Source organism: Apium graveolens, chromosome 10 (genome assembly GCF_009905375.1).
Source record: "Apium graveolens cultivar Ventura chromosome 10, ASM990537v1, whole genome shotgun sequence".
NCBI classification, from domain to species: domain Eukaryota; kingdom Viridiplantae; phylum Streptophyta; class Magnoliopsida; order Apiales; family Apiaceae; genus Apium; species Apium graveolens.
In genome coordinates this window covers 153,893,889-153,965,977 of record NC_133656.1, presented here as the reverse complement: position 1 = coordinate 153,965,977, position 72,089 = coordinate 153,893,889, and the positions used below count along the sequence as shown (strand labels likewise).

Here is a 72,089-nt window from a genome sequence, read left to right as displayed (position 1 = left end):
AACTCTGATAGCAGGGACTTATAACCAGTCATGTGTCCTGAGCATCTACTGTCCAAGACTAGAGAATTTCTCCCATTACCCTTTAATTTAGCAGTGTCAGCCTCAGTTTTAGCATTTGCCATGAGGGCATAGTTAACACCCTTATCTAAATCTGATGAATTATCCCAGTTTTTCTTCTTTATGATCAAGGCTTATTTCTTCTCAGTCTTTGGTTTTCAACAGTCAGCTGCAAAATGTCCAATTCCATCACAGTTATATCACCTTTCCTTTGACTCATCAAACTTTCCAGTCTTTTATTCCTTCCAATCAGTATTTCTTCCGTCATTCCTCTTATCAGAGTTTGGGAAAATGGAACCCTTTCTGGAAAACCTTTTCCATTTCTTGAAGTTCTTGTAGACCATCTTCTTGAATCTTTTAACCAATAGAGCAACCATTTATTCCATGTCTTCATTGTTGTCATGATCACTATCAATATCTGATTCACTTTCAGTGTTTGAATCATCATCAGAGTTTGATGACTCAATGTCAGACTTTGCAATCATAGCTTTTCCTTTGAAGTGACCTTTTCTCCTAGCTTTCTCTTTTGGCTTCTCTTCAACTTTAAGTGCAATTGGTCTAGACTTTGATCCTTTTCTCTTGCTTTTTTGCTCCATCTCTAGTTCATAAGTCATCAGTATGCCATAGATCTCATCTAGAGATATTTCTTCAAGTTCATAATTATCCCTTATTGATGTGGTCTTAAAGTCCCACTTTTCAGGGAGTACAAGTAGAAACTTCAAGTTTGAGTCCTCTAAGTCATATTTCTTGTTGATAAGAGATAAGTCATTCAACAGTTTTTAAAATCTATCATAGATCTCAGTTAAGGACTCATTGTCTCTTGAGTCAAAGTGCTCATATTCCAGAGTAAGTACTGTTCTCCTATTTTTCTTGATAGCAGTAGTTCCTGGACACTTTACTTCTAAAGCATCCCAAATTTCCTTTGCTCTTTTACATCCAATAACCCTATTGGACATAACACTATCAAGACTGCTATGCAGGATATATCTTAATTTTGCATCTTTCATGATTGATGATAGATCCTCTACAATATAGTCCTTCGTTGGTTTATCAACCATCTTTTCTTCTTGACCAGCAACTGTTACTGCCAACTTCATTGGCCTATGAGGACCATCATAAATCCTGCTTAGATATTCAGGATCTGTAGCTTCCAAACACATGGCCATCTTAATCTTCCAGATTGGATATTTATGTATCTTTAGTATTGGAACCTTGATAGCCTCATACCTACTCATATTATTGTTAATCTATGGTGTGGCTGAGGGTGGTGGTGGTGGATTCTGTTGTAGTTTTTCTGTCTGTAATTAAAGATTGATTTTTAGATCTTAAACTGTTTGTATATCAACAGCAAGCTCTGATACCAATTGTTAGGTACGTAACACAACTGTAGAGGGGGGTGAATATAATTTATGCAAACATTCGATAAATCTTAACAGAATCAACAGTTTTTATATTAATCAGATAAAAACTGTTATAAAAGTACTCTCTCAAAGGATGAACAATTATCCTTGAGAGCTGCTAGGTTATCTAAAAGATATAACAATGCGTAACACATATAGAGTAAACCTAATATGTGCTTATATAGTGCACAGTTACACAATCAATAAGGAATCCTATTCTATTATAATAAGGATCCTAATATATATCTGTGTATGATTGCTTCTGTAAGTAAAGTCCTTTACCGCCTTAAATTTTGTAATCCCTTTCCTTCTTTGATATTTATTAATGTGACTAAATCCTGATCATCAAATGCTAATCATCAAATACTAATAGACAGATACTGATGACATCACCTTTAGTAAATTCTGATATCAAATACTGATAATAAACTCTGATAGTTTATATATTGATATCATCAATTTATTCTAACATGATTCATCAAGTAGCTTGGTAAAGATGTCTGCAAGTTGCTTCTCACTTGGAACAAAATGAAGTTCCATAGTACCATTCATGACATGTTCTCTAATGAAGTTGTACTTGATGTCGATGTGCTTTGTCCTTGAATGCTGCACCGGATTTTCAGTAATGGAAATGGCACTTTTGTTGTCATGAAATATTGGAATCTTTTCCACTTATAGACCATAATCCAATAGTTTCTTTTTCATCCACAAAATCTCTGCACAACTGCTACCAACAGCAATATACTCAACCTCAACTATGGAAGTAGAAACTGAATTTTGTTTCTTACTAAACCAGGACACAAGCTTGTTTCCTAGAAACTGACATGTGCCAGTTGTGCTTTTTCTGTCTATGTTACACCCTGTATAATCTGCATCTGAATAACCAATTAGATCAAATCCAGAATCTTTATGGTACCTAATGCCAAATTTTGGTGTACCCTTGAGATATATGAAATTTTTTTTAATAGCTACTAAGTGAGATTTTCTAGGATCAGCCAGAAATCTAGCACAAAGACAAGTAGCAAACATTATATCTGGCCTACTAGTTGTCAAATATAAAAGTGAACCAACCATGCCTCTATAGTTTGAAATGTCCATAGACTTTTCAGTAGTGTTCAATTCAAGTTTAGTGGTAATGGCCATGGGAGTTTTTGCAGATGTGCAATCCATTAAGTCAAACTTCTTTAAAAGATCATGAATATATTTAGTTTGACTAATGAATATTCCATCACTAACTTGCTTAACTTGTAAACCAAGAAATTAAGTTAGTTCTCCCATCTTGCTCATTTCATATTTACTTTGCATCAATTTGGCAAACTTTTTACAAAGTTTCTCATCTGTAGAACTAAATATAATATCATCTACATGAATCTGAACAAGTATACTAGAGCCATTAATATTTCTAAAGAAAGGAGTTTTGTCGATGGTACCTCTTGTGAAATGGTTTTCTAAGAGGAACTTTGACAAAGTATCATACCACGCTCTAGGTTCCTGCTTCAATCCATAAAGTGCTTTGAAAAGATAATAGACATAATCTAGAAAGTTGGGGTCTTTAAAATCTGGAGGCTGACTGACATAGACTTCCTCCTCCAAATCTCCATTCAAAAATGAACTGTTGACATTCATTTGATAGACTTTAAAATTGGCATGGCTGCATATGATAGAAAAGTTCTGATGGCTTCAAGTCTTGCAACAGGAGCAAAAATCTCATCAAAATTTATTCCTTCTTGTTAACAGTAGCCCTTAGCAACTAATCTAGCTTTATTCCTTATGACTATGCCATTCTCATCCATCTTATTTCTGAATACCCATTTGGTTTCAATAAAATTCTTGCATTTAGGTTTGGGTACCAGCTTCCATACTTTATTTATTTCAAATTGGTTTAGCTCTTCCTGCATAGCTAAAATCTAATCAGGATCTAACAAATCTTCTTCTACCCTCTTTGCTTTTTCTGTGACAGAAAGCTGCTGTATAGACATTCATCTTGAGTTGCTTTTCTTGTTTGCAATCTTGAAAATGCATCACCAATGATTAATTCAAATGGGTGATCTCTAGTCCCTTTTTTTGTTGTGGTAGATTAGATCTAGATGAAGAGGCTTCATAGTTATCTTAATGTGTGACTGAGTTTTGATTTGAAGAAACTCCCCCGAGTTTGTGGATCTTTGATTTGAGGTTTGGGTTCTTTCATTTTGTGATCTAGAATGACTTTCAACTTCTTTTGAGGGTTCAATGGATGCTGAATTTTGCTTTTCGATGTATGATACAGTTTGTCTGTCAACGGATGATGCACCATGTCTTTCAACGAATGTTGTACTTGATCTTTCAACGGATACAACATTTTTTCTTTTGACGGATGTAGAATTTTGTGCTTCATTTATTGTTGATCTTTCTGCATATTTCTTAGAAATTATTTCTTGATCACTTTCATCATCACTGTCATCATAATTCATCTCAACATTGTCAAATTCGAGGCTTTCATGGAAACATTCATCTTGCAGTCCTTCAATCTTCTTATTATAAAACACAACATGTACAGATTCCATAACAATGTTGGTTCTTAGATTGTATACTTTGTATGCTTTTCCAACTGCATATTAATAAAGATACATTCACCTGCTTTGACATCAAACTTTCCATGTTGCTCAGTTTGATTCCTTAGAATATAGAATTTGCAGCAAAAAAAACATGAAGAAAGTTCATTGTTGGCTTCCTGTTCTTGAACAATTGATAAGGTGTCATGCATTTTGCTTGATTAACCAAAGAAATATTCTGAGTGTAGCATGCAGTATTGACAGCTTCAGCCCAAAAATAAGTTGGTAACTTTGATTCCTCCAGCATGGTTCTTGCAGCTTCAATTAGGGATCTGTTCTTTCTTTCCACCACTCCATTTTGTTGTGGAGTCCTTGCTGCTGAAAACTCATGCATGATCCCATTTTCTTCACAGAACAACCTCATTACAGAATTCTTGAACTCACTTCCTTTTCCATTCCTAATTCTTCTAACTTTGATATCAGGATGATTGTTGACTTGCCTTATATGATTGATAATTTCACTAGCTTCATCTTTATATTTAAGAAAATATTTCCAAGAGAACTTTTAGAAATCATCCACAATCACTAGGCAATATCTCTTCTTTAAAATTGACAACACATTGACTGGTCCAAACAAATCCATATGCAACAGTTATAGTGGTTTTTCAATTATAGATTTAAGCTTCCTTTTGAATGATGCTTTAATTTGTTTTCCTTTTTTTACAAGCATCACACAATCCAACCTTTGAGAACTCAACTTGAGGAATGCCTTTTACTGGGTCTTTCTTGACTAATTCATTCATAGTCTTGAAGTTCAGATGAGACATCTTCTTGTGCCATAGCCAACTTTCATCTTGACTTGCTTTGCTGAAAAGACAAGTAATAGAATCTAGCATTAGATGAGTTAAAGTCAGCTAGATACACATTCCCTTTTCTCACTCCAGTGAGAACCACTTTGTTGTTTTTCTTGTAGGTAACAACATAGGCTTCAGAATTGAAAGTTACAGAATTTCCTTTGTCACAGAGTTGGCTGACACTCAAAAGATTTTGTTTGAGTCCATCCACTAAGGCAACTTCTTCAATGATGACATTATCTTTTAAAATCAATCCATATCCCACATTATACCATTTGTTGTCATCTCCAAAAGTAATACTTGGCCAGCTCTCTCCTTGAACTCAGTGAGCAGGGTAGAGTCTCCAGTCATATGCCTTGAGAATCCACTATCTAGATACCATAAACTCTTTCTGTTTCCCTGTACATATCAAAATGAAATCAAGTTGATTTTGGTACTCAAGTTTCCTTGGGTCCTGTCTTGTTAGCCTTTTTCTTAGGTTTCTTAGGCTTTCCACCATCAGACTTAGGTGATTGAGGATCAATTTTAGTTCTAGGGGATTGACTGTGAATCCCATGATCAATTTTAGAATTATCATGCACATTTTGATTAACATGATATGACATAGAATGTGCAAACATGTTATTCCAGTAAGGCATGCTAAATGGCATTTGAGACATATTAAATGCGGCATAATAAGGATTTTGTGTAAATGGCATATTAGCAAATTGTGCATTTAAATTATGTGCAGGCATAATAGGCATAACACTCATTGGTAATGTGGGCATATTGAGAAAAGAGGGATGTACAAATATGGGTGTAGGCATAACAGATTTGCAATTAACAGATAAATGATTAACACTACCACACTTCATACAAGTCTTTCTGGGTACATATTTATCAGGTGTGTAGTTGTTATGTTTGTTAATTCCTACTTTTCCATTCTTGTTATTTTTCCTTTTAGAATCTGCCTTGACCTTAATTTTCTCCAATCTATCATTCAACTGCTTCATTGACAGATGCCCACATTCACTCTCTTTGTATCCTTGACTCGGCTTGATTCTCCTATAATAAAGTTCTTATAAACTAATCCATATTTCTCATTCAGCTTTGCTAGCTTGGCTTTGCTAATTGGCTTCTTTTCAATCAACTGATGTGCATTCTTGTCTTTCGACGGATATCTAATTTCGGCTTTCAAAGGATAAGCTTCATCATCCATCGATTCCACATCTGTTGATAAACCATCAACCAATACAGGGTCCAATTTCTTCTTGTCCTTTTTCCAGGCTTTTTCGTAGAAAGACTCAATTCCTTGAACTTTGGCAATTCGGGAACTTACATTCCTTGATGATTTCCAAGCCTTGATCACCTCTTGCTCACGTTCAAGTTGCTTTCCTAAAATTTCCTCTTTCCTCAAAGATTCAGTTAGTTCATCATTTGCAATCTTGCACTCTATTTTCAGTTTCTCAAACTCAGTAAATTGAGTTTCTAACACAGCATTTCTCTCACTTAAAAATAGATTATTATCTTTAATTCTATTATTTTCTTTAGTGAGTGATTTAAGTGTAACACGCAAGTGATATAATTCTGTAGACATGTCATTTATGGCATCATTACACTCATCTTTAGAAAGGTATGCTAGGTTTGTGGTGATTACCTGATTGCTTGAGAAACTGACTTCTGCTTCATCTGATTTAGCCATTAGAGCTAGGTTGACATAGCTTATTTCTTCATCTTCATCTTCCTCATCTGCTGCCCAGTCATTTTCTTGAGTCAAGAAAGTCTTTTCCTTTTATTTGAACAATTCAAAGTATTTCGTTTTATAATCCACTTGCTCAAACTTCTTTTTCTCGGAATTAGGCTTTCTGTATTCATTGGCAAAATGACCACTCAAGCCACATTTGAAACATTTGAATTTTAACTTGTCCACCATGTTTCTGTTTGGTTTCGTTGCTCCAAAATTCTTTTTGAATTTGAGCTTGGAAAATCTTCTTGACAGGAAAGCCAAATGTTCATCTATGTCCTCTATTTAATCCTGACTAGTATAATCTTCATTCTCAGCTATTAGCCCTTTTCCTTTGCCTTCACAAACCCTTGAGTTTGGTGCAGATTCTACAGCTTCAACCTTCAACTCTATTTCTCTCTCTTGTTTAGCTACTAATGCAACAGATCCACCCTTCTTTCTTCCTTTCTTCAATAGCTCATCCTGCTCCATTTCGAGCTCATAGGTTTTTAAGATACCATATAGTCTCTCTAGAGTAAATTCTTTATATTCTTGAGAATTTCTGAGAGAGACTGTCATTTGCTTCCATTCTTTTGGCAGAGACCTCGGGAATTTTAGATTTGAATCTTTAGTTTGGTAGATCCTCCCATAAAACTGTAAGCCATTCAGTAGTTTTTGAAATCTACTGAAAGTGTCACTCAAGAACTCACCATCTTCGAAATCGAAATGTTCATATTGTTATATGAGGAGTTGCATCTTGTTTTCTTTAACTTGCCCAGTTCCCTCACATAGTACTTGGATTTGGTCCCAAATCTTGGCAGTATTGCAGTTAATAACATTGTCAAACATATCTCAATCAAGACCATTGAACCGAATATTCATGGCCTTTTTGTCTTTATGAACTTGCTCAATGTCTTCATCTTTCCATTCTGACTTTGGCTTTGGGACTATTTGCTCATTTTCAACAGCTCCTTCAATATCTGTTGCAGCTCTGTGAGGAACATGAGGTCCTTTCTCTATGCAGTCAACATATCTTTCATCTTGAGAGAGTAGATGAAGGTGCATCTTCACTTTCCAGTGATGATAGTTGTCTTTATCCAGAAGTAAGATCTTCACTCCAACATCCTTTTTACTCATGTTGCTAGTTTGTTCTGATCTTTAAACTCTTGGTGTGTCAAGAGCTTGCTCTGATACCAATTGTTATTCCCTAAAAATCTAACAACAGAATAACAGAAGGGGGGTTAAATGGAATTCTGGTTTCTTTTGGAAATTTAAAATCTCTTTTGAACATATATAACTGTGAATGAATATGCAGTAGTGTGGATTAAAAGAATTTAAGTATTCATACACAAAGTAATTAAATAAGATAGTTTAAAAACTTTCTGATGGATTGAACTTTCCACCAGAGATATATAGACTCGAGAACTCTGTGATGCAAGAGTGCACATAGCTGCTTATAAGTGTTTTTTTACAAAGATGAACATAGAGAATTCCTAATAGATGTAGCTTTGTCTATTCCTATATTCAACTCCTATTGTAAACTTGTTCAATCGATAATTAACACTTGCTACACTTGGTTTATATACTACCAAGTTACATATGAATAAGACAAACAGTAAAAATAAGAATCTAGGTCTGTTAACAAGAATCATGATAACAAATATGACTAATAAAGCAAAAGTTTCTGAGAGATTAAAACTTAATAAGTAACGGCTCTATTTAGTAACTTCAACTTCTGACTGATTTATATATAAGCTCTTTGTAAATTTTGCGTACAACAAGCAACGTGGGTGCCATTCTAATTTAATGTAATACCTCTCCGATAAACTTTAATACTTGACAGTAAAGAAATGTAACACCTAAACGAGTTGTACAAGAGTAAATTAAAAATTTAAGATACATATAATAATATTTTTGTGTATATGTTGTGTACTTGATGATTTCATGAACAAAATACCTTGGTAGATTTTACTTAGTGAAAATGTAGCACTCGACGGATAAGGATTATAGTCCCGACGGATAACTCATTTTAGTCCCGACGGATGATGACTTATTATCCATCGAGTGAGTGGATTATGTAACAATAAGTCTGTAGCACATTTTTGCATACACATTGTTTAGAATCTGTAGTAGTACTTAAGTCATGTTGACTTTAACTAGATATGCAGAATAGGTTGATTAATTATACATAGATGATGTCTTGTAATTCTGCATAAATGAAATAAAGTCAAGTGCCTGATTGCTACCCGATGGATTAACAACAATGAATTCGACGGATGATCAACAACCCGACGGATGATCAATAACTCGACGGATGATCATAGACCCGACAGATAAAGAATTTAAATATCTGTTGACAGTGACAACACAGTCACATGCGTTGAGTGTATGCAAATGGAATGTGGTAGCCTATTCAACTAGGTTTTCGAGAACAAAGAAGCATTACCATTTCCATGCTATTATAAAGATATTTAAAGATGCTGGAATAGAGTAATGAAGTAGCATTGTATTAGACTTGATAGTTTTTGTTTTATTATCCTATCTTATTACTTTGTAATCTTGGTGATATATAAACCAAGAAGCAGCAATAGAATAGTAACTAAGGAACTAAGCAACCAAGAGAGAAACATTTGTAAGCTGTATTCTTAGTATTTCTCTCATTCTTAGTTGTTATCATTTTGTAAGTAGCTGTGAGCTTTTTGCACACAGAGTTCTCTCGATATATATTATATATCTCTGGTGGAATCATTCAAATCCACCACAAAGTTTTTAAAGACTCTTGTTTTTAATTACTTGTGTTTTAATTCATTTCAAGTAACTATTCCACATTCTGCTAATCAATTCACACATATATATATTTGAGTTAGAACATTTTTATTAAAGAAAAAGTTTCAAGAATTCCATTCAACCCCCTTCTGTAATTCTTGTTACATTGTTAAGGGACTAACAATCGGTATCAGAGCAAGCTCTTGAAGAAAAGAGAGTTTAAAGATCAAAACAATACAACAAGATGAACAAGAAGGATGTTGGAGTCAAGATTCCTTTTATGGATAAAGATAATTACCATCATTGGAAGGTAAAGATGCATCTTCATTTGCTTTCTCAAGATGAGGCCTATGTAGACTACATAGAAAGAGGCCCTCATATTCCAATGAGAGCTGCAACTGGAAATGAGCCATATGTCCCCAAGCCAAGGCATGAATGGTCTGATCCTGATATTGAACAAGTCAGGAAGGATAAAAAGGCCATGAAGATCCTGTTTAATGGAGTTGATGGTGATATGTTTGACAACATTATCAACTGAAAAACTGCCAAGGATGTTTGGGATACAATACAGATCATCTGTGATGGCACTGAGCAAGTTAGAGAAAATAAGATGCAGCTACTGATTTAGCAATATGAGCATTTTCATAATGAAGAAAGTGAGTCTCTCACTTAGTAGGTTTTAAAAATTGATAAATGCTCTAAAGTTGCATGAAAGGGTCTATCAGACAAAAGACTCCAATCTGAAATTCCTTAGATCTCTTCCAAAGGAAAGGAAACCAATGACAGTCTCATTAAGAAACTCACAAGATTATAAGGAGTTTACTTTGGAGAGACTGTATGGTATCCTGAATACTTATGAGCTTGAAATAGAGCAAGATGAGAGGATGAAGAGAGGAAAGAAGAAAGGAGGGTCCATTGCACTAGTTGCTGAGTTAGAGAAAGAGAAGGAGATGAAGATGGAAACTGTTGAGTCAACTTCAAGGGTCTGTGAAAGCAAGGGCAAGGGGCTTGCAGTAGAAAGTGAAGATTCTTTGAGCCAAGATGACATGGAAGACATTGATGAACATTTAGAATTTCTTTCCAGAAGATTTGCCAAGCTCAAGTTCAAAACGAACTTTGGAGCAGCCAAGCCAAATAGAAACATGGTGGATAAATCAAAATTCAAATATTTCAAATGTGGCTTGGCAGGGCACTTTGCCAGTGAGTGTAGGAAGTCAGATTCTAGTAAGAAAAAGTTTGAGCCTGTGTATTATAAACAAAAATACTTTGAGCTGCTCAAACAAAAGGAAAGGGCTTTCATTACACAAGAAAACGACTGGGCAGCAGATGGTCTGGATGAAGATGAAGATGTCAGCTATGTCAATCTAGCCCTAATGGCCAAGTCTGATAAAACAGAAACAAGTTCTTCAAGTAATCAGGTAGTTACTACAAACCTTGCACATTAATCTAAAGCTGAGTGTAATGATGCTATAAATGACATGTCTACAGAGTTATATCATTTGCGTGTTACATTTAAGTCTCTTACTAAAGAAAATGCTAAAATCATAGAAAACAATTTGTTTTTGAGTGAGAGAAATAATGTGCTAGAGTCTCAGTTCATTGATTTTGAAAAATTAAGAATTCAGTGTAAGATTGCCAATGAGGAATTAACTGAGTCCTTGAAGAAAGAAGAAATTTTGAAGAAGCAGCTCGAGCGTGAACAGGAGGTGATTAAGGCATGGAAAACATCTAGAGATGTCCATGCTCAAATCACCAAAGTTCAAGGAATCGAGTCCTTCTATGATGCAGCCTGGAAAAAGAACAAGGAGAAACTAGAACCAAATTTGGTGGAAGGAGTGCTAACAGATGTAGACTCGACGGATGATGAGGATCATCCGTTGGATAACAAAAAGAGTTATTCGTCGACTGATGAAAATCCTCATCCGCCGGCTGTAAGCAAGCCTATCAGTAAAGCCAAACTTGTTAAGATGAATGAAAAGTATGGATTTGTTTCCAAGAACTTTATTTCAGGAGAATCGAGTCAAGTTAATCAAGGGAAAAGGCTAATGTTGGTCACATGACTGTCAAACAGTTAAGTGACAGACTTGAAAAGATTGAGGTGAAAACAGAGGCTAAAAAGAAAAGTAATAGAAATGATAAAGTAGGGATTAACAAACACAATAACTACACACCTGATAAATATGCTCCTAGAAAAATCTGTGTCAAGTGTGGTAGTGTAAATCATTTGTCTGTTAATTGCAAATCTGCCATGCCTACTTCCATATCTGTGCCACCTCACTTTCCTAACATGAATTACATGCCTCCCATGCCTATGAATGCTATGTTTACACAGAATTTGAATGCACAGTTTGCTAATATGCCATTTGTACCTAATCCATATTATGCTGTATTTAGTATGCCACAAATGCCATTTAGCATGCCTTACTGGAATAACATGTTCTCTAATAGCATGCCATTCCCTGTTGATTATAATATGCATGATAATTCTGTTGCAATGAATGGTTTTAAAGGCCCAACTCAAATGACCAAGGATGAATCTGATATCCCCAAGTCAAATGAGATAAAGCCTAAGAAACAAAAAAAGAAAGCTAACAAGGCAGGACCCAAGGAAACTTGGGTACGAAAATCAACTTGATTTGATTTTGATGTGTGTAGGGAAACAGAAAGAATCTTTGGTACTTGGATAGTGGTTGTTCAAGACACATGACTGGTAATTTTACCCTGCTCACAGAGTTTAAGGAGAGAGCTGGCCCAAGTATTACTTTTGGAGATGGCAGCAAGGGTTATACTGTGGGATATGGCTTGATTTCAAAGGACAATGTCATCATTGAGGAAGTTTCCTTAGTGGATGGTCTCAAACACAACTTGTTGAGTATCAGCCAGCTTTGTGATAAAGGCAACTCAGTAACCTTCAACTCAGAAGCCTGTGTTGTGACTAACAAAATAAGAAACAAAGTGGTTCTCACTGGTGTGAGAAAAGGAAATGTGTACCTAGCTGATTTCAACTCATCTAATGCAGAATCTGTTACTTGTCTTCTCAGTAAAGCAAGTCAGGATGAAAGTTGGCTATGGCACAAGAAGCTATCCCATTTAAACTTCAAGACCATGAATGAGCTAGTAAAGAAAGAACTGGTTAGAGGCATTCCTCTAGTGGAGTTTTCTAAGGATGGACTGTGTGATGCCTTTCAAAAAGGGAAGCAGATTAAAGCATCATTCAGGAAGAAACTTAATTCAACAATTGAAGAACCTTTGCAACTGCTACACATGGATTTATTTGGACCAGTCAATGTGTTGTCCATCTCAAGGAAAAGATTTTGCCTAGTAATTGTAGATGATTTCTCAAAGTTCTCTTGGACATATTTCCTAAAGTCTAGAGATGAGGCTAGTGAAATTATCATCAATCACATAAGGCAAGTCAATAATCATCCTGATTTCAAGGTTAGAAGAATCAGGAGTGACAATGGAACTGAGTTCAAAAATTCAGTCATGAGAGCATTCTCTGAGGAAAATGAGATTCTGCATGAGTTTTCAGCAGCAAGAACTCCACAGCAGAATGGAGTAGTGGAAAGGAAGAACAGATCACTTATTGAAGCTGCAAGGACAATGCTTGAAGAATCTAAACTGCCAATATATTTCTAGGCAGAAGCTGTAAATACTGCATGCTACACTCAGAATAATTCCCTGGTTAATCAAGCAAGATGCATGACTCCCTATCAATTGTTCAAGAACAAGAAGCCAACTCTAAATTTTCTTCATGTCTTTGGTTGTAAATGTTATATTCTGAGAAATCAAACTGATCAAAATGGGAAGTTTGATGCTAAAGCAGATGAAGGAATTTTTGTTGGATATGCTGTTGGTAAAGCATATAGAGTCTACAATCTAAGAACCAACATTGTTGTGGAATCAATACATGTTGTGTTTGATGATAAAAATATTGAAGGAGTTCAAGATGGAGATTACCATGAGAGCCTCAAATTTGACAATGTGGAGATGGTTAGTGATGACAGTGATGATGAAAGTGATCAAGAAACAGTATCAAAGGATAATGCAGAAAAATCTACTACCAATGAAGCATAAAACTCAACATCTGTCGAGTTGCATAATACTTCATCCGTCGGGAGGCAATCTGCGTTATCCGTCAGGAGACAACTAGCTTCATCCGTTGGTACTCAAAATTCACCATCCGTCGGGTTATCAAAAGGAGCAGGAAGTCAGGATAGATCACCTATAGAAAGTTCCCCTTTCTCAAATCAAAGATCCACAAACTCAGGGGGAGTTTCTAACAATCAAAACTCAATCACACATCAAGACAACAATGAGGCCTCTTCATCTAGAGCTAATCTACCTCAACAAAGAAAATGGACAAAAGATCTCCCCTCTGAGCTTATAATTGGTGATGTTTCTTCTAAAGTTCAAACCAGGAGAGCAACTCAAGAAGAATGTCTATATAGCAGCTTTCTTTCCAAGGAAGAACCAAAGAAGGTAGAAGAAGCTTTGTTGGATCCTGATTGGATTTTAGCTATGCAGGAGGAGCTAAACCAATTTGAAAGAAATAATGTATGGAAGCTGGTGCCCAAGCCTAAAGGAAAGAATCCAATAGACACCAAATGGGTATTCAGAAATAAGATGGATGAAAATGGCATAGTAGTCAGGAACAAAGCTAGATTGGTTGCTAAGGGCTATTGTCAATAAGAAGGAATAGATTTTGATGAAACATTTGCTCCTGTTACAAGACTTGAAGCCATCAGAATCTTCTTAGCCTATGCAGCCCATGCCAATTTCAAGGTCTCTCAAATGGATGTCAAAAGTGCCTTTCTGAATGGAGATTTGGAGGAGGAAGTCTATGTCAGTCAACCTCCTGGTTTTGAAGATCCAAATTTTCCAGAACATGTCTATTATTTTTTGAAAGCACTTTATGGATTGAAGCAAGCACCTAGATCCTGGTATGACACTTTATCAAAGTTCATTTTGGAAAATCATTTCACAAGAGGGACTGTAGATAAAACTTTATTCTTTAGAAATGTTAATGGCTCTAGTATACTTGTTCAAATTTATGTAGATGATATTATTTTTGGCTCTACAGATGAGAAACTTTGTAAAAAGTTTGCCAAATTGATGCAAAGTAAGTATGAAATGAGTATGATGGGAGAACTAACTTACTTTCTTGGTTTGCAAGTTAAGCAAGTTAGTGATGGAATATTCATTAGTCAAACTAAATATATTTTTGATCTTTTAAAGAAGTTTGATCTAATGGATTGCACATCTGCAAAAACTCCCATGGCTAATGCAACTAAGCTTGAATTATACACTACTGAAAAGTCTGTGGATATTTCAAGTTATAGGGGCATGGTTGGCTCACTTCTATACTTAACAGCTAGTAGGCCAGATATAATGTTTGCTACATGTTTATGTGCTAGATGTCAGGCTGATCCTAGAGAATCTCACTTAATAGCTATTAAGAGAATTTTCAGATATCTCAAGGGAACACCAAAACTTGGCATTTGGTACCCTAGAGATTCTGGTTTTGATCTAACTGGTTATTCAGATGCAGATTATGCAGGTTGTAGAATTGATAGAAAAAGTACAATAGGAACCTATCAATTTCTAGGAAACAAGCTTGTGTCCTGGTTCAGTAAAAAGCAAAATTCAGTTTCTACTTCTACAGCTGAAGCTGAATATATTGCTGCTGGTAGTTGCTGTGCACAAATATTATAGATGAAAAATCAATTGCTAGAATATGGTTTGCAAGTTGAGAGGATTCCTATTTTCTGTGATAACACAAGTGCAATTGCCATCACTGAAAATCCAGTACAACATTCAAGGACAGCACATAGATATCAAGTACCACTTCATAAGGGAACATGTAATGAATGGTACTGTGGAACTACATTTTGTTCCAAGTGAGAAGCAGCTTGCAGATATCTTTACCAAGCCACTGGATGAATCCACTTTTTCAAGGTTGGTAAGTGAGTTAGGTATGCTTAATTATTCTTAAGTCTATATAAGATTATTTGCAAGTTGATATGCAGCCAGAAATTTAATTGATTTCTCAGTCTTGGATGAAATTTTGGCTAAGTCAAAATTTACATCTCGACGGATGACCCTTATCCATCGAGTTTGATCATCCGTCGGTATACTATTTGCTAATAAAAATCAATTATTTTTCTGGAATATTTTATGACTCGACGGATAACAGTTTATCCTCATCCGTCGAATTGTCTTAATCTCAGCCGTTAATTCCTTGAATATTATCCATCGAGTATACTTACAGTTTATAAGCATAACACGATGGATAATGGGTGGAATTTTTACAGTTTATTTTTAAACGGCTATTTTAGGCAATTTTCATTGGTTACTTTATTTTACTTTATTATTTTTTAGCAGTTATTTTTTGAGATAGTATAAAAGCTTATTTCATTTCAATTGCTTTTCTTTTATCATTCTCAAATCAACTGCTCAAATTTCTTTCTCTTTCAAAGCACTTACTCTTTCTCTTCAAGCTCTCATTCTCTAACAATGGCGCCCGTTGTCAAGATTATATCTCAAACTGGGTTTATTTATGAGAAGAACAATTTCACTGCATTAGTAAACAAGGGTATTCGGCAATCTGGTGACTATCACAAGATGATGGACTTTGTGAAGAATTGCAAGCTTAGTTATGCCATGCTGGAATCACCCATAATCTTTTGTGAAGTTGTTGAAGAGATGTGGACCACTGCTACATACAACTCAACAGATAAGACAATCACACTCACCATTAAAGGTAAAGAATTTTGTATCAATAGTGATGTTATAAAAGCATGTTTCAAGATTCCTGATAACACTGTGACCTCACCACACACTGACACTGATATAATCAATATGCTTAATTCCATGAACTATGTTCTTTCTACTTCTAAGTTGAGTGACATTAGGAGACTGGGCCTTAGGAAAAAATGGAGTTTTATGTGTGATGTAGTGACAAAGGTCTTTTCAGGTAAAGTCAGTAATTTTGATTCAGTCAATATCTTCATGCTTAACATGCTCTACATGCTAGTTACAGATAAATTCTATAATTTCAGTGACCTTGTTTTGTTTGAGTTAGGTTTTAAACTAGGAGAGTTAAATAAGAGAGGTAAAAATGTGTATTATGCTAGATTCTTTATGATGTTAGCTAACCATCTCTCTGAGGGTATTGTGCTTGAGAACTCTAACAACAAATTAGATTGTTGGATTCAAGAGAGAAGGCTCATTGCAGATTTGAACAGGGCCAATCATCACAAGGAGGTGCCACTGTTCTATTTCCCTGTAATGGAAGCACCTCAGGTAAGTGAGGTAAGTTCATCTATTCCTACCACTATTCCAACCTCACCAATTTCTTTGAGTTCTAGTGTGGCAATGGAAACTGTGTCAATGACCCAACAGTTGCCTACCCAAGCTACCAAACCTGCAAATATTTCAAAATCCAAATCAAAGAAAGCCCCCTCTGGCATCTCTCAAAAGATGCCAGTTGCAAAATCCACCAAAACCAAAGAGGGGAGTGTGCAGGTGGGTAAGATAGGTGAGGGAAGTGGTGAACATAAAAGAAACCCTAAGGATAAGGATGGAAAGTTGAGTGGTTCCCAGCCTAGCCACACTGTAGTTTCCCAACAAACTGCAATGCTTAAAAAGGATAAAAGCTCATTTCTAGCTACATCCTCCCAAAAGGATGTAGTTATTGAACAAAGCTCTCAACAAAGAGCACAGGCCAAAAGGGTTAGGGACACAAGCTCAACCCAAACTTATGCCAGAAAGAAGAAATCTAAAACCCTTGGGGATGCACAGGGTACACACACTGTGCAAACTGGTGCTAAAGACACAGTCACTGCACCTTCACAAATTCAGCTTGATGTGACTCCAATAAATGTGGAGTCACAGCCAAAATCTCTAGTAATAGAAGCACCTCAAACACCAAACTCACCCACAAACTCATTGGATGTGGATATGATAAACACATCAATTCCTGATTGCCCTTCTTTAACTTTGTTGGGGAAGCCAAAATCTAGTGTAAGTGAGCATCATCTTTTAGATGATTTGTTGGCTCACTTGCCCATTCTTTCAGGAACTGTTGAATCATTTGTGCCCAAAATATCTTCAATCAGCAAAGAGTCCACAATAATTTCCATTCCTAGTTTATTCATTTCTACTCTCTCGATGGATATTGCTCATCCGTCGAGTAGTGATTGTATCCCGACGGATAAGTTAACAGCAGTTATCCGTCGGATAGCAAAATCACTCACCCGATGGATATCACTCATCCGTCGAGTATCTCTGCACAGCTTCAAATTTCATTTATTTCAAGTGCAGAAGAATTAGTGGTTGTATAGTCACTATTAGGATTGAGAGAGAAGAGTGTTTTGAGTGAGAGTCTGGGTTGCTCCCAGGAAAAAGGAGAGGAAATGAGTGAACTTATGTAATCCACTTCTTCAGGATTGGCAAAAGAAAGTGAGAGGAGTCCCACCTTAGAAGGTGAAGGTGAGGGTGGGGAGCCAGGGTGAGACCCTGATGCAACAAAAGAGAGAAAAATGAGAAATGCAGGTACTGAAACAATAAGGATGGATGTCATTGCTAGTGAGTTAATGAATGTCCAGGATGCAGACAGGGAGGGACTATCTCAGCAACCTAAAGTTGTTATAGATTCCACCTCCCTTGATGCTGAGGCATTTACTCACCCTGTTCCAGCTTATCAACTTCTAGCTGAACAGGGCAATGGCAATGCAGAAAGAATGCTCAATCTGGTGCATACCACACAGTTTATGATAAGAGCTAAACATGTCATCACAGCTTTGCCCTCTACAGCTGGTGATGTGGATTATGAGACTGGTGGCTCAGCTGATTTCTTTGGTGATGAAAGTGGGGATAGTGAAGATGAAGCAATGGACATAGGGGGAGAAGTAGGTTCCAGTTCAAGATCAGGTATGCCATCATAGGCATTTTTAAAGCACTGTGATGAGCACTACTTCAAGACAACCCTGATCCAACTAATCAATCAAAAAAATACTGCTCTTCAAACCACTTCAAATGCCAGCACCAAGAAGCTCCTTCAGGCACATCTAGCCTCTCTGCAACTTCAACAAATTCAAGGCTTTCAACATGCTAGGGATGTAAACACCATCAAGGGTGATATTGAGGAGATGAAGAAGGCCATTTCAGACAAGATGGATTCTAAGCTTCCAGAAGCTACAATGTTTAACATCAAGAGGCAATTAAGGAAAAATTCTGACCTTGCAACCAAAATAGATGCCTTGGATACAAGAATATCAGCCATGGAAGCATCTTTAACAGCCATTCATCTTCATCAAGCCCAACAGACAGATTTACTTCAAAAACTGGTGGCTGCTCAAACCCCCTCCTCTACTCAACTTGATGATAACAAAAAGGGGGAGAAAGGACCAAGTGAGGGGGAGAAGCTTCAAATTCAAATCAGTAAAGTAATTGTGCCTTCAATTACTATCTCAAAGCCACCAGTTACAAACAGTATAGATCTGATAAATGAAGCAGCAGCCAACATTAGAGCAGCTGAAATGAAGCAGTTGAAGCCAATCAACTGGGAGAAGATTGATGAGGATATACAAAAGAAGTTTGGATTAGTCAAGGAGCCAGTAAAGTCAGCCATCCATTACTCTCAAGTCAAGCAAATTTCTGTGAATGAGATGAGCATGGACTATTTGGAAAGGGGACAGTCATCCTGCATCAAATCTCCAAAGGCTGAAACAATTCTGAAACCAAGGGTAAATTATCCAAAATTATCAGTGAAGAACCCTTTGGATACTGTGTATGAGACACCTAAGCCTGATGAAAAGAAGCTTATGTCAAGGTCAATTGTTTTCTACAAAGATCCAGCTGATTCAGCTTTAAAAAGGAGAATTGCTAAAATTTTCAGGAATGGGAAAGAAATTTGTGTGGTGGTTGGACATCCTCAATTTGCTCAAGAAAACAGAGAAGAAAAGGCTAGATTGAAGCAGGAAAAGAAGCAAGCTGCTCTAGATGCTAAAAAGGATAAACAAAAGAAAGAGCAAATTGCTATCTTAGCCAAGCTACATGCTGTAAATTCATCACAACAAATTCCTGCTCAGCCATCTGAAATCATTGAATCTCAAGATCCAAAGAAGCAAGTTGAACAACAGAAGAAGTCTCCAAGAATCAAGGAATTGGATAAAAGAACCAAAAGGAAACTGGACATTGTTGATAAGGAATCGGAGAATCAGTTTCCCAAGGAGTCCACTTCAACTACAACTCAAGCATCAAAACCCTCTGTGGTATTTAAAGATATCAAGGCGGTGGATCCTTACAGGAACATTCATGGTGAACCTATTGTGACTAAGGATGAGCCAATAGAATGGGAGAACATACCAATTCCTGACTTCAATTTACCAATCCTCAGCAAGCCAAAAAGAAAAAAGTCAAGAGCAGTCAAGAAAGTGAAGTTGTCACCTCTCAAATCCAAATCTCTAGTCAAAGCTCAATCTAAAGTAAACAAAGGAGATTATATGTATGACATCAATGAGTTTTCTGATCTAAACCTCTATCTAGATGAACTAGATGAAGTGAGAGGAATTGATGCATACAGAAACCTACCTGAAAGGTTAGTGTTCAAGTACAAGGGAAGAAGGGAGATTTAGTGGCCACTTCACAGGATCCTTCTAGAAAGCCAAGTTGTACTGATTAAGGTTTATTCATCTTTCAAGAAGAACTTTGGGTTCAAGGTTACTGCAAGAAGATTGGTACTGAAGAAGATTGAAGAACTAAGGAGTGTTAGAGCTAAAGATGCACTCCCAAAGACTTTAATCATCCCTTACACATGGAGAAGAGCGCATCTAAGGCCCTACTGGCTGATGGAGTTCATGGATGACAAAGGAGTGAGAAGATTTTTCAGATTAGAAGACCAATTAACATCTCTAGCAATGAGACTCTCATGGAAATGCAAGAAAAGCTAAATCTCTCATAATCTGATGAACCAGCTCCAAAATCAGATTGAAGAAAATAATAGAAAGCTTGGAAAGAAATTCAGACCTTCAAGGAACTAGATAAATCTGCTCAAGCTAGAGGAGCACCTTGAAAATGACTTTGAGCAAAATTTTGTACATTTTGTTAATTGAAGCACTTTTCAGTATTATCTACTATCTTTTAAAGTTGTATTTTTAGGGTGTTTTGTTATCATCAAGTATCTCTTAATTTATGGCTACAATTCGAGTAGACATAAATTGGGGGAGATTGTTGTGTATATGTTGTGTACTTGATGATTTTATGAACAAAATACCTTGGTAGATTTTACTTAGTTAAAATGTAGCACTCGACGGATAAGGATTATAGTCCCGACGGATAACTCATTTTAGTCCCGACGGATGATGACTTATTATCCATCGAGTGAGTAGCTTATGTAACAATAAGTCTGTAGCATATTTCTGCATACACATTGTTTAGAATCTGTAGTAGTACTTAAGTCATGTTGACTTTAACTAGATATGCAGAATAGGTTGATTAATTGTACATAGATGATGTCTTATAATTCTGCATAAATGAAATGGAGTCAAGTGTCTGATTGCTACCCGACGGATAAACAACAATGAATTCGACGGATGAACAACAACCCGACGGATGATCAATAACTCGACGGATGATCATAGACCCGACGGATAAAGAATTCAAATATCTGTTGACAGTGACAACACAGTCACATGCGTCGAGTGTATGCAAATGGAATGTGGTAGCCTATTAATTGGGTTTTCGAGAACAAAGAAGCATTGTCATTTTCATGCTATTATGAAGATATTCAAAGATGCTGGAATAGAGTAATGAAGTAGCATTGTATTAGACTTGATAGTTTTTGTTTTATTATCCTGTCTTATTACTTTGTAATCTTGGTGATATATAAACCAAGAAGCAGCAATAGAATAGTAACTAAGGAACTAAGTAACCAAGAGAGAAACATTTGTAAGTTGTATTTCTTAGCATTTCTCTCGTTCTTAGTTGTTATCATTTTGTAAGCAGCTGTGAGCTTTTTGCACACAGAGTTCTCTCGATATATATTATATATCTCTGGTGGAATCATTCAAATCCACCAGAAAGTTTCTAAAAACTCTTGTTTTTAATTACTTGTGTTTTGATTCATTTCAAGTAACTATTCTGCATTTTGCTAATCAATTCACACTTATATATATATATATATGAGTTAGAACATTTTTATTAAAGAAAAAGTTTCAAGAATTTCATTCAACCCCCCTTCTGTAATTCTTGTTACATTGTTAAGGGACTAACAATTATATATATATATATAATTTATTGAATTATACGTAAATAATATTATATATTTGTATTATAAATAGTCGGATCAGATCGTTAACGGATTGGATCGTCCTAAATCCACATTTAGTTACTTATCAAATCGGATTGTTATCGAATCGGATTTTTTTCCGCTCAGAATTTACTTTTAGTGACCATATTCGCTCCATCAGTTTTCGGATCGGTTCAGATCGGATTGGACTAGATTTCTGATTCATTAACAACTCTAATTTCAGGCACATATTACAACCAGGGACCATGGTAAAACTATAGTATCATGGTTTGTAGTATTGTGTGCATGTTTGGCACTTCATTTCTAAGGATCATTTAGGTTTTATGCCCGTTCTATTCTTGACTAGCCTGTTTGGCAAATAAATAAAACGGTCATTTATCATCAATTTTGAGCCATAATGAGAAATCCTAGCATTGTTTTTTCATTCTTCATCCCCACATTTATTTTCCTCAATTGTCCATTTCTATATATCCGTACTGCCTTTAGTTGACGTATATAATATTTTTTAAAAATATCTAATTTTTTAAAATATCATTGAAGAAATATTTAATATATAAAATTAGTTCATTTAATATTTTTAAATGATGATTACTTATCTTTTGATTTTAATTTTTTTAACCCGTTTCAATCGTATACATTTTTAATCCGGTTGAATAGTATATGTTATTTTGTTTTAGTTCGAGAACATTATGCCGACCAAACTAAATCTAACTAATAATATGTAGTTTTTTCGCTACAATCAATAATATAAATTTATTTTAACCGGAATAAATAGTATATGATGTAGTTATATCCCGAAATAACTATTCTTGTTTTTATTTTTTTTTAAGTTTATATTCATGTATCAAAACTATTAATTCATGTAATTTGTAATGTATATTTTTATTTATTTTCAAGAAAATATCATAAATTGTAATTTACCAAACACGTTATGAACTTATAAGTAACTTATACGTAAAATTATCCAAACACATAAATATGAATCTTTTTCTTTCTGCATCGAGTTGATAATCTGTCATTTTCTGCTTGTTCGTCTTAATCCCTTTGCTTCTCAAAAACAATTATATCTCCATACATATAAACAAACATGCATCGACATAGATTTTTATTATCTCTGGTGGTTTAGGGCCACTCACTACTTCCAAATATAATAATCAGGTTAAATGATTATTTTTGAATATATTTTTCAAAATTTTACGAAAAATGTTTTGTATTAATAAATTATGATGACCCCTCATATTAACATACAAATTATGGAAATTAATTAAACATATAAATATATTAGTTAGTATAGGGTTTGTCTACGACAATAGGCATACAATAGTCATTGACTTTTATGCTATTTTTAATAAAATATTTGTCTTTATTAGTGGGTTTTTTTCCCGCATACATGGATCTTTTTAATGTTTTTCTAGTTACAAATATATAAATACTTAATAATATTTTTAAACCTCAATAAATATATTGTAATTGGATACCCCGAAAGTCGACCTAAATCGCATATCAATTTGAAATCGGTCTTGTAGGCCAAATTAGTTAGTGGTGTTTAGGACCTCTAGTTAAAAGGCAAAAATAAAATAGAATATCTTGTGCTTTTAAAATAGCACGCCTGATGTAAGAAGATCTTAAGAACCTTTGATGATAAACATGAAATTATACTATTATTATTATGTTCTTGTTGAGTTGTTATATCTAACTAGCATAACAACCCGTGCGAGGCACGGGTCATTTTCTAGTGATTTACCCACTTTTTGATGCAGTACCTATTTCCAGTGTTTTGAATGCTATGAAGGATGTATGGCTGTGTCTTTTGTGCATGCAGATTATTAATCTGTTTTATTATTTTGTCCTAAAAACCATGTCTGGATGGGGTGTAACGGTGTTGAGGTTCCAAACTTTGCTTTGTTATGTTTGATTTGCGGTTGATGATGGATTCCCCTTGGAACTAAAGCAATGCAGAAAATAAGTTCTAACAGAAGGAAGCAAATATAACACTGTAGAAGATGTAAGCAAGGGATGCTAACCCTAAAGAATAATTAGGATAGCAGGAAAAGAAAGGGCGACTAAATCTTTAACTGATGTGGAACAAACATGAAGTTGAGAAAGTGGAAATGATCCACAGTTTCCGGTTTGCAGTAACAGAAGGGAAGCACACCTACACCGTTCTAGTTTCGTAAGAACAGATACAGACTCCCTTCAAACTACAGGCTCCCCTCAAACTCTATTTCCCACTACTAACTATATTCAAATGATTCTGACCACTTGCATTAGGAACATGGTAGATACATTTTTCATGATTTAATTAAATATAGTTTATCCAATTAGGAGACCTGAAAAGATGGTACAATCCTACTTGGTTCTCTGAAGCAATTCCATCAGCCGATACGATCCCCTCGTTCTAAGTCGTGTATTTGAAGATGTGAGGATTTTGTGATTTTTTCTTTCAAAAATCGACATCACCGCTTATGCATACTCTTAAAAGCACATGTTTGCAAGGATAACTGATGTCATTTATACATTTATACGCAGGCTGTGATTAAAAGACTGGTGAGTGATGTAAACATTTCACACAGCACTTTACCTTGGCTCTCCTACAAAATGCTGACTTTTAGGATGTTAAAACACAGGTGTGCATAGATATATACACACAAGTATGTAATCTAAATTTTCTCATACTGTTATACATATACTTAAGCTTCTGTTGAGAACATATTAATGGAACCTTTTTTATGAACAGAGTGTCGCAGAAAATTATGGAAAATATATATATCAAGAAATCATTTTCATTTGCAGAGTGATATTAATGGGGCAAAGACATAATCTATAAATGATTAATAGCAATAACAGATAAGATGGTTGCAGCAAAAAGTCTGTGCACCATGTTTTGTTCATAAATAGTGAAAATTACTTAAGATTTGCATACGGACCTAGTCGTGCAAGCATGCAAGATGAAACGTAGAAATGAAGTCTGTTAAAATAACAATCTACCCATAAATTGGAAATTTGAAATATAGTCTTGAAATATTTATTAGGTGGTCCTGATATGCTTGTTAGAAGTAGTTAAGTCACCTTCTGCTTCTTCCTGGAGTTGGGTCCAACTGGATTTCCAGCACTTGTACAATGAGATAAATTGGCAGTACCAGAATCAACGACATTAAGCTCAGACACTCTTGTGACTGTGTACTCCTCGCATCCCTGAATAATATTGTATAGTGTGATTTTGAGCTGAAAGGCGCATAATTTTCCAACAATATTATTGACAGCAGGAGGAATGACTACCAATTCCTGGAGGGAGAGGGAAACATAATAGAAATTTCATCAGTTGGTTAATGACTTAATTATGGACCTATTTTGTTGTAAATTAACTGGTCTATACCTCTCCGGCCTCGTCCATGAGTTTCTGTAAAGGAACGCCTACAAGCTGTTCTGCTTCCTTATTGAATAAGGTTACGGTTGTAGATCCAGTCTGATCCTCAATCTGCACCACAATTCTGAACCTGCATAAGATTAAGCGTCAGTCAATATAGTGTGTGAGTATGTTCCAAATAAAATATTTTGTTCCGTTTTGGCTTGGTATTGACTAATTTTTAATAAAGAGGTGTTATCATTATGGGTGTTAATATAGGTATCTGAATAGTCAGTTGTGATTTAGTCAAAAAAAAATAAGTCAGTTGGGTATTAGAGAAGTTGTGTCTTGTTAGTACGCGTTTTACCTTTGTGCTAGTGAAGGTATTTCTGCATCACATGCCAAGCAGAGAAAGGCTCCATCCAAGGCTCGAAGTGCACGAGCACAAGTAGGGCAACAATTGTAATACCAGCCATTTCCGTCAAGTATCCCAACTATTTTAGCACGACAGATGCAACGGAAAACCTGCATATTAATAGATTTAAATTTTTGAAGCCACTTTGGCAAATCTGGCAAGGTATTATTGAAGGTTATTGAAAAAGCTGATTGACCTGCGTGCCATCTGGAATAACAGTTTCCAGTATAGAATTTATTGTTAGCTCCTGCACACGGTCTCCGTTTGAGGTGACAAATTGTTCTACCGTTGGAGGAGGCAGTGGCTCCTTTTTTCCGGTGCTGGCAGTTGTGAGAGCATTTTTATAAGGGCATTCAGAGGGGGGTAGTCAATGTTGACATAAGAGCGAGTGCCATCAGTACTTGACAAGGATGCTGCATCTGCATTTTAACTTCTTTTTAGTCGGTTGAATATATAAACTAATTAATAATTTAATAAATTTAAATGTCTTTACTTATTCATATACATAGTGTTTTGTTTGATAACTAAATACATTTATGTATATATATATATATATATACATGTTGCTTTTTTGGTAAGAATGATCATTTGATACGCTTCATGTGTCATTTTGTTGGTGCACGGCTTACCTATACTTATCAAAAAGTGTAAATTATTACCTGAGAATTTCTTTGCAAGTAGGCCGGTAATGACCACAAAAACAGGCCCGTCAGTAAATACCTCGAGAAATTGTTTTGCTCTGGCCTCCCATAGAGTAACCATCATGGCCTCATTCCTGCAAGACAACATAAATATGTAAGATATTTGTGATGGGACTGGGTCTTTGGGGCATTCCTATGCAAAGTATTTGCTGTAATGAAGACATTAACTCTCCGGTCTTAAGTTTTGAATTTAATGTTAGCTACACTTTTTAATGGAATTAATAGTGGTGGATGATTTTTTTTCCTTGAAATATTTGTTATAGTTGAAATTGTTTTATAAACTTGTGTAAACGACACTTTCCCAACTGAATTTAAATGTTGCATCTCCAGATTTGGTAGCAATCGCATAGTTTAGCAGGGAATGGTACAAAAGGGACTAAAAATATTTTTTTCCAGTAACCAGAATGTGTATTGGCCAGTTCAAATCTTAAAATCGGGATATCTAATTTACCGGGAAAAAACCACAAAAAGGAGTATGACAAGAATATCTTTATTTTTATGTGTACATTTCTTGTGAGGTGGTTAAAATATGGAAAAACAAATACCTTATTTTGAATTAAATTATAAATTTAAAACTTAATTGGAATCATCAACATGTATGTCATCTACTCAAACTGTATTGTATATACATGAGGTGGTTTGATATCATGTAATTAGAGGCCCTGTAATATCCCATATATTTAAAAGTATGGACTGATGTTCACGTAAATAAGTTCCTAATGATTAAAATTAGATGAAAGAATATGTAAATTCAGATTCATACCAATTTTTTATAGGAGCAATTTTAAGTTAAGGATAATAGGCACATATGAATTGTAATTATAATGTCAGTCACGAAGAGTTGCAAAAGAATGCTTACTATTCATTGGTGAGGACGACATCCATCATTTCAGCGCCATTGGACCTTTTTTCCATTTGTCCATAACTGAGTACCATGACAATTACATCTGACAAAGCATATGATTAGTCATCTATTATCGTATACATGCAGCGAATAAGTAATATGTGTTTTAGCTCTAACCTATGAGACATTTGACCTGTCCAACCAAGTTTTTCACTCTGTCGAAAGGTTGGAGTTCGAATTTGTAAAGGGGAATCTCGTTCATGTCTGTTTTCTCTTCGATCTTAATCTTGTAATAGAAGCTGATTGCAAGGTCTATGTCAACACTTCTGTACAACGCAGGCGCTGGTACAAGTTTGAAGTTGGAGATGTTGTAGACACCTTCTTCCTTAAGCAGGGGTAAATAAACCTGCTTTTGATTGTTTCGAACGGTTGCCAAGATATGGTTATCCTACAAAACAATTATATCCAGGAATAGCATATGAGTAATTTTCTTAGTTTGGGGACATATCGCATTTCCACCATAACATGTTAATATGATTAATAGCAGTAAGGTTAATGCATACCTGTTCATCAAGTAAGATGATATTGGTGTACAACAACAACTTTGTTTTCTTGTTAATAGCTTCCCATATCCGGCCAACACGAACACGAATTGTGTGATTTTCCATGTTGGATGTTAAAGCTGATATCATTGTGCTTTGAGGCATGATTGAGTGTGTATTGTATGCTGGTAGACTGTAAGCGGGAGGGTGTTCTATGACAAATAATTCCAATCTGTCCTTTATATATACAGAGGGGGTAGTAACTGCAGGAATAGGAAAAGGGCTGAATGAAGGGTGTGTAATGAGATAATTAAAATAAATGGAAACGGCCGATGGTGTAGCATTTGAATTAATGTTTTAAGAATTGTATTGTATGTGTTTGCATCTAATGTGTTAAGTTTTATGCCCTTAAAGGCTGGTTTCATATATTTAATTAATTTCAAAAGCAAAATCACTAATAACAAAAATTATATTCCAATATTGTAATGTTTTATATTCTTTCAGTATGGATGAGTAAAATATGATGAGTAACTAACGGAATTTTACAAATTAGTATATACTTACATATATTATTATACCAAATTTAATAATATTGAAAACATCAAAAATTAAATAGATTATTTATATGTATGTGAAATTAAATTAGTAGTAATTATTAAAGAATTTAAGATGTAAAAATATATCCATATGAGACAGGATTTGTAAATAGTTACATAGAAATATTCAGACAATAAAAATTAAAATCATACGGAAAAAAAGAATGCAAGTTAATTTATTTATTCATATAATGACATAATTGAATCAACATAAAAATTAAAATCATACGGAAAAAAAAGAATGCAAGTTAATTTATTTATTCATGTAATGACATAATTGAATCAACATGTATAAGTTAGGTTTGATCTGTGTCAGACGAAGAGTTGTATGTCAAGCTCTATCCCCATATTTGTACTATACTAAAAGCTAAAGCAAGGGAGTTTGGCAGCTTCTTGGAACGTCAGAAATAAATTGCTAAGTAATGTGGGTTAAATACAGGAGCTTGGTATCCTAAGGGCCTTTTACAACTGATAGGATGAATATAATCTGAATTGAGCGGGTGTAACTGATGAATATTAATGCATGCATTTAAAGTCATATAATTGTATATTTTAATGAGTTATTTTTTGCACATATATATATGATGTTTGTCATCATAACTTATCCATCTTGTTTGATGAGTGTCCTGTATCAGAGTTATACACTTTATACTTTCTTTTCCCAGCAATTTTTTTCTTAATACAATGAAGCGTAGTAGTACCAATCTCCAAAGCCTGCCCACAACTATGATTGTTACCATAATGCAGCTAATGTTAGCGGGTGGTTTTGAAGATTTTTTCAATTTTTTTATTGCTTGGGCACAAGCGCAAAGACCTGTTGTTATAGTCCGGTTGCTGAAGGAGTTTCCTTTACGTGAGCTTTATAAGTTTGGAAAAATCGGGAGTGTTCGTGATATTGCTTGTTTTGAGCGATTTTTCGATATCAGCAACCACTTGGTGGTTGATGATGCTATAATGTATACACAATGCAGGAGTATTATTTCCGGTGTTGGATGCATTAATGACCATTTTCTTGAGCTTGACTGTTTGACCTCTGAGGGTCATTTCTTATCGATGGTTGCTAATTATATCTTAAGATTTTTTTGCAGGAAAAATCAAAAAATTCCTACACTACAAACTCTTGTTGCTATATATAACACTCCTCACCATGAAAGAGATATAATTCCTGCTCTGAATTATCTTCGGGCCATACGCTGCAATTGAACTTGATATTGAAGTGGCATGTGCGATTCACCTGGGTGGTTCAGAACTAACATTGCTCAATAACATGCCGTCAACCGATGAGTGTTTGTTCTGCAGTCTTGCTAGGATGACAAATATGTTTTCAAGTAGTTCATGCTAAATGTTTTTGGTGTGTATGAAAGTAGTTTGTTGGTTTTAAAATAACAGTTTATGATTTTGTTGGAGTTTGAAAATAGGTCTATTAGATAATGGGTAGTGGTCTGTCATTTTTGTTCTGCAAATGTCACCTGTAGGTGTCATTAATTGATCCGATAAGTAAATTAATGATATTAGTTTTATTGTATCAGCGCATACTGGTTTAGTCTGTTTCTAAGGGTTAGTTGGTTGTGCATTTGATAGGAGCTATAGTGCTTCCTAATGCAAGTTTAGGTAAGTCTGTTATAGGCTCTATTAGATTCTCAACAGTTGATATGTTCCTACAAAATTATGAAATAAATTAAAGTGTATGCAATTCCAATAATTAGTGACACGTATGAAATCTGTATCAGATTTTGTACCCATTGCGGAAAAAGGAACTGACCTTTCCTCCTCAGAAACCAGTCCATCATCAGCATAAGCAGTTGTCCTAAAGGAATTTCAATTGCATTTAGGTTAGGTAATGCAACCAAAACAATTGTGGAAAAATATAAATAGAAAGAAAATATTAGGTAATGCAACAGAAATACTTGTGTCAAAATTTATTAAGAAATAAAAGAAATGCTAGGTGCAGCTATGGTATGGACAATGGCAATGAAATGTTATGCCTAGAATTTAAATCCCTTCCATACAAAGGACTAAATTTTGTTACCAATGCTAGCGGGGGCTATTCACGTTTTCAGTGAGATAAGTTTCTTCCATGTTGTACTGCGGTGATTTTGTGGTGAGGATACAATTACCTAAAGATTGTAAAAGTCCTCCATCTATATAACTTAAAGGAGGAATAGGTGCCCTCATAAGAATTTAAGAGGACCTAGAACTACTATGTGTAATGTCAATATGTCGTAAAACACCTGCTTTTTTATAGCACGTGTTGATTAAGACAGCTTTTCGGCGTCTAGATTATAATGCAGTTTACAGATGCAGCACTACTATTATCATCTATACCGTGAAATTAGTTTGATAGAAGCTAAGCAAGGGGCAACCCACCTCTGGACATCCGGAGCACTACAGGCTAATAGATTGACTGAGCAAACATTCTAAATTGTTGCACCTTGTCTTACTCTAATTAAATAAAATTACCCACGTAGTCACTAATCATGTTATCTCGGAACCAAATACCAAATATAGTGATTTTGCCATACCTAAGAATCTGTAACAATGCAGAAAACTGTCACGAATTTTGATATCCCTGATAGGGACAACGACTACACAAGATTATCAAATACCTCACGGTGGATAATGTTTTTGGTGTAACCCTTGGTGACCTCGTTATCATCAACCGTAACAATTTTTAACCCATTTGGAGAAGTAACGCGAGAAACTGCGACGTACATCTGGCCGTGACCAAATACTGGGTCTGGAAGGTACAAGCCCACATTCTGAACCGTTTGTCCCTGGCTTTTGTTCACGGTCATTGCATAGCATACTGCAACTGGAAATTGTTTTCTTTTCAAGATGAACGGCACTGTCTTATCCACTGGGCACATTGTTATTCTAGGAACATATGTTGTATCGCCAATCCTGGTACCCATTATAATTAATGCTTCGATTAGAAACGGGTAGCATCGAGTGATTATGAGGCGAGTGCCATTACACAACCCCTTTTTGGCATTGAGGTTACACAACAACATTATTGGTGCACCAACCTTAACCGCAATTTCATGATTTGGCATGTCACTAAATTTTAGTGAGTTTAGATATTCGGGTGGATATAACACCTCGTCAGCCTCTGATGTGGACGAACCTTTACAAATACTATTGTAGCTCTTGTAGACTTTGAATTCCCCTGGAAGTCTGCGTAAAACAGTGACATTAATGTTGTCAACATGTTCATTGAGGGGTGTCAATACAGCTCTATTACGTAGATATTCCACATCTCCATGTCTGTGATGGAGGTCTTTGTAGATTTCATTGACTATTGCCTCAATAGCATCATCAGAATAATTGACGAGGACCTGTAAAACATTTTGTAGTATGTTAGGTTACCATGGTTTAAGAGGCCGATTTACTACGTTAAGAATTAATTTATGTTAATAGGGGGTTAATGCAGGTACACTAATTTCTGTTAAATCAAATATTGTAATTTAAAAGGTTCTGATCTTGTTCTCTCACAAGTAATGTATGTGGTATAGCAAGAAAAATATTAATAACATAGTTCAATATGAATCAACTAACTTACATGAAATGATCCATTGAAACATAGATACCGATAGAGAGAACAGAAAATATAGGATGTATTTCTAGAGAAGACAAACAAAAACATAAGGGTCTGTTCCCACACCTTTTCTAACAATTTTCAGGCTTCGTGTTTCCAATCCCCACAATAACAGTAGTACTATCCAGACCTCCCCCCTTTTGTATTGTATATGCCACCAGGTTGATAAGCATGAATAACTTATTTCCAATAATTCAAACTATCAATTACCTCTGATATTATTTTCAAGAACCGAACTACACTACACCATAACCAACAAAATTTGAAACTTCTGTAGATTTGGCAACCCTGTGTCTTAATAAGAATTAGACCAACAAGAAGATTCGCTATACATAATAGTAGTTGGCGTACAACCTTGCTCCTATCTTATGGGGGCCATTACTGACAACAACATGAAGCGTTGTAGGGATTATTGGTAAGACGTGCACCGCAAGAGGAAATACAGTTGCTCCGACATCTTGAATGCAGTACCCCATAAAGAGTGTTATTCATACATATAGTATGCTCTAAAGCTCTATATACTGAAGGGCACGAGAGGAACCCTCCAGCAATTTATGAAACTTAACATAAACTGCTATATGAGGAATCGGTACACATTGATTATCACAAATAAATTTCCATTAAATTAAACACGAGGAGGGCAGATATGTGGATTTTCTATCACCAATAAGAGAATGGAAAGTATGCTATTTAGTTTCTGCTGTTAATTTGGTTGATTTAATCGTTATATGTAATGGAATGTTTATAACAATATAACCTGAATATACGTAATCTAAGTATATATATGTTTGCAGTGTGCCAGAGTGACTTGATAAATGGAACAACTCGATAAATTCCTGGTTATTAGCACCCATTTAAAAATGATAGTGTTTAAGTTTGGATAGGCAGGGCGTGTAATATGTACCTCATCGGGTAATGTTATCCATGATGGCTCCGGGTCATCTCCAATTATAATTGTTTGCTCCAAACCATCTCCCAATGACAACACCCAATCTCTGAATTGCACTTTCTCACCACGGATTGTAACTTTTGGGACATTCCTTTCAATCCTCATGTTCTCACGTAGAGTGAATACTTTACAGTATTGCCACAACCGTGACTTGCTAATGCTGGCTGCCACTATTTCCTCGCGGCCCTTTTTTGGAATGACAGGTAAAACCTGTCGGAAATCCCCACCCAAGACCATAGTCAGGCCACCATATGGCAAGGTCCCGGCATTTGGGTCAACCTTGGACCGTATATCTCTGAATGTGCGATCAACAGCTTCGAATACAAAACGATGAGTCATTGGAGCTTCATCCCAAATGACCAAACTTGTGCTGCATATTAGCTCCGCAAGAAACGTATTTTGTTTGATGTCACAACAGCTAAATTCGTCGGCATCAATCGGTATTTTGAAGCGTGAATGAGCTGTTCTGCCCCCGTCAATCAGGAGTGAAGCAATACCAGATGAAGCAACAGCAAGCACTATTTTTCCCTCACCCCTTACTCTGGCTATAATTGTGGACCATAAGAAGGTCTTTCCAGTTCCACCAGGGCCATACACAAAGTAAAATCCTCCTATATCCTTGTCCACTGATTCCACAATTTGGTCAAAAATGATGCGCTGCATTTGGTTCAAGCATTGTACGGCCTCATTTGCTTTTAAACGAAGTTGCTCGCGATCATACATCATCTCCTCCAATAATAATTCATTTTTATATTTAGAAGTGGAGACAGTATTTAGCTCTGGCAAACCTGGGTAATCAGCCAATTTTTTACCATATTGCTTTAACAATTCATTTATTGCTTCAAGGGCTAGCATCTCCTTGTCAGCAATATTGATTTTCAGTTTTGGAAAATTTGTGATTTTACGCCGTTTGTATTCAATATCGTCAGCCATTTTTTCCCAGTGGCTTGCCCAGAGTTCTGAGGGGTTACTAACTTCGCAAAAAACTAATAAAGTGACAAACAAATCGCAAAGTTGAGAGGCACTGGCACATAGGGAGGCATCTGTAAGTGCAATATGCCATTCCTTATCGGATTCAAGCAAGCCTCTGTGAAATCATGCTTCTTTGTAGGTAGAGTAAACAATCCCATCAACTGTTCTGATTTCTTCAAACGTTTTGACCCCAACGACAATGTTTAACAACAAGCGCATGTAAAATCGTTCACCAGAGGCAGGATGCGCATAAACCATACGCCCAATTACATCAATATTTTGTTTTCGACGGAACCAACGTTTAGCAGATGCATCCCATCAGAACTTTGTTGGGTATTTGATAAAGGTTAGATTGTGACCGAGGTTGTCATATCGGTTAGATAACATCCATTGAATGAACATAGTGCCATCAGGATCAACTCTGCGAACAACTTCAGGCAATGTCTCGTTGTCACGAAATCTAACATCCTGCTCATTTTCCAAGTGAAAATACAGTCGTTGTACAAAGGGCTCTCTGTGATGAATGGGGAACTCAAATAGACGCCAACATGACTCGGCTGCCGAAACATATCGTCATGAAAGATAATTGCTCACTTCATCTGAACTTGAAGTTTTAAGAGTCGATGAACTCTCACAATTGCTACAGAGATTTTGGTTAGCGTTCTCTAAGCGTGCAGTTGCCGTATCAGGACCCTTGCCAATATATTTAAATAAATATTTTATAGAGAGAGACCGGTTACACCATTCAACATTTATGTGCCCTTGATATTTCACCAACAATCCACGATGATATGGGACAACATGTCTAACGATAGAAAGGAACCCATTAAAAAAAGAACTTACTAAATTGTAGACATTTTATAAAATTTATTTATTATTTTTTTATATTCAACATTGCAGAATAAGCAAATTATAATAACTGCAAATGTTGGCCCGTCATTTGAAAACTTTGTTGGAATATATATAGTAAACATCTATTTTATAAATCTATATTACGAAGAGTGTTTGATATGGCACAGTGTTCATAGTTGATTATGATGCAACCACGTTTTAAACTACATACTACTACCAAAAAAATGCATAAAAATAATAGTTAAACAATGTTTCAGGATGATAGTGATTGTTAGCATTCATTTAACAATAAGTAATATGAATGACCACAAACACATCTATGTATTTATATATAGCTTTCCCAAACTCGTTAGTCGAAAGGAGTTTGATTTTATTAGTGAAAGAAAATGAAGATTGAAAGTTAAAAGAGTGAGTTCTAATTAAAGTTAATAATGCAGAGTACAATAAGATGTAAGCATGCAATCACTTTCAGAGGGTGGCAGAAGTGGCAGGGGTTTCCTACACTTTAATCTAGGTAAATGAGCAATATTACTGATCCTATGGATATATGTGCATGCCATTTTTTAAGGGAAAGGCATGTGGGTTCTAAACACACTGACATGTAAAAGATTAAAGTAGTCATATTGATGTCGAAACTCTTTCAGGGCTTGAAAATATTATGTCGAAGAAAAGTGTGTACCTATTATCCAAATGTATTATGTTATACTCCACTGTTACTTTTGTATCTCTCCTTCTATACAAGGCGTAACCGTCAGCATCCACAACCGTTTTATCGCTGAAAGATTTGGGATAAAGTTTTGTGCATCGGCCTTTTGACATGCAAGGACATTTTGGATTTGTAGGTCCACATGGTCCATGCATCATGAGTTGGGAAACTGTTTTGTACCCTATTGGATCTGCTTCCTTATCAGGAATTTCAGCACTTATGACATTATCAATGTCCTCTGGAGTCAACAACCTGTTTGCAGCAGCCAACTATAATACAATATGAGCATGTGGTAGTCCCCGTTTTTGAAACTCCACTGTGTATACCACTGCAATTCAGTATAAAACAAAGGTAAGAATGTGTGTATACTGCTAGGGACCCGCTGTTATTGAAACATACTGCTATATGGACAATTTTATGTCAATAATTGGAGTTTAAAGGACAGTACTATAAATTATTTATGGCTTAATGCTGAATGAGTTTGTAATTAACATACCAATCAGGATTCCTAACCGGATTTATAAAAGTTTTGAAGTTAACATAGTAAACAACTGCACCAAATTTATAAAGTAATAAAAGGTCTATTAAATTACATGGCCACAGTTAGTTTTACATTTTAGTGCCGCACATGGACATGGACACCTTGATATTTATGGTTGACATTTATCTCCAAAGAAAACACTGTGATGAAAAACCATGTTAAGGCTTAAGTGCAAAAAAGTTCTCAGCAGACTTCGACTGTAGAAAACCTGAAGCACCTGATAATGGTCATCAATTAGAAAACTCAACTGCCTAAAAGATATTAAAAGGGGACGGTGCAGAAGCATGTAATTAGGTACTATAATATGAGGTAGTACATAAGTTTCTGAATTAAGTTTAAATATGTGTTTACATCTGCCTGTATGGTAAGGAGCTTCCTCTTAAACGTTTTGGTTTCATTCTCTGGTTTACAAGTTCGTATTATGACGAGATTTAACTTTAGCATGTGGCGCTACTATTCAAACAGTTTAATATTTTTTAGTATAAATTCATTGATGTATTTTAATTATAGGGTTACATGAATTTATGTTTGTCAAAACCTGAATGTTAAATTCATGTAGGCAAATGTTTTGGTAACCAAACAAACATATAGCCCTGACATATTCAAAGTCAAGTAGTGGTAGCAATCATAAACTAAGAAAAAATATACCTGCGAGCACACGCCCTAAAACATGTTTTTTGGTGAAGTCATTGAGCATAGCATCGAGCTTCATTTTGAAGACCCTGGCCACAATATCAGGTCGTACAGAGGCACTGTGAGATCCAGAAGCCCGAACAGCCTCCTCAATTTCATCCCATTTCGGATTACACGTAAAAGTGCTAAATAGGTCGGGATGTCCATATTCTTTGCAGACGGCTAATGAATCCTGAAAATTTTGTTGCATGTATCGGTAGCCACCAGTAAAACTTGACGGTAAAATCACACGTCTACCTACCTCTGTGGCATCCACATCACCGCGTCTTAGGCTATCTACAATGTTATTATAAAGATCCGATCTTATGATAGATTGATGCCTCTGCACCCAAACCAGTCTGACACGCTCCACTGAGCACCAAGCATCAACTATAAATTGTAGGAATAAACGCCCACCGAGCAACAAAGTATGTCCTTCAGCAACACGATATTATGCCCTAAACGCATAGTATTCGCGCATACTTATCGTGTCCTTTTCACTTTCTGAATTGTTTGCATTACGATGTTTAATATTGATTCTATACCCATCTTCCCCAAACGGGAATAACAAAGGGTACTGCAACGACATAAAAGAAGGGTGTAATTCACTGATATGTTGCAGATCATTTCTTTTATGCTCAACAACTATATCCCTATTATTAGCAAAGTCATTATCAACCACAAGCCCAGCAAACTCATAATCATTAGTAGTTGGGACATTTTGAAATCGACCATCAGAGGTCCGCCTTTCAAACAATCTTAGGTGAATATGTTCGGGTTGAGCGCCTGTAAATCGCTCATGCGCCTGCTTAAATATACCGACTAAAGCATTTTCCCGCTCCAACATTTCTTGCAACATTGAGACATTAGTGGGATCCACTTTCCCTGCCTTTCCTGTAAAGCTTAACCGGTGATCCACAGCCTCCTGACCATCATACATATACAATTGTGCAAATTTCGGTGTTAGTCCATCTGGAGGTACCAAAGAGCCGAGGCTATGATAAGTACGTCCACACACGCGAAAGACATATGGCCCCTTGCCATTATTAACCGAATGATCAACATTACCCCCGAATGAACAAAATGCAAAGATGTTGTTATAGACACGCCTCTTGCTAAAATAAACATTTGATCTTGTCCCGTTTGCACCTATTAGGTAGTTCAATTCTGGAGGTGTTTCACGCAATAAAGGAAGTTGAACCTTCCCTTTACCACAACAAATTAAATAGACCTTGGGTCCTGTACCCACATGTCTGCCCGTAAATTCAGCAGCCCAAACGTGCGATGTGCAGAAACCACATATCTCTTCTTGTATACCGATATTGAGGATTGTTTCGCACTCCACTGTTCCGACAATTCAACGGCGAGTTCATTTAAAAAGAGCATTTGCACTATGATTAAAAGAAACAATCATCCACAAACTTGAAGTCTTACAAAAATCTTTTTTCTTCTGATTTATGGATGTGCGCATTCTCCGTGATTCTGCGAAGTATGGAAGACTAACACATAAGCATGGAAAAAGGCATCCTACCTATTTATTTTTAGTGGGAGGCATATCTGCGAATTAACTATAATTTGGGAGCAAAGATATTTAGAGAATATTTTACAGAGTTGGACAACGTTTGCATGAGAATCTCAGTGAAGCCATTCGGCAGAGTAATAATTAATGCATACGGAAGAAGGTGCACAGAAACAGTAATACCTTGGTTTGTTCCTCCGCAACTTGCTGAGCCAGGGTCTTTGTTCCCCTTTCCACCTTCTGCAGGCTCCCCATCTGGTTGCAACAATTTGATCAACAATATATGGAAATAGATATCTTTAAAACGGTGTTATAATGATAAATCAATAACAAACAAAGGCTACTATCTATAGTATATAATGTTATGTCGAATAACTAATAGCATTACCCTATATTTGGGCATAAAAAAAATAGAAAATAGTAATGCGTAGAATTGGCACGCTAAATCATAAAAGTGGAATCATGTTAGGATTTAGTAAATCCAATAGGAATAAACATTTGATGGACAATGTGCAGGCAATTGTTAGAAAATGCAGGTATAAAGGTCTAGTTTATATCTACGTTTTTTGTGCGAATTACTCCATCATGCCTGGAACTACGCTCAATTTTTGGTTTTCTGGACGAAATTCAAAACAGCCGCAGCCACAAACAAAAAGTCTAAGGATCAATATGTAAATGTGCATATAAAAAATTAATGAATGGATGCTACCTTGCGTTGAGCTTGTAGGTGGAATGAGGGGCCATGCAGCATCTGTGTGAGAGGCCCCAGACACATTATTATCTGTAGAAATAAATTGTTGGACATAGGAATTTATGAGAACAATTGAACATAACTTGGCTCATTTATATTGGTCGGGTATTAATCCATGCTCTTGATAATCGACTTATGGAAATGCAGAATCACGAGTTTTATGCATGTAATATTGGATGCGCTCACTCATTATTGGGCAGGTTTCAAGCCTTGGCACTGATAGGCTCTGCGAATTCAATACAGCTTCGTGGACGCCCTTGGGCCTGCCTCTTTTTCTAGAAGGGCCTTCCCCTGCTTTCAGTCACAGAATTACAAAAATTAATTGCATAAAATCATATTTATAGTAATTAAAACCCTTTTATTTAAGTCTTGAGGTATAGTGTTATGAAAGCTAATCTATATTTAAAGTTGGGGGACAAAATTTAAGCGAAGGGAACCCACTATGTATTTTAACATTATGCGCAACAGCTAACAACATAGAATAAGCCTATATTTATCCTGCGAAAATTTTAGAAATGCATATAACTGCGAATTTGCAGGTACTTGTTAAAAAATGCAGATTACAAAACTTTTATTATAACTCACTCTTTGAACGGCGTGCATTATATCTTTGCCTTGCTAACCTCCGTCTTTCCAAAACCTCTTCGGTCACCGCAATCTGAGGACGACCCCTTTTTTTAGCCGGACCCACATCGTCTTTACCTATCAAGTGCCGACATAAACGGTTTCAATAACTTGCGCATTTAGTTGTAATACTGCATCTACCCTAACAATCTGCGCATAAAGGATGTTCGAATGTCCCTATTGTGCGACCAATTTGATTTGGTTTTTCGATATTACAATTCTGAATTGATTGAAGGTTAAATTTGTAAATCATGTGGGAGGGCCAGGCTACACAAACATACAAAGGAAATAAGAAACCCCATATAATGCTGCCATGTGCACTCAAGACTTGCTATACTCGACTCGCTAAGTATACAATTTAAGATCAAGCACCCGAGCATTTTTATCCTTCAGTGGTTCATATTAACTGAAACAGGCCAAAGCTGGTATATGTACCAAGCTAGCACATCACTTCTCAAATTTCAAATTTCAGCAAATACCAAGTTAAAGTACCTAATCTAAATGTTTACTTACATCAAACAACGGTTAAACCAATTTCGTGAACTATCAATTGGTCATGAAGGTTTCATTTCAATGTAATCATTTTAGGTGTCCGTGCTAGTCAACCCGTATCACATTGATGTTTTATCTCTACAATCGAGTCCTCATTTAGTGCCGAGCCCCGATTACACACATTGCAACCCCCTGCACCGTACATTATGCCTATAGCAACATATTTGTTGAACCAACTTTAACCCAACACAAACACAGAATGCTGAATAGAACTTAGTGAATATAAAGGGAATAAGATGACCTCAGAAAGCCAAATAAGAGGAAAGATAATAATCAATTTATAAGCTGAGAGCACACAATAATATATAGGTCACCTTAGGCGATTCTCAAACACTTAACTGGTTAGATAAATAGATTACATGAATTCAGCTCTATAGTTAATAATGACTGCCTGAAAACAATCACAACAGATAAAAATAATGTTCTAAACTTCATTTACCTCAAAAGGTGCCAATAGGAACACATACAATCAAAAGATTATCAAAACCCTATGCCCTCTAAATCCAAAACTGAAATCACGGGATAGTAGAAGCACATATATATAAGTAATTTCTAACTAATGTCCTAAAGCAAGTTTCCAATTCATTAAGCACGAAGAGAACTCATCAATTACCTGACACGCCTACATGATTTATATGTTCAGCCATACCCGCTCACTCATTCTAAGCAAGCCGAAATTTTCAACTTCCAATTCTTTATTCTTGAAGCCCAAATATTAGATAACTCACTTGAAGCAGATTAAGCCACCATTTTTGTCTAATTCAACCCCGCGGGTGGAGTGGTACTTCGACTGTTTTTTAAAAAACCCCGATTCCCAAAACTCTAAGCGATGATGATTGACCCGCACCTTTTCAGTCCCCAACCCCGTGGATACAATTACGGCTTGGCCCGCCTTCGATCCTATGTATTATCAGCCTCCCTTTTGGACAGCTTTGAATTCTTTGTAGCTTGTTCAGACAGCGGTGGCCTGTTCAGACAGTGGTGGCTAGAATATAGACAAATAGACTATATAGACAGGGGGGTAAAATTGTCTTTTAATCAGGATTAAATGACTCACGATTTTTTACCCCGTGTTCTGCTATTATATAGATAAAGGACTAATGTTATTAACATTTTGATTTGATTTAGAAAAAAAAAACATTTTGATTTGATTAAGGGCAAGTATAAAGTACAGTTTAATATTGTTGTGTACTCTTTCTTAAAAAGAATCTTAATCGATCTATTTGTTGTCTGGAAAAGCGTTTTTGATCTAAAAGCGGCTATTAGCAATCCCCTACTTTTAGAAAAAGCTGTTTTCAGCTTTTGCAAGAAATAGTTATCAGTTTAATCATCAAAACTTCTCAAAAATATTATTTTTATACATTATATTTCAAAATATTCATAGATTAAAAAAAATTACCAAACAGTTATCTAATTTCCCTGACAATACAGCAGTTTCAGTAGCATTCCCAAATAAAATCTTAAACTTAATGCAAAAGTACCGGTTTTCCGGGTAACGAAGCACGTACTTGTGAAGTTGTGATTAAACAACTAAAAAGAGAATAATTATTATATTATGTAATAATTATTCAAACTAGCTTACGGCTCGTGCGATGCACATGTCATGGTTAATATTTATATATACTAACCTATAATTCGTGCGATGTACAAGCTGATTATAACATTTATAATTTTATTATTTTATTATTTTATATAAATAAATTGTAAAAATTAATAATTATATATTATTAAAATTATTGAAGTTAAAATATTTACGTATTATTTTGCATATATCATATTATTGATGGATTCAAAATTTTGATTATTAAAATCTTATAAGAACTTTGGGAGTTTTGAATAGAACTGATACATGTGGATGACTTGGTATTATTTATTTATATAAAAAAATTGAATTATTAATTATTTTGTTATATTATAATTTGAATTATTAAAATTAATTTTGAAATTATTTGATTACCTACAAAAGAGGTTAAAAAAGAACTTAGAAATTAAGTTAGATAATAATTCATAGAGTTTGTAGTTATATTAGATACATGATTTAATTATTTTTAATAAAATTATATTTGTTTAAATTTTGTTTTGAAAAATGTTAGCCCATGTTTTTGGAAGATGTTAACTATCCGACCAAACGAAACCATGTTTCGCTTATAATAGTATAGTATATATACATATATATATATATATATTTTATATTTTTATTAAAATTTTATATAAATAATTCAATACTAAATAATGATTATAAAATTATAATTTCAATTTAAGTTCAATCAGTATAAATAGTATACGGTTGGTAAAATCTTATTCATAAATAATAATGTAAATTTGTGTTGTTGAGAATTGAACATGGAAATTATATGTAACCTTAACCTTATAAATAATAAGATAAATATTTGTTATTACCGAGATTCGAATATAAGAATTTATATGTTTTTTTATAAATAATAATATAAATGTTTGTTGTTGACGGGATTCGAAACTGAAAACTTGTGGAGTGTATTTTTTTAATATTTTTATTTGATGAAGAAGATTTAAAGGCCGTGATGAAAAGAGATAATCAAAATAGGGATAAATCAAATCATTCTGTTTATTATAATATAATATCGTACAGATAGATTAGCTTAATAACATATGAATTATGCCCAGTTGCTTGTTGCTTTTGCAACCATCGCAAGGAGCTTTATTTCAAATTGATTTCTCCCCGTTTTAGCTGGGTCTGCACTTTTTTTACTAATATTATAATATGGGTATCTATCGGGGATGAGTTAAACTCAAATACTGGAATAACAACTAATAAACTCATAATTACTTGAATTTATCAGCTAAACTCAAATACTGTGATAACAAATAATAAACTCTATAATTACTTGAACTTGATCTTACTTCACATGATGAGCAATTAATAACTGAAGTACGAAATTAACGGCCAATAAATTACGTCGCATTTTCGCTTGTTCATGAGCAAACACCGATTTCATTTATATACGTATAAAATTAATACGTGTTCATCAGTTACCATCTCTTATAGCTCGTTGGTGGTTTAGATTCAACAACAATTTTTCTTAATAATTTTGGGTTGTTAAATTATGAATACGAATAATATATAGTCAAACGTAGCTTTTGCAACCACTGATCAAGGTGTAGCAGCTAGTTGTTACAAGTCGAAAGTCACCACAACTAAAGTTATTTTTTCCTCTATCCAGGCATTTGGCTTATATATTATTATTAAACTTGAATGGTCGGTTGAGGATTGGTAACTATAACATTCATCAAACGTTTAATAAACTAACATCAAGTGGTAATATGCAAATACTGTATCATTTCTGGGAAAGGGTAGTTGATTCCTTGATTGTATGATTCAGATATATTGACATGAGCTTGCTATCTAGACATATTTTACAAATTACATATTGGAATTCTTTTGTCATGATTCACATGCAAAATAAATTACTAAAAGAATATACAGTTTCATCTGTCATCTGATTCCACTTTTAAGATGAAGCAACCTCAATTCTTCCTACTGCAGGTGCTTGCTGTAATCTGATTTAGATGCATCACAGGCATGGAGAATGTTGCATATGTCATTTGATTCCAGCCATTGTTCTGCGTTTATAAGTATAAGAGGCCCATATTCGAATACCATTCGCTTACACTGCCAAGAATAAACAAATCGACAATGGCGATCATCAGATGGCTTGAATATGAATGTCTGATATCTGAATAACCAAAATTTTAGGTTCTCTTATTTTAAGTATTTTTAAGAGTGCCAAAATTATAGATTAATATTTAACCTTTGTCTCATAGCCCTTCACAGCTTTACATGCCTTCAAGAGCACTTCAATTATATCCAACTGCGAGAAAATTATAACATAAGATGTTGTAGTAATAGGCGTCTGCTGAATCATTTGCTCAACTAATAGGGTATCTAATACAGTCATGCTTTACAACATTAGAAAAATGATAATTCTGAACAACAAACTTCAAGCAGAGAATTGTAAGCATCTATATCAAATGCAGTTACTGATTGTAAGAACATACCTCTGTGTCAGGATCTTTCAGCTTTATTAAAGCTTCTGCAATTGCATAGTGACAAAGCTCACAACTATTTTTACTCGTATGCTGAGAATTAAGAGCCACTTGTTCGCAGAGATTGACCTTTTGACAGAAATCGGCAGGCTCTATGGAGGATATCTCCGAAAAGAAAAGAGCATAGTAATCCACCAACACGAGACACTGCCAGAACAAAACAGCACTAGGAGTTGGATCAAGACGTACAAAATGACTATACCTTGCATTCTCTTGCAACAGTACCAAGTTGTAGAAATTTGCCACTAAATGCTCAGAAATATGCACCAACTGCATCACCATGCCTGCTATATTCTAATGGAAGTGGCTAGGTACAACTAATGTGATTCTCAGTCAAAATTTATTATAATTACACAGTCATTTCTGTAGTAATTAAGTAATCATAGAGTTCTTGTATGCAGACCACAAAGGAGGGACACTCTAGCATTCATATAAAGGCAGATATTTCATGGGTTATGGGATTCACACATCAATTATCAAGCTACAACAGTAATATCATAAAAATGAAACCATGTCAAGCATCAAATACATAGCTATGTATAAACACTTGAAAAAAATGGATAATCACAGGAGGTCAGGGAGGACTACCTACCAGCTATCAAGCACAACTTGGTTCAATGTCAAAAATGCACAAATTCTGGTAATTCTAGCAGTGGAACCCACGAGGACATGGTAATCCAACATGTTGATCTTTGTTATTTTAAGGAAAAATAAAAATATTTGGTGCTTGCATTTAGCAAACAATACCTCTTCCTTAAGAGAGTGCAACTTGGAGCAGGAACCGTGAAGAATGTGTATGATCTCCTCTTGCGTTTTGTTTGCATCGAGGTAAGTCAGTGCCTCAGCAGTATATTCTTTACACAGTGTGCAAACATTGTAATTCTTTCCTATTTCGAGAATATCCTTTTCTGAGTCTTGAGTTACCTGCAAAACTGTAGCAACAGAACCTAACCCTTCAGTTTGTTTTTTGAGTTCTAACTTCCACTAAGATCAAGGAACATCATAATTACGATTTCTGACAAAGACCGGTCAGTACATAACACAACATAGGCAAGGTTTTATCAACAGTCAAAAGCATCTATTCTTCATGATATCATCAGGCATCTGTCAAACAAGGTAGATGACATATGTAGGATAGATAGTCTTATGAACAAGGTAGCTGAATTGCACCTTTACAGTTGTCCAACTAGCTACGTATGTAGGAGGAAAAACAACTAGAATATCCAGTGTTGATTCCTCCATATCGGTTGTCAGATGACTCTTTTTCAGAAGAATAGACTCCAATTATGATACAGTGCAGCTAGGGAAGTTATTTGTTTCGATAGCCTCCCATATGATTTGGATGGAGAGGGACAATTGAATGCACTCTGGAACTCAAATTCAGCCGAGTCATTTCATAGCTTGTATTAAGAGTAATGAGAAAAGAGTTTCTTTTAGCATTAAGTTCAGAATTTGATTGCTCGAGACCCTAGCATTACCTCTATACTGCATCAAGTATGAGTACCTATGTTTCATGTTGTTCAAGTTGAAGCCTTTTTCTCTTGCCTTAGTCCACCTGAATTCTGAATTTGTTATATAATTGGAGGTTGTTCCACCCTCATTAATCTAGCCGGGGGAATCCCCCAGTATTATGTAGTATTCTCTTGGCAAGTCAATACAGTCATTACTTGTCAAAGAAAAAGAAAGAAGAAGATACAGACGTGAATCCCAGTGTTTCTATGAATAATTGGTTGCCTTAGAATCACTAATGAAATTGCCTTTTGATGGTAAAAAGGAAGATCAATAATTAATCGCAGAAACTTGTAGAGACTATTTAATTTAAGGATGAAAAAGAAAATACCTGTATCAAAAGATATCTCAGCAGTTTCACCAGTATAGACACTACTAGTCATTAGTTCTCTAGAATCACTGGCCCTGCTAGCTCCCAATACGAAGATAATCACTAGCCAAATTCTTGTGCCCATGCTGCGAGTGCTGAAAACAAAGATGTCAATCAAAAATTTTAAAAACAAAACATCAAATGATTAGGCGACTTCGAGACCTCTTGTTAAACAGATTCTCAGAATTATTAATCAGTAGTGCTACTTACTAAGATTGCCAGAACAAATCTCTTAACAGGTGGCACTAAGTCTCCTCATAGTAAGGTAATATATTCCTTGCTTACTTTTGTTAATTTTTCGAATTCTTCATAAAAAACCAAACCCCATTAACAAGAAACTACATAATTCACAGATAATTCTTCTTTTTAGACATGAAAAATAGTCAACTAGAAACCAAGAACATTTAGCAACATAATAAAGAACATAGAAGTAGTTGGAAACGCTGCAGATCAAAACAAGAACTACAAAATCGAAGTAGGAATTATAATAAAGCAGTAGCATAAAATAATAAATTAAATAAGGGACCAACTAGTTATATATACAAGTAATACAACATAAAAAGTGTGTTTGCGCTGAAGAAGCCTCTACAAGTTTTGAGTATGATTAAGAAATTAGAAACCCTGAAAGAAAAGTTCTAACTGATGCAAAAAGATTATACCTTGTGCTGTAGCTGAGGAGAAGGCTTAATGAAATATGAAACTTAAAGACAATGAAATAAAGAATCTTCCATTTACATTTCTGAATAGATAAAAGATGAAAAATTTAAAGAAAGGGTTCGTTGACATTGATGTTTGCTTCAATTTGAATGGTTGTTGGTGGTATATTACTCTTTTAGACATATTATAGGTTCATCTAACGGCCAAAATCACATCAATCCAAAATCTTCAATTTTCATATTGTAGCACAAGGGGTGTAAGAGACAATTTGCCTTTTTACAATTTTATTTAAAAGAAGCACCTTTACAAGGTGCGTCATTCATTAGGGTATTAATAATTAATCTCCATTTTTTTGCTATTAGAATTGTAAGATTGCAACTCTCATTTTTGAAGTTTTATCAAAACTTAAGTCAATAAATTCTTCTTCTTAATACCTAATCCCTGATGTCTTTCCCGAAAACTTAAATCAATAAATCTGATTCAGAAATTATAAAAATCTGAATCAGATGACGGTGTGATACTAGATCTAAAAGATGATTTTTTGCAATCTGATTTAGGTTTTCCTGCAATGTTCTCACTTCAGTAAAACTGAAAACACTAAAACCATTAATAGCAGTCATATTGATAAGTTTGCGATAATTCTTCCAAACTGTCAAAGCATACCAAAATAAACCTTGCAAGATATTCCTAGGAGGACTAAAGAGAAATTAGTAACTTGTTGATCTATGTCATTTCATCTGCACATTGGAACCCTTGCACCTGAATTTTGTTTCTTGCTCTTCTTACTTTGCTTGGTGGTCAAGAGTGAAATCCGAGCAAACCCAAACTTCTTTTTCTTTGCAGCTACTTTCTTGTTGCCACCTTCTCCCTCACTCTCTTTAGCTAGTTTTTTATCATCCTCAATTGTTTTACTGATCATTTGACCCAAAGAAGTCTGTTGTATCCCCGTATTATATTCTGCCTGCACGCCATTTTCAAAATCTTCAGTCAGAAGCAGCTTTCTGCTCAGTATTTGCCCTATTGACAGGGTTTGTCTTAGCACCGGCTTCAAGTCGTCATTCTGCATATTCTGTCCATTCACATCAAGCAATCGAGAATCTCTTCGATGGGAAGAATTCTTGAACTTCGTGGAATTCTGTGAAGATCGTCTTTTCTGACCATGCTCAGATCTCCACTTCCTAAGAGCTTCTTCAACGGACAATTTTCCTCTATTTGCAACTTCTACTCTTTTTAGAGCTTCTTCCAGGACCTTCTTACTGGTTTCTGCTTCTTTTGTAGCCTCCTCTACCATCTTCATGATAACACTCTCTGATTCATTAGCTTGATCAACTAGAAGCAAAGCATCGACTTCTTTCTTCTTACATATATCCTCCGCCTCCCGAGCTTTGGAGATAAGAAAAGAGTATTCCTCAAATGATAGAATTACAGTCTCAGGATTTTTCTCATCAGATCCAACCAGTTCTTCACTTTTTGATAGGGCCTTGACCTCTGCAAGAGCAACAGCCTCACTGGCCTTAGCTGCTTCCTTTATTTTTGTAGCTGCAACTAACCTGATCTTGGCAGTTTTAACCATGTCCTTGGTCTGTCCAATCTCAGATATTGCTCTTGAAACTTCTGATCTTGCTACTTCGCCAATTTTCTTATAATAATCAGTTTCAGAATCCAAGCGGTGAACCTCCCTCGAAATATCAAAAACATTATCAGCGCTGCCTTTGATTTCAGCAACCTTGACAAAGTGTAATTTTTGTTTTGTTTGGTTCAGCTCTTCTTCAAGCGATGAAATTTTGGAGGAATTTGAACATAACCTTTGACGAGTCTTGTCAAGTGAGTTTCTTTCCTTCTCTATCTTCTTGCTGTAGGATTCAACTGCAGATTGGATGCTAAGAAGATCGCTTGTAGTCCTAGTTAGGTTTAGTTTTGCCTGTTTCAACTCCATTAAAATTACACCTGGTGTTGAGGAGGGACAGACGTCCAAACTTCCCACAGTATGTTGATTGTCACTTGAAAAGCTTTCTTGGCTTTCTTTTGCTTCGGTTTTCATGACATGATGCACTTTCTCATCATCTACATTAGAATTAACTGCTACATTGGTTTGAGAGGTTTCATTCTGAATCTTCTGTCTTAATTTCTCCACAATCAGTTTAGTGCTTTCAAGTTCTTTCAAAATATTGAAGGTTTCCTTTTCCTTAATTACCAAATCTTTCTCCAACTGCACAGCTTCCTCCTCCACTTTTGTGATATCAATTGTGCCCCTATCGTTTGGCTATTACAGACAGCTATCATACAATTAGATACATTTCATAAAACAATAATAGGTGAATTAAGATGCAACACTCATTCGTTTGTCTGTAAAAAAGCACGGATACTTCAGATTCCAAATACTTGTATCCAATTTCACATTATAACTTAGCAGAGCTGTGAGCACATATTTATAGAAAGAGAAAGTAACAGACTGAAAATGAGGTGATACTTCAACTCATATAAAGCACAATTTAACAAAACTAAATTATCAGATATAATCTTGCAACATTGATAGAAAGCAAAAGAGCCTGCTAAGTACATCACTATTATGTAAATGATAATCCACAAAACTGAAACTGCATGGTCTAAATGTAGAACTGTAATAGAAAATTTAGAGAAACTTGACTTTTAGAAATTCAGTGATGAATTCGGCCAAGCATGGAGAAAAAAAAAGACCATGGGAAGAGCAGGAAGGCAAATAGAAAATAGTAACAACATAGTAAGTCGACCATCAAAAGTAACCAACAGCGAAACATATCACACAAAGCAAACAATGCCTTGGCCCTATCACAGAAAGCAAACAATGCCTTGGCCCTTGCATAACCAACAACACATTAACATCTATTAAAGATAGTATGAGAAGAGACATCCAAAGCTTTGCATACTCTCCACATCTGTATGTAACCCGCCACACATTACATTGTGCAAACATAAAGAAGCATGCCCAAATCGAAAGGCTTTCAGTTGCTACTTGCAAGCAGTAGTACATTTTGAAGCAGTTCTTATACAGTTGAATGGAAAATCATTCAATTCCAAAAAGTTAAATCATCTTTTTCGGGAACATCAGACACTTCTCATAAAGCTGAATCATTTCTTAGGAATATATACATAAAAAACAAAACTAATAGAATAATTAAACTACACTACCAAAATCATAAAATTAAAGGCATTGCAAGATACAACATTGAGCAAGACAGAATCAAGAAAACTAAAGAATGTTTGTTTTTCTTCATTTTTTATTAAAGTTTTCACTGAGACTGACACACAATTATTAATAAAACACAAAAAGATAGATACAATAACACAAAATTTAAAAACAAAATGCAAGACCTTAATAGGAGGAGAAAAGCTGTTGAAATGAGAATGAGGCTTCCAATAACCAAGTCCACCAAATCTACTAACTGCTTCCTTCACTGACTCAAATGGAGCAGAAGTATCAATCTGGGCTCTTCCATTATGCTCCAAACCCGAGACCCGACCCGGACCCGAATCAAGAATGTGACCCGAGCTGTTATTACCATCTTGTTGGTGTTCTTGTTTTGCCATTGATTTGAAACAAAGTGAAGAAGCCTAGTTGAGGTTAAGGGTGTTATGTGGACGACACTGATACTGCTGTAAGAAAAATATAGATAAAAAACACAACATTATCGGATGTACATGTACATGTGTTTATGTACTTGTACAGGTCTATCTGTTTATGGAAATGTGTGTAACGTTCGACTTTCTCGATAATTTCTCGCTCATTTCAAATTAGAATCTGAATTTTAGTTTAATAAATAATAATAATTATATATTTATTTAGAAGACCTTTTAACCTGGCGTTTTTAGTTCTTTAATCTTTACCAACACGGTGGTAAGTGGGTAACACTAACAGGGTACTTGTGCAGTTGTGCTTGCATGGTGATGGTACAATTATTTGAAGGTTTTGGGGCCCTCCATACGCTTCTGAGTTCTGATTTAGTTTTCTATACTATGTTGTTCAAATAAATTAAGGACATAATGACCGAATTACCTGGTTGCAATTAAGATAAGATTGCTCTACATATTATGATTATAATTACGGATTTTGTCAGATTGGAATTTCATCTTTATGACTGTCTAAGAGATTGAATGACGTATGCGAGGTGTAATTTTGTGATGCAAATTATTAAACGGTATGGTCTTGTTTGAAAGTTATGTTTTTAACAAAAAATATTTTTTTTAATCAAATTAGAAATTGGATCTAATGAATTTTTTTAATATTAATTTTATTGAAACATTTTTTTATCAATTTATTTTATTTAAAATAGTTAGTTTAAACCGTTTCACGTAACAGTTAAGAGGGACATGTGTATTCCCCGTTCAGGTTCTTGCATTTGGAATGAGGATTTTTGAAAGAACTCAAAAATAATTCACAAAAGAATTCTCTCACACATAAACTGTCTTCATGTCAGCAACTATTAAAACACTTTCACCGGAAAAATTTCTTAAATAAAATATGAAACATTTCATAAAAAATTGTAAAAAATATGTGAACAGACACGGTCTCTAAGCTAAAATTTTAGCTCATTGCCATTGCTTATTCTAGTTTTACTGAATTTTAAATGAATAATTTAAAATATCTATAAATATTATATTTGACAAGCTAACATAATTATTATATCATATATATAATATCCTATATATAATTGGAGTAGGGGGTTTGGATGGTATGGTTTGGTCGTCAAAGTATAGTATAATAAAGACTATATTTATTTATTTATTATATTCTTATACCATAATATCTAATAATATGTATAACAAACACAATAGTTATTTAATTAAAACATGAACTATAATTATATATTCCTAAATGATATAAATAATATTAGAAGTATTATATTATATATATAATACAAGCAACAATTATCTTAATAGAAATAAATATAAGTAATAAATAAAAAATCATTTATAATCGGTTTAAAGTAGTACCATTTTTAAAAAAAAAATATTGAAATGGGTATATTTGATTTAAAATATTTTTAAATGGATAATTTTCATTAATTTCTTATAAAATTAGAAAAATATTTAGATTACATTTAAGTACAAATATTATATTTTTTTTGTTTCATTTTGTAAAAGGGGAAAATTACGGATTGTCTTCTAAAAAATTTAGAGCACATGACTCCTATAAAACATAAAAATGAGGAATAAATATAATCATAATAAATATAAAAAAAATCAAAATTAAAATACATATCTAATAAAATACATTATACATTATATTTATTTCATTTATTCTATTATTCTATTATAATATTTAATAATATGTATAACAAACACAATAGGTAATTAATTAAGAAATTGAACTAAAATTATATATTCTTAAATGAAATAATGTTAAAAATGTTATATATATATATATATTTATATAATAAGAGAAAAAATTATCTTAATAAAAAATAAATCTAAGTAACAATAAACAAATCAATTGTAATTGTTAATCAAGTTAAAGTACTACTCCCTCGTTCTCTTCCAATAGTTTACATTTGTGAGTAAGTGTTCGGCATGTATTTTAAGGTGTATAAAAAGTATATTATTTAACTTATTTTTACAATTTTCTTTTTCGGAATAAAAGTTGAATATTTTAATTTTTATTCAGAAAAACAAAATTGTAAAAAAAAATTACAGAACTATACTATGCACCTTAAAATGTGTGTCGGACACTCTCTAAAAAATGTAAACAATTGAAAGGGACGAAGGGAGTATCATTTTTTTTAAAATGAAAAGGGAAATTTTGATTTAAAATATTTTTAATAGATAATTTTAATTTTTATCTTATAAAATGAGAAACACATTTAGATTGTATTTAGGGATAAATATTATATATGTATTGTTTCATTTTATAAAATAAGAAACGTATGTATTGACTTTTACAAAATTTAGAGTACATTAATCCTATAAAACATAAAAATTAGAAATATAATAATAATAAAATTAGGAATATAATAATAATAATAATAATAATAAATTATAACAATTCAAAACTGAAATATAAATCTTAAAAAATACATTTAAAAGTACTATGAAAAATAAATGTGGTATTTTTTTTCAAAATCACTACACAAATATTTCCAATATTTAAGCTAAAAAAATTAAACAAATATCAACAAATAGAATGTAAAATTATATAAATTGATATTTAGATTTATTGAAGTTAATATTTATCAAAAATATAGTTGTAAACAAGTTTTAAAAAATTAATTTTACTCAAATAAACAAAAAAATTATTGTATACAACATAACAATGATATTAAGAAAGAAAAAACTACAAATTTTGTTAATTTCACAATTACAAAATATAAAAATACATTAAATTCACATTCTAAAATAACTAAACAAAATTATATATATATATGTTACCACCACTAAAAGTAAATTAACAAACATAATAATTTTTAAAAAGAAAATTAAAAATTATAAAAATATTATAATTTTTTTTAAATCACCCGTGCATCGCACGGGTATAAAGCTAGTTTAATATAGATCATTCGATAAAATTAAACCATTATTGTTGCAGACAGCAACAACAAAAGCTTTTCGCTGAAAAACAGTTAAAATACTGTTTGTTAAAATTTAAAAGCTATTTTTCGGAAAAGTGCTTTTGACCTAAAAGCTGCTGTTAGAGAAAGTAAGTCTACTTTTAGAAAAAACTGTTTTTTAGTTGTTACGGAAAGCATATGATGATTTCACCATCAAATCTTACCAAAAGCATCATTATTTTTAATTTTTTGAATCAAAAATATACGTATCAAAAAAATACTAAACAGTCATCTAATTTTTACAACAGTATTTTTTTCAGCCGCACCTTTTCTAATAGCACAACAATTTTTAACAGTAATCCCAAATATAGTATAACTATTTTGCCAGCTTGAGTTTTTCTTTTTATAAAAAATATAATAGTGTCCGGGCCTGATTTTTGTAGCTTAGCTTGGGCCTTTGGACATATTTTTGGGTCCTATACACGGATTATAGTCCATCATTGACAAACCCAAAAGACTATCACTGAAGCAGTCTAGTCTACCTCGCTCATCACATCAGTCTAACACGAGCTACTGAAATAGGACTAATGCAGATCCAGAAGGCTGGGTCTGGGCTTTCGAAAAGATGAAAGAAAGGGCCTTCGCCACTTGAGCCGTATGCGGGGAACTCGCACGAAAAGGAAGATGCCCCACTAGTCTTATTTTCTTGATCACTTGCCCTTTATTGAATCATTTAGTAGAAGAACAAGGATACTAGCATCCGTAGAAGGAACATAACTTCTTTCTAATATGTGCTATACTAGAAAGCAACTCCACTCGCCGCCAATGCGGACGGATGCCGTCGAAAAGATTTCATTTCATCTGGAACCTATATTATTTCAATAAATAAACTCTCAACATAAATGGTATCAGAGCCAATAATAGGAAGATAGGACGAGAAGATGAACAGTAATTTACTGTAGCAAATAATAGAAAAGTTAAAAAAAAATCGGAAAGTTAAAAATAATTACGAATATGAATAGTAAGAAACGAAATATGAAAATTAAATGAGACCTCCAGCAAAATTACTAAGAGATAATAATAAAAGTTATAAATCTAAAATAATAGCAACTCTATTAATTTATTTTATAGTATAGAATAAAGAAACAAAACAAATGTGTAAGAAAAATCTATATAGACATTTAATATATTTATATAAATAAATAAATAAATATTTGATTTATGGAAGATTATAAGTTAGAAGGTATTAAAATAATGGCAGATAAAAACCTTACTTTTAATAAAGATATAAATCAACATATTGAAAGTTGTAAAATAAGTATGCAAATAATAAATGAAAAATTAGATATTATAGCTACGATTCGAACAATGTTGGAAGAAAGAGATGAAAAAATTAGAATACTGGAAGAAGAAAATCTTTTAATAAAACGAGAAAAATTTATTAGAGAAACTAATTTAGAAATTCAAATAAAAGACTTAAAAGAAGTATTAACTGAACAATATAAATTAATAAATAATTTAAGACAAAAAAATTAAAAAATAAATTGGATAGATCCAAATGCAATAACTAGAAATAATAGAAAAATGAAAGAATTAATAAAAAACCAAGAAAAAATAGAAATAGAACTAGAAAAATTGCAAGAAAGAAAAAATAAAATTGAATGGACAAGAGAAAATAGGGATGAAATAATAAGATGTTATCAACAACTTGGAAATATGATAATAACATTTAGAAATAATAAACTAAGAATACAAGGACTTAAAAGAATAATTTTATCAAGTAACATAACTGGATAATAATACAGTTTGAAAAAATGTCATTAGAAAAATCAAGTGAAAAACAAGATGTATATTATCAAATGGATGAATACGAAGAAGGAACATCACAAACTTTAAGTTTTAAACCAGATATATATAATAAAATCCAAAGTGAAACAGAAGAACTAACAATAAAAAAGATATTCAAAACATCATATTTTGAAAAAAATAAAGAAGTTAGATATATAGCTCAGAAACATGAAAATATAATAGATATAGATACGATAAATGGAAAAACAAAAATAAATTTAATAACAGATGGTTTGATAAAAAGAGAACTATCCAAATTAAAATAAAAGGAAGCAAATAAATTAAAAAATATTTATTTTGAAGCAATATAATTTACAATAAAAACATATTTTCAGAAAAATATCGATACTCCTATACAGATATATGTACTAGACGATAGAATATTAGGAAATATACAAGATTCATTAATAGCAGTAGTAAAAAGAAACTTGATATATCAGAAATTAAAATTTATAATACAACCTGATTTTAGCATATCATTAAGAGATGAAAATAAAGAAAGATCTTTAACATTATATTATAAATTAGATGGAATAAAAATGCAAAAGGGAAGTAAAGTAATTAGTATAGAAACTAAAATAGTTTATGCTATGACTGGAAACCATCATGTAAAGAAACAAACGGAATTAGGAATAATAGTACCAAAATTATACAATGATATATTAGAAAAAATTGAACATAAAGAAGAATCTCAAATAACAATCCCAGAAGAATTTACAATAGACAAATAATTCCAACACAAAGAATTAAACCAATATTAGAAGGATCTAGATTAAGTTTTAGAAAAAAATTTAGACATTTAAGTTTTAGAGAACAACCAATTATGTCAAGACAATATAGTTTACCTAAAACTATAAATTTAATAAATGTGAAAACTGATAGATTAAAAATTAAAGTAATAATATTCGAAGGAATTGAAGCAAAAGATTGTATAGCTGAAATAAATACAGGCGATGTTAAAAGTTTTATACACATAAGTAAAATTGATGAAAATAACTGCTCCATAATAGAACCACAAACTTATAATTATCCTGAAAATGAGAGAGAAGTTATAATTACTAAAAGTGTAAATTTAAGATTTAAACTACAAGATTTAGAGTATAATATAAACATAGAAGTTATAGAATATGATAGTTCTAATGAATTATTATTAGGAAGTGACTTTTTAACAATGATAAATTATAAAATTAATAATAGAGGCATTGAAATAAATGACTAAGGAAAATTCGATTTATTAATAAAATATGAATACACATGAAAAAATAGAAAACAAAAAATATAAATTACAAAAAATAAGAGACGCTCTAAAAGAAGGTGTATATTCGCAAATAAAATATTTAGAATATAGTGAAAAAGAAATAAAATTAGAAAAAAACATAAAAGAATTAGAAAAAGAAAGTTCAAAAACTGAAAAAATATGGATAGATATGGGAAATGGATGGAAAAAACGAATAAATCTAACTAATGAAAAGAGAAATGGATGGAAGGAATGAGCTAATAAAACTGGCTAATGAAAAAATAGAAGCTTTATGGGAAGAAATCATAATAAAATAAAAAATTCAAAATATGACATTAGTAATGAATGAGATTAAAAAGGATCAAACTCAAACAAGACAAATAATAAGAGAAGAATTAACTAATCTATGGAATGCATCTGAAATACCAACATTTAAAATAATATTAGAAAAATTAACTAATCTAGAAGACGAAAACCAAAAAATAAACAAATGCTAAAAGAAGATATCACAGAAACACCAGAAATTGTGGCTATAAATGCTTGGAGGAGAACTAAAGAACCTGTTATGATAGATATTAGTAAAATGAAACTCGTTATACCAGAATCTGTAGATAAAACATTAGATGGATTATCTTCGTTACATAAAAAAGGAAAATTCTAATGGACAAACAAGAGCATAATGTAATAACATTTCTTAAAAATCATGGGAAAGAACTATTAGAAAAAGAAAGATATAAATATGAACCAGTGAAAAAGGAATCAAAAAATTTAGATATAGAACAGGAAAAAATAGAATACATACAATTAAAGTTTGAAAAACAGGAACAAGAATTGAAAAGATTAAAAGCAGAAAATAGCAAACTCAAATTAAACACTAATGAAGAATGGTTTGACAAGTATAAAAAATATAAGAACAAATATGAAAATATTAAAAAAGATTTGAAAGAAACTAAAAGAGAACTAAAACAAACGAAAAAAGAGTTACATCAGGAAATAGAAGAAACCAAAAGAAATTTAGAAATGTTAAGAGAAGAAATCAAAAAATTAAAGAAAAAGAAAAAATTACTGAAAGCACAAGTAACTGAGATGCTTCAAGTAATAGTGTCAGTTCTAATGAAAAATTAGTAAATTTTATAGAAGAATATGAGAATGAAGATAAATCAGAAATAGAAAAGGAGAACAATCATATAATGCAAGCCTTAAGAAAAATGAAAAATGTGAATGCTATCATAAAAGAAGAACCACAAAGTGACAATCAAGATGAATATAACGAATCTATAAATACTGAAATGGCAACTGTAAATGAAAACGTTGATAACTATCCAGAAAAAGAATTAACGGATGTTAATTTAGAAGTAATAACAAGAAGTAGTAATAAAATACCTAAACATATACCAATCGGACATCATGCAGAATTTAAAGAATTTGTAGGATCTATGTCACAAGGTGTTAACCTTAATGGATATTTCTTAGATTTAGATAATGTCTACGAAGAACAAGAAATTAGTAGAAGGATTAAAGATTGGAATCTAGGAACTTATATAGCACTAATGAGTTCCACACATACTGATAATTTAGATTATACTTATGATTTAATATCCAAAACATTAATAGGAAAAGTAGCATTTTGGATAGAATCTAGAGCATACCAATTAAAAATATAAGTAATGCGTAATGTAGGAGATTGGAAATCTATGCTACAAATCTTTGATATGATACTGAAAAGAGAATTTTTAGGAGAACCATGGATAGTAGCTAGAGATCAAGTATTGGTAGAAAGAAAAATAGAAATAATAATGAATTTAAATAATATGAAATGTTGTAAAATAAATAAACTACCTGAATATACTATAAGCTTTACTTGTTATTCCTAGTGGACTAACAATGAGATTTACAGAAGGGGGGTTGAATGTAAATCTCAAAACTTTTTCAAGTTTTGAGCAGTTTATGAAAGTTGTGTGTTCAAGAAGAACAAGTGTGTGAATTGCTTTAAGCTAATACAGACAGATATATATTCAAGCACAAATGTAAAGAACACAACATACCTTAAAAACTTTTCTGGTGGATTTGTTGTTCCACCAGAGATGGTATTTTAGAAAATCTGTGATTAAACAATGTTGATCACAGCTGCATCCTAGTACAAACTAGATGAATTTTCTCTCGATATTTTTCTAAACAGCTCTGGAAAATCTCACTTCTAATTACTAGCTTCTACTTGGTTTTTATATTACCAAGTGTACAAGTGAAGAACAATATAAAATACAGTAATAAAATAAGATCTTCACTTGCTTCTTTTCCTGTTCACTCCAGTACTTTGTTGACTATTGCATCTTTGTACTAGAGAAGAACGGCTGCTTTTTCTGTTATTCCTGAAATTCGGCTACCACATCTCAGTTGTCTCTATCAACCCATGTGCCTCTGTTTGTAGGTACAACTACCCCTTATCAACGGCTAATCATCAGAACATCCGTTGAAGCTTTCATCCGTTGATGCACTCATCCGTTGAAGGATGTTATCCGTTGAAGCTTTCATCCGTTGATGCACTCATCCGTTGAAGGATGTTATCCGTTGATGACTTTATCCGTTGAAGCTTTAGAGACATCCGTTGAAGCTTAGCTTCTCATCCGTTGAAGGTCTTTAAGTCATCCGTTGATACCACTTCACTTATACAAAATTACAAGGCATGAAGTATTTACAATTGGCCTTCCTATCTGCATATCATCTAGTAGTCAACATGACTCATAGTTTCTCTCAACTTCCAAGAATTACATTTTAAATACAGAGACTGAAATATGCTACAACACTAGACTTATTTCTAAGTAAAGCTACACCATCAACGGATAGCCAAAGTGGTCTTATCCGTTGAGGCTACAGACACTAAATTTCTACTTAAGGATTTTGTTAAACATATCATCAAACTAATGCACATACATTCCTAACAATCTCCCCCTATTTATGTCTATAAGAATTGTAGGCACAAATTCAGGGTTAACTTGATGATAACAAAACACTTAACAGATATATGAATTGAAACTAAGTAGAAATTTAAAAATGCTGCAAAAGTGTATGTACTAGGAGATAATTGAAGATTTACAGTGTTTCCAAGGACACTCCTTTAGTCTGAGCAAATCATCTTTTTCTTCTTTGTTCCCTGGTTTTCTTTCCTAGCCTTTTGTCATTTTCCTCAATTTGGAGTTGGAGTTGTCTGAAGAATTCAGCTTCATCTTCAACACTGACATCCAACTTAGATTGCATTTCTTTGAGAGTTTCATTGCTGGCAATCTTGAGTTGGTCTTCAAGTCTGAAAAATCTTCTGACTCCTTTATCATCTCTAAATTCCATCAACCAATGAGGTGATTTGAGAATTTTCATTTCCCTTTCTTGAATGAGTAAAGTCCTGGGTAAAGCATTGGGCTCCCTCCAAGTTTTCCTTATATTGGCTATCTTGTTGAGAATTTCAGTCTTGGCAGTTCTGGTAAAGCCAGAATCCTTTTGTATAGCTGAATAGACTCTAATCAAGGTAGAGTAGCCTTCATCCAGAATCCTGTGGAGAGGCCATGTTCTTTCCCCAGCTCCTTTATATCTGAACACTAATCTCTCTGGTAACTGTCTGTAGGCAGCTATTCCCCTTACATCCTCCAGCTCATCCAGATAGAGTTCAATGTCTGAAATTTCTTTTATGTCACAGATGTGAACATAATCATCTTTAGAAATGGGTGACTTAGGCTTAGGTTTTTGTTTTTGAGTGAATTTCTTAGAGGTTAAGGGAGGTGTAGATTTTGGTTTTCTTTTCTGTTTCTTTGGTAGTGGAAGAGTGGTTAGAAAGGTAGGCAATTTGATAGTGTCCCAATCAATAGGTTCCTCTTTTGGAATGATTGGTTCACCATGGATGTTTATTGTGGGATCAGCAACAAGGGGTTCAGGTATGGAAGGTAGTGGTTTAGATATAGATTTGGTTATTTCAGTGTTATCTCCACTCCTTTTATGTGCCTTGGCCTTTCTTCTGTTTTCCTTCTGCCATTCCTCTCTTTCTTCCACACTCTCACCAAATATACTCCCTAAAACCTCATCTAGGTTTGTAGTCTTGTCTTCACCCCTGACTTCAATCCCTTTTTCTTTTTCAACTAGACTTGACTTTAGCTGTTGTTCAAGCTTTGCTTGTGCTCTTTTGTCAGCCTTTAATTGCTTGTCTTCTTCCTTCTTGGCTATTGAGAATTTGGGATGTCCTTGCATCACACATATGTTCTTTCCCTCTCTAATGATAATAGCTCTATTTCTCCTTACAGCCTCATCCATGGTCTTTTTGAGATAAGCAATACTTCTGCCTAAAATCTTGTTCTCATCAGCTTTTGGAGGAGGAAAGTCCACTTCTTTTAAAGGATTCTTTATTGAGTCCTTATTGGATCTTTCATTGGGCTTGAGAATTATAGCTTGTAGTTCTTTGGAAGAAGCTTCTCCATCCTTATGACTCCCTACTGGCATGAGCTCCATGTTGATTGGTTCAATTTTTGTGCTGTATTTCACAGATGTTGATTTGTCTTGTGTAGAACCAAACAACAGTTGCAACCTTTCATCAATTCTCCTCCTTTGCTCTTTCACTTGAATTTCAGCTGCTGCTAGCTGAATCAAATCAATTCCATCAGGCTTGCCCTTGATTTGAATGATTGGAGAAGTAGTGATGGCAGGAACTAGCACTTTAGATATGTTGACTTTTGTAGATGGCTCTCCTTCCCCTTCCCTTTTACTCTCCCCCTTTTTGTTATCATCAAGGAGAGGGGTCAAGCCTTGTGCTTTTGCCAGCTGCATTAGGAGACTGGTTTGAGATTGTTGATTGTGAAGAATGGTGGCCACAGAATTTTCAATAACTTGAACTCTGTCTTCTAACTTGGCCAACCGTTTTTCAGTAACAGATTCTTTCTTCAATCTCAAAACCAAGTCCTGCAATGTACCATAGGGCATGACTGAATCCAATTTTTCTGAAGTATAGGTTTTCAAGTCAGCAATATCCTTCCTGAGATCATCCATACTCAGATTCTGCTTCACTTGCTGCAGCTTCATGAGATGCAGTGAGTCCAGGTGAGCTTGAAGGATAGCCTTGATACTTGCATGTGAAGTATTCTGAATGGCCTGTTGAATAGTGTTGATTTGTTTGACTAAAGAGACATTGAATTCCCCTGATCTGTACTCCTTAGTCAAGGCCCATTCAGGTAGATTTGGAATTGAACTAGGGCCTTCATCTCCCCCTAAGTTCATGCTTCCATAAAAAGAAATAGAGTCATCATCATCAGAATTTGCTCCAAATTCCTCAGATGGCTCACCAGCTGTAGAAGGCATTTTGTTAATGGCAGCTTTATCCCTTTGAAGAGATTCTGTTGTGTGCACTAGATGTAGTGACCTTTCTGCTTTCTCATTGCCCTGAGCAGCCAACAGTTGATAGACTGTCACAGGATGAGTAAAAGTGTCAGCATCCAAGGAAATGTTATCAATTACAGCTTTGTAATGTTGCTGAAATTGTCTTTCCTTTTCAGCATCATCCACAATCATTGACTCATTAGCAATGGCTGGTTCCACCCTTGTATCTACTGTACCTGCTTTTCTCTCTTTTTCTCTATGTTCTTGCATCAGGGGCTCCCCCTGGCTCACACAACTCACTCCCTCACCTTCACCTACTAAGGTGGTACTCCACTCACTTACTTTTGCCATGCTGGAAGAAATAGCATGCATTTTTGAGCTCTCAATCTCTCCTTTTGCCTGGGAGCAACCCAACCTCTCACTCAAATTGTCACTCCCTTCCCTCAATCCTAAGAGTGATTGCACAGTATTCATGTCTTCTACACTTGGGATTAATTCAGTTATTTGTGTAGAGACTGTCAACGGATGTGGAATATCCGTTGAAGGTGAAACTGATGTTATCAACGGATAACTGCTGTTAAGCTTATCCGTTGAAGAACAACCACTTGTCAACGGATGAGTGATATCCGTTGAAGAAGGAAAAGAAGTTGAAATTGAAAGTGATATAACTGTTGAATCTGTGTAGATTGATTTGAGATGTGGTGACACAGATCCTTCAATTATATCTGAAAGAATTTGCGGGTGATCCAACAAATCATCCAAGAGATGATGATCACCTGTATTTGAGTGGGGCTTCTCCCTGAGTTGTAAAGAGGGAGAATCAGGAATTGATGGGAATAACATATCCACATCCAGAGATGGTGATGAAGTGTTTGGTGATTGATGTGTGTTTATTGTGAGAGAATGGGGCTGTGACTCCACATTTATTGGAGTCACATCAAACTGAGTTTGAGAAGGCATAGATACAGATGGATGTATCTGTGCAGTGTGTGCACCCTGTGTAGAAGATTGGGTTCTAGCCTTCTTTCTTCTAATAAAGGCTTTTGTTGGTGAGTGTTTGGCTTTAGTGTCCCTCCCTCGTTTGTTCTGTGTTCCTGGTTTGGAACTATTTTCAATAGTAACATCCTTTTGGGAGGATGCTACTAGGGATGTGCTAGATACCTTTTCAACCACCACAGCTTTTTGAGAAACTGTGGCTTGGCTAGCTTGGGAAGCACTCAACTTTCCTTCCTTATCCTGGGGGTTTCTTTGATGTTCACCCCTCCCCTCACCACTCACACCCTGTTCACTCACCTCAGGGTTAATAGTTGGTGTTACAACTGTTGTCTTTTGAGAAACAACAGAGGTGGATTTCTTTGTCTTTGATTTTGAAAGTTTAGTTTTGGTGACCTTGGTAGAAATCTGTTGGGGCATCACAGATTTCATGGCCACACTAGAAGATAAAGAAATAGAGGGGTTGGAAGAAGTAGGAGTTGTAGAAGCAATTACCTCACCTACCTGAGGTGCATTCATGATTGGTAAATATACCAATGACACACTGCTGTTAAGATCCATTCTCATCAAGTCTGCAAGAACTCTTTTCTCTTATGCCCATCACTTGAGTTTATTATTCTCATTGATTATGACTAAACCTTCAGCAACATGGTTAGCCAATAACATAAAGAATCTAGCATAATAGATGTTATTAGGTCTATTAGCTTTGTTACCTAATCTAGTACCTAATTCTAGCATCACATAGTTGCTAAAGTTAAAATACCTATCAGAAACAAGCATATAGAGCATATTAACCAGAGATGAAGTTATGGCATCAAAATTACTAATTTTCCCAGAGAAAACCTTTATAAAGGCATCCCCAAGGAAACTCCATTCTTTCCTAAGGCCTTTTCTTCTAATACTCCCTAAATTAGCAGAGTTAAGAGAATAACCTATGGAATCTAACATGCTGGATACATCACTATCAGTGTGTGGTGTCATGGCATTGTTCTCAGGCAATTTAAAACATGCTTGTAAATCATCACAGTTAATACAGTGAGTTTTACCTTTGAGAGTGAAGAAGATAGTCATATCCATGGAGTTGAACTCAGCAGTTGTCCAAATCTCCTCAACTACTTCACAGAAAATTGTTGGGGCTTCCAGCATTGCATAGCTAAGTTTACAGTTTTTGATGAAGTCCATCATTTTGTGATAGTCTGAGTGGGCTTCATTCTTTTCTACCAAAGCTATGAAATTGTTCTTTTCATAGATGAACCCAGATTGAGACATAATCTTCACGACTGGTGCCATTGTTGTGAGTAGAAATTGCAGAGAATAACTTGAAGTTTTTTGCAGAGAGAAAATGGTAAATGCTTGAAATTTTAAGAAAGCGTAAAGTAAAAATGAACAATCAGAAGGACTTATATGCTTTCTCAAATTAATAAACAAAAATATAAAATAAAGATTTATCAATAAATATGCGTTAGTGAATTTCAGCCGTTTTAAGAATAAACTGTAAGTATTCTAAAAACTACCTTTAAAACCAATACATACAGATGTATGTATGAGTATCAACGGTTAAGAGAATAGAATCAACGGCTGTTAAACACCTGAATTGATTGATGTGACATTTCAACGGATAAGGCAAATTATCATCCGTTGAAAGGTACTTCAGTTTTATCCGTTGACGGATAAAAAATTCCAGAAATGTATTTGTCTTTCAACGGATAATGATTATCCGTTGATAGAGCAATTTTGACTTTCAACGGATAGGGAACATCCGTTGATGGAATAAACTATGTTAAAAGTCAAATTTGTTCTTAGCAACTAATATATTTCAGGCTTCAATTCAAATTGCAATAAAGACATGAATTTTAAGAGTAATTAAGCATACCTAGCTCACTTACCAATCTTGTGAATGTTGATTCATCAAGTGGCTTGGTAAATATGTCAGCAATTTGTTGTTCACTTGGAACAAAATGTAGTTCCACTGTACCATTCATGACATGCTCCCTAATGAAGTGGTACTTGATATCAATGTGCTTGGTCCTTGAGTGCTGCACAGGATTCTCTGTTATGGCTATGGCACTTGTGTTGTCACAAAAGATAGGAATTCTATCAACATGAAGTCCATAGTCAAGGAGTTGGTTCCTCATCCATAACACTTGAGAACATCAACTTCCAGCAGCAATGTATTCAGCCTCAGCTGTAGAAGTAGAGACTGAATTTTGCTTTTTGCTAAACCATGATACAAGCTTGTTTCCCAGGAATTGGCAGGAGCCTGTTGTACTTTTCCTATCTATTTTGCAACCTGCATAGTCTGCATCTGAATAACCAATTAGATCAAAGCCAGATTCTCTAGGATACCAAATACCTAAATTTGGTGTACCCTTGAGATATCTGAAAATCCTTTTGATAGCAATTAAGTGAGACTCCCTAGGATCAGCTTGGAATCTAGCACATAGACATGTAGCAAACATTATATCTGGTCTGCTAGCAGTTAAATATAAAAGTGAACCAACCATGCCTCTATAACTTGTAATATCCACAGACCTTTCAGTCTTATTTAATTCAAGTTTGGTGGCAGTGGCCATGGGAGTTTTTGCAGATGAACATTCCATTAAGTCAAATTTCTTTAAAAGATCATAAATATATTTAGTTTGACTAATGAAAATCCCATCACTAACTTGTTTAACTTGTAAACCAAGAAAATAGGTTAGTTCTCCCATTAGGCTCATTTCATAATTACTTTGCATTAGCTTAGCAAACTTTTTGCAAAGTTTATCATCTATAGAGCCAAATATTATGTCATCTACATAAATTTGAACAAGTATACTAGAGCCATTAACATCCCTAAAGAAGAGAGTTTTATCAACAGTACCTCTAGTGAAGTGATTCTCCAAAAGAAATTTTGATAAGGTTTCATACCAGGCTCTAGGTGCTTGCTTCAGTCCATAGAGTGCTTTCAACAGATAATACACATAGTCTAGAAAATTTGGATCTTCAAATCCTGGAGGTTGACTTACATAGACTTCTTCCTCTAATTTCCCATTTAGAAATGCACTCTTGACATCCATTTGATAGACTTTGAAATTGGCATGGGCTGCATGGGCTAGAAATATTCTGATGGCTTCAAGTCTTGCAACAGGAGCATATGTTTCATCAAAATCTATTCCCTCTTGCTGAGAATAGCCTTTAGCAACCAGTCTGGCTTTATTCCTTATGATAATGCCATTTTCATCCATCTTATTTCTGAATACCCACTTTGTGTCAATAGGACTCTTGTTCTTTGGTTTGGGTACCAGCTTCCATACTTGGTTTCTCTCAAATTGGTTCAGCTCTTCCTGCATAGCTAATATCCAATCTGGATCCAATAGAGCTTCTTCCACTTTCTTAGGTTCCTCCTGAGACAGAAAACTACTATACAGACATTCATCTTGAGTGGCTTTTCTTGTTTGCACTTTAGATGATGCATCACCAATGATCAGTTCAAAGGGATGATTCTTGGTCCATTTCCTTTGTGGTGGAAGATGTGCTCTAGATGAGGTGGCCTCAGTATTGTCATGATGTGAGACAGAGTGTTGACTAGTTGAAACTCCCCCTGAGTTGTTGGTCCTTTGCAGGGAACTTGGAGTTCTATCAACTGATGATGTAAATCGATTATCCGTTGATGAACTATGATCAACGGATGCTTCATTTTGTACTTCAACGGATGATGCACTATGTCTTTCAACGGATACTGCATTGCCTCTATCAACGGATGCAGTATTTTGTGCATTATCCAAGGGCATGTTTTGAATCCCTTTTGAAGTGTCATCTCCATCAGTCTCCTCTTCACTATCATCACAATATATCTCAATGTTGTCAAATTTGAGTCTCTCATTATGTCCCTCATCTGTTAGTCCATCAATCTTTTTATCATCAAACACAACATGCACATATTCCATAACAATGTTGGTTCTTAGATTGTAGACCCTATAAGATTTTCCAGCTGAGTAACCAACAAATATCCCTTCATCAGCCTTTGCATCAAACTTCCCTTTATGGTCAGATTGATTCCTCAGTATAAAGCATTTACATCCAAAGACATGAAGAAAGTTTAGAGTTGGTTTTCTTCTCTTGAACAACTGATAAGGAGTCATGCCTTTAGCTTGATTGATCAAAGAAATATTCTGAGTGAAGCAGGCACAATTAACAGCTTCAGCCCAGAAATATGTTGGTAACTTTGATTCTTCAAGCATTGTTCTGGCAGCTTCAATTAAAGATCTGTTCTTTCTTTCAACAACCCCATTTTGCTGAGGTGTTCTTGGAGCTGAGAACTCATGCATGATTCCATTTTCTTCACAGAACAGCCTTAATGTTAAATTCTTGAATTCAGTTCCATTGTCACTCCTGATATTTCTAACCTTCAAGTCAGGATGATTGTTGACTTGCCTGATGTGATTGATAATGATTTCACTTGCTTCATCCTTTGATCCAAGAAAATAGACCCATGAGAACTTTGAGAAATCATCTACAATCACTAAGCAATATCTTTTTCTTGCAATAGACAATACATTGACTGGTCCAAACAAATCCATATGTAGCAGCTGTAATGGTTCATCAATTGTTGTTTCAAGCTTCTTTTTGAATGATGCTTTCCTTTGTTTGCCTTTCTGACAAGCATCACACAAACCATCCCTTGAGAATTCAACTAGAGGGATTCCTCTAACTAAGTCCTTTTTGACTAGATCATTCATTGTCTTGAAATTCAAGTGAGATAGCTTCTTGTGCCATAGCCAACTTTCAACTGTGCTTGCTTTGCTGAAGAGACAAGTAATGGATTCTGCATCTGTAGAGTTGAAGTCAGCTATGTACACATTTCCTTTTCTAACTCCAGTTAGAACCACTTTGTTGTCTTTCTTACTAGTGACAACACAGGCTTCAGAATTGAAGGAAACTGTATTCCCTCTATCACATAGTTGACTGATGCTCAGTAAATTGTGCTTGAGACCATCAACTAATGCAACTTCATTAATGATGACATTCCTTGTTGAAATCAAGCCATATCCCATAGTAAACCCTTTGCTGTCATCTCCAAAGGTTATGCTAGGGCCAGCTCTCTCCTTGAACTCTGTGAGCAGGGAGAAATCTCCTGTCATGTGTCTTGAACAACCACTGTCCAAGTACCATAGATTTCTTCCATTTCCCTGCACACCATAAAATCAATCAATTTGATTTTGGTACCCAAGTTTCCTTGGGTCCATTCTTGTTAGCCTTTCTCCTAGACTTCATTCCTCCTGCATCTTTAGACTTAGGTAAGTTTGAGTCAACCTTGGTCTTAGATGTAGTTGGTTGAGGTGTAGGGTTAGTCACAGAATCATTTAGCACATTTGTAAAATTATTAGGCATTGATTGTGCAAACATGTTATTCCATATGGGCATATTGTATGGCATTTGAGGCATACTAAATGCAGCAAGATAAGGATTGTTAAAATATGGCATGTTTACAAAATGTGCATAAGGATTTTGTTGAGACATAACAGGCATAGCATGCAGAGGTGATGCAGACATATTAGGCATAGAAGAGGGTACATTTATGGGAGTCTTCTTAATGGATTTACAACTAGCAGATAGATGATTAACACTACTACAATGCACACAGCTTTTTCTAGGAGCATACCTATCAGGTGTGTAATTGTTGTGTTTATTAACTCCTACCTTCCCATTTCTGTTGGATTTTCTTTTAGATTCCTTTTTATCCTCAACCATCTTGAGCCTATTATTTAACTGTTCTAAGGTCATGTGCCCTACATTCACCTTACTGACATCTTTGGATGTGCTTGCTTCTTCTTTGACAAAGTTCTTTGAAGTTGAACCAAACTTTTTGTTGAGTTTCTTTAGATTCTCTCTTTTAGAAACATCTGCCTGTTTTGATTGAGGAACCTTCAACGGATGCTCCTTTTCTTCCTTCAACGGATAACTTTCATCATCCGTTGATTCCACATCCGTTGACAGCCCATCAATTAATTCCAGTTTCTTTTTATTTTTATCCCAGGCAGTTTCACAGAATGATTCAATTCCTTGGACCTTAGCAATTTGAGCACTTACATCCCTAGATGTCTTCCAGGCTTTAATCACCTCTTGCTCTTTCTCTAATTGATTGGAAAGTATTTCTACTTTCTTAACAGATTCAGCTAGTTCATTTTCAACAGATATACAATGCAACTTTGTTTTCTCTAGGTCAATCATCTTATCTTCTAACAAAGCATTTCTATTACTTAAAAACAGATTGTTCTCTCTAATCCTACTATTTTCTTTAGCAAGAGATTTAAGAGACACACGCAAATGATACAATTCGGTAGACATGTCATTAAAAGCATCATTGCACTCTTCTTTAGTAAGCTGTGTTAAGTCAGTAGTGATTACCTGATTGCTTGATGAACTAACTTCATTTTCTTCAGAATCAGCCATGAGAGCAAGGTTGACATACTCCACATCTTCATCCTCTTCATCTCCATTAGCTGCCCAGTCCCTTTCTTGAGTAATGAAAGCCCTCTCCTTTTGCTTGAGTAGATCAAAATATTTCTTTTTGTAATCTACTTGTTCAAATTTCTTCTTTTCAGAAGTTGGCTTTCTGCACTCACTTGCAAAGTGTCCACTTATACCACAATTGAAACACTTGAACTTGGATTTGTCCACAGTGTTTTTGTGAGGTTTAGTGGCTCTAGTGTTTTTCTTGAATTTCATCTTTGCAAATCTTCTGGACAGAAATGCAAGATGCTCATCAATACCATCTGAGTCATCTTGACTGGAGTTGTCTTCATTTTCAGCAACTTGCTCTTTCCCCTTGCTTGATTCCTGATTTCTTATACCATCTTTGGAGTTTGATGTAGATCTCGCAGTTTCTTGTCTGCATTTCCTCTCATCTTCAGCTACCAATGCAACTGAACTTCCTTTCTTTCTCCCCTTCTCCAATACCTCATCCTGTTCCAGCTCTAGTTCATAAGTCTTCAAGATTCCATACAATCTTTCAAGAGTGAAGTCCTTATAATCTTGAGAGTTTCTTAAGGAGACAGTCATGGGTTTCCATTCCTTTGGCAAGGATCTTAAAAATTTAAGATTTGAATCCTTCACCTGGTACACTCTTCCATACAGCTTCAGTCCATTCAACAGCTTTTGGAACCTATTGAATGTTTCATTTAAAGATTCATTTTCTTCAAAATGAAAGTATTCATACTGTTGAATGAGAAGCTGCATTTTGTTTTCTTTCACTTGTTCTGTACCTTCACACAGTAGTTGAACTGTGTCCCAAACCTCTTTGGAAGTTGTGCAATTTATCACATTATCAAACATATCCATGTTAAGACCATTAAGCAAAATGTTCATAGCCTTCTTATCCTTGTGGACTTCTTCTGTGTCTTCCATTGTCCATTCTGCTTTAGGTTTTGGAATGGATTGACCAACAGCAACTGTGGCTGTAGCAACTGTTGCTACTTTGTGGGGAATGTGAGGACCATTCTCAATGCAGTTTACATAACCTTCATCTTGGGAGACTAGATGAAGGTGCATTTTCACCTTCCAATGGTGATAACAGTCTTTGTCAAGAACTGGGATCTTTACTCCAATATCCTTCTTACTCATCTTTGTTAGATTCCAAGATCTTTAAACTCTTTGTATGTCAAGAGCCTGCTCTGATACCAATTGTTATTCCTAGTGGACTAACAATGAGATTTACAGAAGGGGGGTTGAATGTAAATCTCAAAACTTTTTCAAGTTTTGAGCAGTTTATGAAAGTTGTGTGTTCAAGAAGAACAAGTGTGTGAATTGCTTTAAGCTAATACAGACAGATATATATTCAAGCACAAATGTAAAGAACACAACAGACCTTAAAAACTTTTCTGGTGGATTTGTTGTTCCACCAGAGATGGAATTTTAGAAAATCTGTGATTAAACAATGTTGATCACAGCTGCATCCTAGTACAAACTAGATGAATTTTCTCTCGATATTTTTCTAAACAGCTCTGGAAAATCTCACTTCTAATTACTAGCTTCTACTTGGTTTTTATATTACCAAGTGTACAAGTGAAGAACAATATAAAATACAGTAATAAAATAAGATCTTCACTTGCTTCTTTTCCTATTCACTCCAGTACTTTGTTGACTATTGCATCTTTGTACTAGAGAAGAACGGCTGCTTTTTCTGTTGTTCCTGAAATTCGGCTACCACATCTCAGTTGTCTCTATCAACCCATGTGCCTCTGTTTGTAGGTACAACTACCCCTTATCAACGGCTAATCATCAGAACATCCGTTGAAGTTTTCATCCGTTGATGCACTCATCCGTTGAAGGATGTTATCCGTTGAAACTTTCATCCGTTGATGCACTCATCCGTTGAAGGATGTTATCCGTTGATGACTTTATCCGTTGAAGCTTTAGAGACATCCGTTGAAGCTTAGCTTCTCATCCGTTGAAGGTCTTTAAGTCATCCGTTGATACCACTTCACTTATACAAAATTACAAGGCATGAAGTATTTACAATTGGCCTTCCTATCTGCATATCATCTAGTAGTCAACATGACTCATAGTTTCTCTCAACTTCCAAGAATTACATTTTAAATACAGAGACTGAAATATGCTACAACACTAGACTTATTTCTAAGTAAAGCTACACCATCAACGGATAGCCAAAGTGGTCTTATCCGTTGAGGCTACCGACACTAAATTTCTACTTAAGGATTTTGTTAAACATATCATCAAACTAATGCACATACATTCCTAACATTACTAAATTCTTTTATGAAGCTAGGTTCCAACCCGAAGAAAGCCTAATCTACCAACAACTATATTATGATCATCTTCCAAAGCCATATAATAATGAAATAACAAAAGAATATAATAATTTAGAATCAAGAGAAAACACTTTAGGAGAAAGAATAACAGTATTAAGAGGATATCTTATGAGAAAATGCGAAGAATACCGAGTTCAACAAACAGTTAAAAAGGATAAAAAACTAGGATTAAGAGAAATATGTGGTTTTACTGAAAGAAGATTAGTATTTGGATGTGATGATGAAAGAAGAAAAAACCCAAGTAAGAGATATAAGAAAAAATACATAAAAAGATTTGATAAAAGACAAAACTACAATCGGAACAACAATCCATATTATAACAAATACAAAAGAAGAAAGTTCAGAAAATTCAGAAATAATTCTGGCACAAGGAAAAGATTTAGGAATAGAAGAAAATTTAGAAGAAAACCATTCAATAAAGGAAAAGAAAAATTGAGTGAATGCAAATGTTGGAATTGTAATGAAAAGGGACATTATGCAAATAAATGCCCTAAATTAAAAGAAAAGTGGGTAAAATATATAAATGCATCACAGTTTATAATGAATCTGGAACAAATAAAAGAAGATAATAATAACTGGTATGAATACGAAGAGTTTTATGTTAGTGAAACTGATAAAGATAGTGGATCAGAATCTTTTATTTACAACTCTTCAAGTGAAAGTTATTCAGATTAATGGTAGCTATTTACATAGAAGCTTATGTAGAACATAAGCCCGGAAAATTAATAAAACAAAAAATATTTATAGATAGCGGAGCAGACTTATGCTTGGCAAAAGAGAAAGTATTAATCTCGCATAAATGGAAAAAATCTAAAATACATAGAACTAAAGTAACAGGATTTAATGAACAAAGAAAATAATTAGATACAATAGCTGAAAACATGAGGATAATATTAAATAAAACAATAT

The 72,089-nt window shown here is 34.4% G+C and overlaps 4 protein-coding genes across 9 annotated transcripts; all 4 read right to left on the bottom strand.

Moving 5' to 3' along the window:
- Window positions 1-24,485: 24,485 nt before the first annotated feature.
- On the bottom strand, window positions 24,486-40,739 carry LOC141688959 (uncharacterized). Of its 5 annotated transcripts, XM_074493112.1 has the most exons (14): window positions 40,414-40,739; window positions 39,210-39,326; window positions 38,811-38,918; window positions 38,583-38,654; window positions 38,057-38,128; window positions 29,830-29,874; window positions 27,493-27,734; window positions 27,107-27,377; window positions 26,945-27,032; window positions 26,044-26,159; window positions 25,581-25,803; window positions 25,337-25,494; window positions 25,000-25,120; window positions 24,486-24,908 (listed from the first exon to the last, which is right to left on the bottom strand). In XM_074493112.1, coding segments are annotated over exons 1-10 (1,050 nt in total). In that variant the 5' UTR covers window positions 40,448-40,739; the 3' UTR covers window positions 24,486-24,908; window positions 25,000-25,120; window positions 25,337-25,494; window positions 25,581-25,803; window positions 26,044-26,158. The 5 variants fall into 5 exon arrangements, with proteins under 5 accessions (XP_074349213.1, XP_074349209.1, XP_074349211.1 ...); XM_074493111.1 differs by lacking the exons at window positions 24,486-24,908; window positions 25,000-25,120; window positions 25,337-25,494; ... (4 more) ...; window positions 27,493-27,734; window positions 29,830-29,874 and adding exons at window positions 31,270-31,402; window positions 35,115-35,469; window positions 36,331-37,698; window positions 37,789-37,836 and having other exon boundaries at window positions 38,811-38,915; XM_074493109.1 differs by lacking the exons at window positions 24,486-24,908; window positions 25,000-25,120; window positions 25,337-25,494; ... (7 more) ...; window positions 39,210-39,326; window positions 40,414-40,739 and adding exons at window positions 29,214-29,301; window positions 30,674-31,402; window positions 32,567-34,388; window positions 35,115-35,469; window positions 36,331-36,803 and having other exon boundaries at window positions 27,692-27,734.
- LOC141691168 (uncharacterized) lies at window positions 24,684-26,146 on the bottom strand. Its single transcript, XM_074495906.1, has 5 exons — window positions 26,007-26,146; window positions 25,581-25,704; window positions 25,337-25,494; window positions 25,000-25,120; window positions 24,684-24,908 (listed from the first exon to the last, which is right to left on the bottom strand). Exons 1-5 carry the CDS (start codon window positions 26,144-26,146, stop codon window positions 24,684-24,686), a joined length of 768 nt encoding a protein of 255 aa, XP_074352007.1.
- Window positions 40,740-43,096: 2,357 nt separating the features above from the next.
- LOC141693836 (uncharacterized) lies at window positions 43,097-46,576 on the bottom strand. 2 transcript variants are annotated; one of them, XM_074499011.1, is made up of 6 exons: window positions 46,422-46,576; window positions 45,724-45,857; window positions 44,631-44,815; window positions 43,836-44,030; window positions 43,589-43,648; window positions 43,097-43,449 (listed from the first exon to the last, which is right to left on the bottom strand). In XM_074499011.1, the coding sequence occupies exons 2-6, from the start codon at window positions 45,845-45,847 to the stop codon at window positions 43,315-43,317; spliced, it is 699 nt and encodes a 232-aa protein (XP_074355112.1). In that variant the 5' UTR covers window positions 45,848-45,857; window positions 46,422-46,576; the 3' UTR covers window positions 43,097-43,314. The 2 variants fall into 2 exon arrangements, with proteins under 2 accessions (XP_074355112.1, XP_074355113.1); XM_074499012.1 differs by lacking the exon at window positions 46,422-46,576 and adding an exon at window positions 45,973-46,117.
- Window positions 46,577-47,002: 426 nt separating this feature from the next.
- On the bottom strand, window positions 47,003-50,105 carry LOC141693904 (WEB family protein At2g38370-like). Its single transcript, XM_074499091.1, has 2 exons — window positions 49,771-50,105; window positions 47,003-48,682 (listed from the first exon to the last, which is right to left on the bottom strand). Exons 1-2 carry the CDS (start codon window positions 49,984-49,986, stop codon window positions 47,153-47,155), a joined length of 1,746 nt encoding a protein of 581 aa, XP_074355192.1. The 5' UTR covers window positions 49,987-50,105; the 3' UTR covers window positions 47,003-47,152.
- Between the last annotated feature and the right edge of the window lie 21,984 nt (window positions 50,106-72,089).

Coding starts and splice junctions, on each gene's coding strand:
- LOC141693836 (XM_074499011.1), bottom strand. CDS start 45,847: ATGGGCACAAGAATTTGGCTAGTGATTATCTTCGTATTGGGAGCTAGC. Junction 44,031..44,630: donor TGCACTCTCTTAAGGAAGAG/GTATTGTTTGCT, acceptor TTGTTCTGGCAG/TGTCTCGTGTTGGTGGATTA. Junction 43,450..43,588: donor TGAAGGGCTATGAGACAAAG/GTTAAATATTAA, acceptor TATTCTTGGCAG/TGTAAGCGAATGGTATTCGA.
- LOC141693904 (XM_074499091.1), bottom strand. CDS start 49,986: ATGGCAAAACAAGAACACCAACAAGATGGTAATAACAGCTCGGGTCAC. Junction 48,683..49,770: donor GCTTTTCTCCTCCTATTAAG/GTCTTGCATTTT, acceptor TGTCTGTAATAG/CCAAACGATAGGGGCACAAT.
- LOC141691168 (XM_074495906.1), bottom strand. CDS start 26,146: ATGGTTACTCTATGGGAGGCCAGAGCAAAACAATTTCTCGAGGTATTT. Junction 25,121..25,336: donor ATACCTTCACTAGCACAAAG/GTAAAACGCGTA, acceptor AATCTTATGCAG/GTTCAGAATTGTGGTGCAGA. Junction 24,909..24,999: donor TCATGGACGAGGCCGGAGAG/GTATAGACCAGT, acceptor CTCTCCCTCCAG/GAATTGGTAGTCATTCCTCC.
- LOC141688959 (XM_074493108.1), bottom strand. CDS start 33,544: ATGGCTGACGATATTGAATACAAACGGCGTAAAATCACAAATTTTCCA. Junction 31,403..32,566: donor GGATAACATTACCCGATGAG/GTACATATTACA, acceptor AATGTTTTACAG/GTCCTCGTCAATTATTCTGA.